Source organism: Corvus kubaryi, unplaced genomic scaffold (assembly GCF_017639235.1).
Source record: "Corvus kubaryi isolate FWS band 111438036 unplaced genomic scaffold, C.kubaryi_AGA036_p1.0 split1-131, whole genome shotgun sequence".
Taxonomy (NCBI): Eukaryota; Metazoa; Chordata; class Aves; order Passeriformes; family Corvidae; genus Corvus; species Corvus kubaryi.
This window is the reverse complement of record NW_024582073.1, coordinates 29198247-29269887: the sequence shown is the minus strand read 5'-3', so window position 1 is coordinate 29269887 and position 71641 is coordinate 29198247. Positions and strand designations below refer to the sequence as shown.

General features: G+C 46.8%; 1 protein-coding gene across 1 annotated transcript; it reads right to left on the bottom strand.

Annotated features, from left to right (window-relative positions):
• Window positions 1-14418: 14418 nt before the first annotated feature.
• ADRA1D (adrenoceptor alpha 1D) lies at window positions 14419-55663 on the bottom strand. The gene is made up of 2 exons (XM_042053518.1): window positions 54458-55663; window positions 14419-18774 (listed from the first exon to the last, which is right to left on the bottom strand). Exons 1-2 carry the CDS (start codon window positions 55422-55424, stop codon window positions 18206-18208), a joined length of 1536 nt encoding a protein of 511 aa, XP_041909452.1. The 5' UTR covers window positions 55425-55663; the 3' UTR covers window positions 14419-18205.
• Window positions 55664-71641: the final 15978 nt, after the last annotated feature.

Here is a 71641-nt window from a genome sequence, read left to right as displayed (position 1 = left end):
TTGCTAACCTGAGCGTATCTGAACCTCCCTCACATGACGGGATGTGTGCTGGCTGTGTCCATCACCTTGTGCTTCCTTGCTGGGTGTGGTGTTTCCAGACACCCCAGTGCTCACGGGGAGGACAGTGGTTGGCCTTTCCAGCTGTCACTGAGCATGGCACAGGGGGTATTTTGGCCTCTCTGCAGAGCTGGGACTGCACTGGGTGTTGGTGCAATTTGCAGTCAGAAAAATGTGCCTGAGCAAGGACCTTGTTTTGGGGTGTCCTCCTCCTTCATCATCAGTTTGCCCCCCTCTGTAGGGTGAGCAGGAGAATCCATCTCACCTTGGAATCTCTGCTCCTGCATGGATTTCTGCTCTCAATGGAATTCCTGCTGAGGGAGCACAGTCTGGGCAGGGTCCTTGGCCTGGCAGTGGATTTGTTGATGTGCCCCTGAGATGGTCCATGGACCCTTGGATCTCTCTGCCAGCAGAGTCAGAGCCTGAACTGGCCATTTTAGGGTAAGGATAGACCCAGACCCCTGTTTTGAGGATGTCTGAGGTGACCACCCCATTTCTCACCTGTTGGTCCCTGTGCTGGTGGCACCCATCCTGCTCCTCCACCACATTCCATCTCAGTCACACCCTGACACCTTCCTTCTCTGCCCAGGCTTAAGGACAACCTGAGAGGTTTGATCCTTTGATTTCTGCTGCCCTTTCCATTAAAACACCGATTTAATTCCCACCTAGTTCTGACAGGATGGCTGGGAAAGGCAGGAAGATTCTCCATGACTCTTCCATGATGCTGAGCCCAAGGAAACCCTTCTGCCACCACTTTTAAACAACAAAAAAACTTTTCCATTCCTGAAGAATAGGAACATCAAGCTGCTTCCTGACACAATTGTCTCTTAACGGGGCCAGGCTTTCAGCACAATCAGGGCAGAGCAATGGCAACTTTTTCCCCTAAAACCTTTTCAGGTGAGGATTAACTTTACACCAACCTTCTCTGCTGCCTGGATCCTGTCTGGAGACGATGTAGTCGGTGTTGTGTGTGTGACATAGCAAGGGATGGCTCTTCTGGTCAAACCCACTTCTGTCCTGCACCTCCTTGGACCACGTTTCTAGGTGGAAAAACCCTTTTTGGAATACTTCAGCAAACCCCACTTCACATAAAGAAGCACTAAGGCTTTTTTTGTCACTATCACAGTCACCTCCCAGAGAACCTGTCCTCTCAGGTAACCTGCACACAGGGCAGGGAGAGACTAGACAGTGACAGGTCAGAGGTGGGTGGAAAAGGGTGGATTTTATCTGGATTTGCTCTCTGTTGTCACTGCAGCTGAGTCATGGTTTTTATTTGCTGGAACTGAAAATCCTTGGAAAAAAATATTTAAATATTAAATTATTTATATTATTAAATATTTAAATATTTAAATACACTCCTAACATGTGTATATAAATACACTCATATTCTTTACGTATTTTTATATATAAATATATAAGTCTATTTTGATCTAAAATATAGACACATTATAAGGATTATATGTAGAATTTGATGTAAAATTTCTGTATAATAAAATTTTAATACAAAATTATTATATATACACACACACACAAACACACACACACACACACATATATATGTGTGTATATATATATATAATATATACATATCACTCCCAGAGCTCTCTTAAGCCACCCATGCAATGGACTTCACAAAGTGCCCACATGACCTTGAATTCCCAGGCAAGTTCTGAAGTCACTCTCCAGCAGGATCCCTTCCCACAGCCCTGCACTCCCCACCCTCCTCCCCGTTCCCTCAGCCTGTGCAGTGTCATGTCCTTGCTATGCAGTAGCGTCACTGCAGCCACGCCTGTTGCTCCAGGACAAATATTTCCACTGGGAAATGCAGGAGTGGGAGAGAAGGAGCTTTGCTGAGGAGACTCAGCACTGCTCACCCCTGCTCTGGGGACAGCTGGGACATTCTACATGTTCTTCTCGACTAAAGGGACCCACCTGAACTCATCCTGGGCTGGGAAAGGTCCCTTTTCCTGGAGGATTTGGGTGGTGATGGATGGGCCAATCTGCTGACCAGTCCTCCCAGGGAACACAGGCAGGAGTAAGGTGGGTAAGGAGAAAGAGAGAGCAAATGACAAGGTAATTTAGAGGGAAAGGATGGGGCTCTGAAGATAATGCCAGGCACATGAGTTCCCGGATGGAAATACCACCAGGAAGGAATGCAGTCTTTCACTGGGCAGATGTTCTTGCACCACATTTCAGTGAGAAATTTTCACAGAATCACAGCATGGTTTGGCTTGGAAGGTTCCTTAAAGCCCATCCAGTCCCCATCCTGCTATGGGCAGGGACACCTTCCACTATCCCAGTGTGCTCCAAGCCCCGTCCAACCTGGCCTTGGACACTTCCAGGGATCCAGGGGCAGCCACAGCTTCTCTGGGCAACCTGTGCCAGGGCCTCCCCACCCTCACAGCCAAGAATTCCTTCCCAACATCCCACCTAACCCTGCCCTCTGGCAGTGTGAAGTCATTCTCCCTTGTCCTGTCACTACATCCCTTGTCCCAAGTTCCTCTGCAGCTCTCCTTCAGGCACTGGAAGGGGCTCTGAATTCTCCTTGGAGCCTTCACTTCTCCAGGATGAAAAGCCCCACCTCTTTCCTGGGGGTCCAGATTGTCTGGGCAGATTTTAAGCTGTTTTCGCAGGACTTGATTGGCTTACTAAGGAGAGGAATCAAGGACTGGGATATGAGGAATGTTGCATTTATATTCAAAAAGCCTTAAAATGAGATTGGGAGAATTACAGGTCATCCTTCCTTAAACATGTTCTGGGGAAATTAGTTTGAAATGGTATTTAAAACCAGGATAATAAAGTTGCAGGGTGATATCTCACAACAGGAGAGCACAGGCCCAACAGACCAGAGGAGAGAGGTCTCACGGAGGGATTATGACTCAGTGACTGTATCAGGAAAAGGGTGGATGAGGGAGATTTGGAGGACATGGTGCATTTGGACATCCAGGAGGTCTTTAACAAGGTCTAAAGAGCCTCTCAGGGGAGAAAAGAGGCCACAGTGGGAAAGTATTGTGGTGGCTCTACAGCTGTTCCAGGCAAAAGCAAATGGAGAATTAAAGGGTCAGTTGTGGCAGAAGCCCCCAGCTCAGGGATCAGTCTCAGGGGTGCTGCTCTGCTGGTCAATGGGCTGTTCATGGCTGGGAAATGGAGGCCAATGAGTCTCCTGATGACCTAGAGCTAATTTAGGTAGAAAAGCAAGGAGGAACCTGAGAGGAACCTAAGCAAGCCCGGGGAATCAGCATCACCACAGCAGAAGAAATGAAGGACTGATAAAATGCAAACTAACATGGAGGAGAAACCAAGAAAATCCTGAGCTGGCCAGAGTTCTCATCTAACCCGTGTCTGGGGGAGAGTGACACCTCTGCATCAGGACACACCGTTCAGTACAAGCCTCTTTTCACGCTGTAATTGCAGTCATGAAAGCAAACAAAACAGAGCAGTTTATAAATACCGAGTGCTGACTAACACTGATGGCACCTTCACAGAAAAATCAATGTGGTGTCCTCAAAAAAGGAGCATCAGGGTCACTCAGCTTTTGGCAACTGGGATCCAGGGCCTTGAGACAACTGAGCCAAAAACTGAAGACACCAAAATACACTTGCACTGTTTGCAACATGAGCAAGGGGTTATTTTGCAAAAGCACATGGAATAATTCAGGCTGATTGATGCCCTGGGATGGAGCAGATCACAGGAGTGCTGGGACTTCTTGTCCTGCAGATTCGAAAGGAAAACAATGTGTGGGATTAGGTTACCTGGCCAGTTCTCCTTCCAGAGGAGGCCAGCAAGCACAGCAGAGAGTTTGCTTTGTCTTCCTGCAATACTACCAAGGGAGAAGCATTTAGCTTGGAAAAGACCTCTAAGATCATCAAGTCCAACCACCAACCCAGCATTTCCAAGGCCACCACTAACCCACAGAATTCTGTAGCCATGGGATGTTTTGGGTTGGAAGAGACCTTAAAGCTCATCTCATTCCCACCTGTGCCATGGGCAGGGACACCTTCCACTGTCCCAGGCTGCTCCAAGCCCTGTTCAACCTGGCCTTGGACACTTCCAGGGATCCAGGGGCAGCCACAGCTGCTCTGGGCAACCTGTGCCAGGGCCTCCCCACCCTCACAGGGAAGGATTTCCTTCTAATATCTAATTTAAATCTTTCCTCTTTTAGTTTAAAGCCATCCCCCTTGCCCTATCACTATCTTCCTGTTTAAAAATTCCCTTTTTTTTTTTTTTAATAAGCTCCCTTTCACTACTTTCAGTAATACAGCACCTCCTGGGCCATGGGATGACAGATTCTGCTCCTACTGTCTAAAAGAGTGATTTTTCTTCTTTTTAATTTCACATTCCTTCCTGCCAGTGGCTGTCAGCTCAAAATGCCAGGGGGACATGGGTGGTGGCAGCCCCACTAGAGCCCCGTGCCCACCTGGTAGAAGCTTGTTTGCTTTTGAGAGCCTCAAAAAGTGCTCTCAAACTGCTCTGACCAAACACAAGTTTTAGATGCTTGATCATAGCACTGGTCCATTTCCAGACAGTCAAAGCCCCTGGTAGCACCAGCCATATGAAAAATTTGGCAGCTTCTCTGCATAGTTTGAATCATTCATGGAAGGGCAAAGATACTCTTTGCTGGATTTTTTTTTTTTTTTTTTTTCTTTCTCCTGACATAGGCACTTTCTGGTGAATCTGCTCTCAATTTTGTCCCTTCACATGTGATTATTCAGCTTTCTTCACTGATTACTTTGGGCAAGGAGCTGGACTCGATGATCCTTCTGGATGCCTTCCAAATGGAGATATTCTGTGATTCTCTGTGGATGCAATCAAAATGTTGAAATCCCTCTCATGTACCTGGCAGGGAACCCAACCCACTGGGGTGTCTCTGATTTAATCTAGTGGGATTTTGTGATGTCCACATCTCATTAGCTCTCCAGCAGGTCCTTCAGTGCCATGAAACACGAGATATCTTCCCAATCCCTGGCTCTGCTGTATCCTCTGGCCTCATTCCACCTCAATGCCAGGGCAAGAGCAGAGGTGCTCGTGGATTTCTTGATGCAAAGAAACCATAAATCATGCAAAGTTTAACGATTTCCAGGTCATTAGTGTGGCAGGGGAGGAGGGATGGTGGCCTGGAGTGGATCTTGCTATGGTGGAGCTGAGAGCTAAATTGGATACTGGGAAGGGGTTTGGGAGTGGGAGATTTTCCCAATCCCTGCATGAATGGAGAGTATTCTGAGCACCACCAAGGATTTGAAAGGAGGCAGAGGAAGAAGGAAAGGTGCTGATGTGGTTCACAACATTCCTGATTAGAGAGAGATCTGAGCCAGCCACAACTGAGAGACACAAAACATCGGGAGAGATCAGGATCAGTGGGCTCTGATATGGGAATGCTCAGAGCCAGCCCTCCCAGAGATCAGAACAACTGTCAGATTTGTATTTATTTCCTTTGGAGCTGAATTTTCTGCAGCTGAGTGCTGCATTTTGGGCCTCTATCGGACTTCAGCTCTCTTAGATCAGACCAACAGCCTTCCAGTAACTGGAACCATTTTCTTCTTAGCTCAGAGTCATTAAGGAGGAGGACAAAGTGCAGGAGAAGGACGCGAAAAATGAAGCTGTGCACCTCAGCAGTGAGGGGCAATCAGTGCCACATCACCAACCACAGGTGACCAGGGTGCGGGAGGTGTGGTCCCTATGTGAGCCAACCTCTGCCTTTACACACCTGAGCAGGTATTGCTGCTTGCTTTGCATGAAAACCACGCTTGCCAAAGAGAAAAGGTGGGAGAGTTTACGGAAAACAAAAAAGGAGAGAAAAATAAGTTTTCTTTCTGAGTAACTGTGTATGTACATAGAGAGGATGGAAGTGCCTTTATCATAAACATCAATTACAATAAATGAGACCATTTTTTGGATCCACTGGGGAGGTGACGAGGACGTATTAGCATAAAAGTGACTCAGCCTCCGTGTCTGGATGCTTCTGAGTGCACCACATTTATTTTCCACTTTCAGTGGTAAATTTCACTTCCAGTCATCAGCATTTTTTTCCTAGCTAATGATATTTACACACTTTTTTTTGTTTTGTTTTTTTGGAGAGAGTGAGAAAAATCCAGCCGAGGGTGGCGTTTTTGGTTAACTTTCTCCGTTTCCTGGGTAAATGCTGTTTGTGCCCTCAAATGGCTCCCAGACCCTGCTGAGGCTGGAACGTGAGCTTGATGTCACCCATGTGGGGTGTCCTGGAGAGGGGGGGGTCACAACCAGCTCCTGCTTGCCCCACGGACTCCTCTCCTCGCTCCTGGCACCCACCTTGGTGAGACTCAAACATAAATACTGGGATATCAGGGTGGGAGGGTCTTTCTCATGGAAACACATCACTTGACCTTGGTGCCCTTTCAGTTTCTGACCTTTCTGATGGTGGGAGAGACGTAACAAAGAGCTCTGACCAGCCAGAACAAATTTGGGTGATGAAAACTTAGGTCATCCCTGATTTATGAACACTGCCGGGGTTCAGGGTGTGCCAGCCTCCAGAGAACATCTGAAATGAAACAACAGGGACTGTGTTCTCCCCTTGATTATAAACAAATCAAAACCAGCAGGGAAGAAGAGCAGTTTTACTTCTTTTTTTATTATCTTTTTAATATCCTGGATGGCAGCCAGTGTTTCTTAATGAAGTGTCTTCAAAACTGTGCCCAGCCAACTCTGGCTATTTGAGGAGTGTATGAACAGCTGCTCTGCGGCCTGATAAGAGCTGCTGCTTCCGATGCTCTTCAGAGCCTCTAATCTGGTTGCTTCTCCTCAGGAGAAAATGTGAAGCTCTGCTCTCTGCACATCATGGAATAAGGGATGGCATTTCTCACTGTAGCCTCAGAGGAGTTTCACCCAAGACAAATGGTACCCTACAAAAAACCCCATTTCTAAAGCTGGAAGCCGTACACAGATGGGATCTGTTTTCCAAAGGATCATAGGGCTGAGGAATTAATGAGGTTGGAGATCCCTAATTCAGTCCTTTGCTCAGCACTGGGCCAATATCAAGTTGCCCAGGGTCTTGTTCTGCGTCGTTTCAGGCATCTCTAAGGTGGAGCTGCACAGCCCTTCTGGATCCCTGAATCCAGCTGCACTGGACTCAGAGGAAATATTTTTTGCTTGTTTATAGTGGGAATTTCCCCTGTTGGTGTTGAGCCCATCACCTCTGAGGGGAGCCTGGCCCTGGCTTCTCTGCGCCTCCACCGGAGCAGTGCAGCCAGATATCCACCTAAAACCTTCTTTTCTCTGGAGTGGAGCTCTCTCAGCATCTCCTTGAGTGCAGCCCCCAAACTCCTGACCACTGCTGTGGCCTCTGGGCTCCATTCTCCGGGTCCCTTTGCATGGCAGCCTGGCCTTCCAGCAAACTGGCATCCTTATCCCAGGGAAATCTCCCAGAGATCTGCTGATGCATCAGGATGGATGCCCAGATGTCTCCTCTGGACAGGGAAGCATAATACTGGTTTAACTTTTCATTGATTAATTATTTATGGCCTATGCAAATGCTAAGGTCCTTTTTCTTTCTCTTTACTTTTTTGTCCCCTTTTCTTTTCAACTTGTGCTGATATTCTGGCTGCTCTGTTTGATCTGAGACTCTCAAAGCAAGAGGTTCACCCAGCTCCTCTTTCAACCTGCCTCAGAGTGAGCTGCAGGGCTGGGAGCCTTTTCCTCCTTTTGTTCTGCACTGGGCTGAGAGATTCCAATTTCATTTGAAGACATTTCAAAATCCTTTCTCACTTCTTTTGGTACCTTATCCCTCCATTAGATATTACCTCGTGAAGAAACCTAGGGTTTGGAATATTTTTAAATTCTGTTAGATATTTCTAACATAATGCAATTATGGATTTTGGTCCTTTTCCTATTTACTTAAATTATTAAAAGGCATAAACTAATTCTGAGTTGTGTCTGTTCACTGCCCATGACTTCTTTTATTTTTTCCTGTGTTGCTAGCAGTATTTTCAGGAATACATTGACACAAACACCATTTTCTTGTTTAAAATAAATAAATAAACAAACCCTTTTACTTTGCACTTGCCTGTCACATTGGACTTTGCTATTAAACCGCCCATTGCCCCATGGAGAAAAGTATTGGATGTAGAGAAGTTGGCATGTGAGATATAATGTACATGGTATGCATATGCTGATGGCCTTTGAAATTCCTCTCCTGTGATATTATCCATTCCTCTTCCACTTTTATTCCCCATTTAGTCAATTATTGACTTCTTTTATTAAAGTTCATTTGTGTTTAGTCTTGTTTCTACATTCAGCAGTTTATCCTGAAAAAGTTCCCGTCCCTCCAAGCTGTCATAGGATAAGGTAAAGGTGTTCTGGTTTGATTACAGGTGGAATAAACAGAGAAGAAGCAAAAAAAAATATGATTAAACAGTAATTTCTGACACTGGACAATAATTTCTAGGTCCCACAATAGTCACTGTATTCCAAAAAACCTGTGAAAAAGTGTGAATAGGTTGGTGACAGTTTGGTGACAATCCTTCATTATTCAGAGCAGGCAAAGGTAAATGCTAACTGTGAATGTTTGTGTAAGAGACGTCTCAATACCAGATCAGCAGGTGGTGACTTTATTGCTGAGGTGGTCGTGCACTCAGGAGAAGGCAGCAGCAGCCAGGGAAGGGCTGCAGAACCCTTGTGAAGGGCTGGGATGGGAACCTCAGCTCTGTGGTCAGAAAGGCTGAAAAATGGTAGGAATTGCTAGGAAAGGAATTGAGAACAAAGAAAAATGTCATTATTCCATTTGCATGATGGTGGTGTAAAGGTAATAACATCCCTGGAGGACCTGCTGCTGAAATAATCTGGTTATCTTTGGCCACATGTTCCTAAAAAAGGATGGACTAGATCTAGAAAAGGTCGAGGGAAGGAGGGAATTGAGAGGTCTTGAAAAACTTCCTGTTCAGGTAGGCTAGGATACACATCCCTGGAAGTGTTCCAGGCCAGGCTGGATGGGGCTTGGAGCAAGCTGGGCTAGTGGAAGGTGTCCCTGCCCATGGCAGGGAGTGGATGATTTTTAGGGTCCCTCCCAACACAAACCATTCGGGGTTTCTGGGACAGGATTCCTTCATTGGAAAAGAGATGGGGAGGCTGGACATGATGGTTTGTAATTTGTAAATTAATTACACACATCCATGGACAGCAGATGGGAAGCAGTTATTGCCACAGGATAGCTTGGATCCTGAAAGTAGATGTGGGATGAAAAAGGAATTAGAAATATCCAGTGATTTGAGGCCCATTGGTGACCCATTTTTTGCATGCCCTGAGTGTCAAAATCCAATTCCTTGGTTTCAAGTGAGGGTGGAGTGAGAGAGAGACCTCTCAGGCTGTCAGTCAGGTTCTTCCCTCTGCTAATAAATCCTTCCAAAATAAATACCTAAATGAAAAGGGTGAAAAAAATAACTTGTCTAGCCAATATCGAGCAGCAAAAATAGCTGAGGGGGCCCTCAGAAGAAAAATGCAAAGAGAATGGATGCTAAAAATAAAGTAAAAATTAAATAAATTGCTGGAAAAGAGAGGAGAGGAGAGGAGAGGAGAGGAGAGGAGAGGAGAGGAGAGGAGAGGCGTTCTTACCTTTCTTTTCAGGTTCCTTTGGGTCAGTGGCAGATGCCTCAGCACAGCATTTTCTCCTTTGCAAAACAGGTGCAATCTCTGGCCTCTACTTTAAGCTCAGCAGGACTTGCCAAGTCAGGCAGAAAAACGTTTACTTTTAAGAGCAGACAACATATTTTGGTAATTGAGCCTGACCTCCTCTATAAGCAGGGCAGGAGAGAAAATTTTTACATCAAACCCGTTACTTTTCCCTCAGGCGGGCCGCGAATTGCAAAGTAATTCTCTCTTTTCTCCCAAGTTTTGCATTTCAGCCCCTCCCCTCACATTTTTGAGAAAATTTGCTCTGTTTGTTAATTACTCCCTGTGCTCATTTTGCTTTTAATTTCCATGACCTCATCTCCCTGCCAGTGGATTTTCTCATCCTTTGCCTGCTGACTGACAGAGTCCTTCTTCCCAGACCCCAGGAGGATGGGATCAGCTGGAGCCTGTAAGACTCTCAGGAGTAGCACTGTGCCAGAGCAAAGACAATCATTTAGAGGCTGATAGGAGAAAGTGGAGACTGGAAATGAAAGCTAAATCACGTCTCCTGGTAAATTAATCAGCAGGAGTGTGTTTATTCCTTTTCACAGGCAGTTTGTTGGCACAATTACTCATCTTTGCTCAGTTTGAAAAGCTGGAGGTGGGATAAATACCTGTTGTGCAAGCAGAAATAGATGGCCAAGTCACAAAAATTGTAAAAAAACCAGTTTCTAATTCCTTGGGAGTATGTCCAACCTGGCCCTGGACACTTCCAGGGATCCAGGGGCAGTCACAGCTGCTCTGGGCACCTTGTGCCAGGGCCTCCCCACCCTCACAGGGACGAATTTCTTCCTAATATTCAATCTAAACCTGCCCTCCTTCAGCTTAAGGCCATTCCCCCTTTTCCTACCACTATCTCCTCATTAAAAAGTTTCTCTCCCTCTTTTTAACAAGCTCCCTAAAAAAGAGGTGAGAGCAAATACATGGGACAGTACAGAATACGGAACTGCACAGCTGACAGGAACCCCAGAAGCCTCAAACTGCAGCAGGATCCATCCTATCTGAAATGCCACCCAAGATAAACATTTGCCAGGACTCCAGTGATGGAGAATCCACATCCTCTCTGGGCAACTGATTTCAGTAATGGGATATTAGAAAGCTCATGGTCGGTTTCTGCATCACTTCTGTGGTGATTGAGCAGCTGCACTGAACATACTGAATTTTGGGTCGTCTGAGGAGGACATGGGACACGGTCTGGGGCTGAAGTAGGCACAAAGAAGAGTGTTAGAAGGATAAATTCTAAATGTATTTGTGTGTGTTTCTGTGAAGATCAGTGCAGATGTATCTATTAATACATACATATGTATTATGTACCTACAGAAAATACAGGTACCTGTATAAAAACCCATTTATACACTGTCAGCCCCCCTCCCCTGTCCCCTAAAGCTTTAAGAAGCAGCATTTAAGCTTGAAACTCTGAAACAGCTGAGAAATGAGAGCCCCACAGCAATCAGAGTGAGACTGGGTTTGCACCGTGATTCATCTGCTGAGGACTGGAGTAATAAACATGCATAAAACAATGGCAATTTACTCTCATATTAACAACTGTGCTGTCAAGGCAGCAAACCTTTTAAACCCATAAAAACCACCTTGCTGTGAGAAAAACAGGGCTACCCAAGGGCATTCCCTTTTCCCGAGGATGTGTGGAGAAATTCCAATTTCGAACTTGCAGATGAGTAAGAGCTTTTGGGATAACTCAGCCTACGTATCGTTTGACTTTTTGTTTTGGTTGGTATGTGCTGGGTTTAGGGCTTTGGGGGGTCTTTTCTTGTGTTCCTGTCAGTTTTCTGAATTTCAGACACCTCTTGCAAAGTTTGGGAATGGGAAGTCTCCCTGACAAGGAGAAAGAACATTCTATTCCTCTCCTAATGATTCCAGCTGAAGCCTCCTGGCCATAGATGGGGCTAAGCTTTGGGACCTTCTCTTTCCAAAAGCACTCTCCTGCTACATCTGAACTCAAATTTCTGATCCATTAGTTGTTCTGTCAGGTTTTAAAGCAACCATGGATCTGCCAGGGGAGAGGAGAGGGGTTTGAACAGGCAGTGCTCTGTCTCTCAGCAGTGCTGCTGCTGCTTAATTATGGTCACATTTCAGTGAGATTTATGAATCATCTATAGCCCTCAGGGAATTATTTTTTTTTTCCATCCAGAAAGCAGCAGCTGTGGAGGAAAGAAGAGTAAATATTCAGCACAGGAGCTGGATCGGGCCTTGATCTTTTGTGAAAATCCCAAATGATTTCTTTTAGTGAGATTTTTAGCCATGGTCAGCTGGACTTCCATGGGCTGAGTCCCTCCTTGCCTCAGACTTTTTGAAGGCAAAGGAGAGAGGTGAAGAAAGTCCAGCAATCTCCAAACTCTGTGAAATGTCCTACTTGAGGCTGTATTATAAAAAATCAAATCGGAGATCTGGGCATAATAAATGCCAGGTAATGTTCTCAGAAAATGCATAAAACCTATTTTTGATGCCTCCACCCTTCCCTCAAACCTCAAGACATCTGTTATCCACCAGCATTACACATAGGAAATCTTTACATTTGGGCAAGTTTGGTTTATTGAACTGAATAGAACTGAACACTTTTGCTATAAACCCTTTTTTAATGGCCTCGTGGGACCTCAGTGTAATTTACAATCTCTGATTTGTCCCTCCTGGCATCTTGGCAGGGCTCTGTGTCCCAGGATGTCACAATGACTGGGTGGTGTGGTCCATCCTGATCTGACTTTTGGTGATGAGCTCAACCAGAGTAAATATCCTGTGTCCTCTTTTCCCAAGAGAAAAGGAGGGATTAGACTTTCAGTTTATGTCTGTTCTTTGCCCAACATTTACTTCTGCTGCCAGCTCCCAGCCCAGATCCTTCTGATCCTCAGCCAGTTTTGCACATCAGGTTTTCTGTCCTGTTTCCTGACCTGCGCAGATGTCTTGGACAGCCTGGAATGGCTCAGATGGCATGAAATGCCCATATTCAATCCAGAATTAATTATTTTTTTTCTCTAATGGAATTTAAACATGGCTCTTACACGGACACCTCACTGGAGTGGAAATGTTTTAATCCATGAGCTGAATCCCACAGAAGGTACCAAAAAACCCCAAACCTACTTGTCAGTGACCTTAGTGTCACTCTGTGTGATGTGAGTCTCCAGGGAGGGACCCTTAGGGGTCTGAAAGTGGAAACAAAAATTGAAACTTTTTCACAGGATTGCTGAAGTTTCTTGGGAAACCTCCAGGCAGCTCCCAGTCCCAGCTACAATCCCTGTCCTGTGAAAAGATTGTAAAAGTCAGTTTATTGAGGGGATGGTTTTCAATTTCTGGGTGGCGAAAGAAATTTCCCAGCAGGAACTGGCACACAGGGATGGCCAAATCCTGTGACCTTGATGACTGAATATGCATTTGGGACTAAACTTGAGTTTTCCATTTTTTTTTTCTCATTTTTGCCTATGGGCAGGGAAATGCAGGATACAACTGTGGCATGGAGGAAGGGGACACAGAGAAGGCTGGACCTTCCCAGAGCCTGAGTCATTCTAGCTGAGTCCCCTCTCTGACCAGGGAAACTTCAGAGGAATAGAGGGAAAGAAAAAGCCAACAGTGAAATATCCCTTGAAATATCCTCCCAACTGACAGCAATTGCAGCTTCAGGGGTTTCTCAGCTCAGAGATTATATAAACATTTCCAACAGCCCTTGATGAGTTTATCTGTCACCAAGGCACCTAATTGCTCTCCTAACCCCTACAGACAGACTCAGTATCTCGTGGTGATGAGTTCCACTGTTCAAAAATGAGCCGTGTGAAGAATTACCTCGCTCTGTTCATTTTGATAATTGGGTATGATATCACTTAGGTCTTGTACAATGAGAGGCAGTGAACACTCATTCACTACTTGTCTTCTCCCCACCACTCCTGGTTTTACAGACCTGAATTCTCAGTCATCAGAGTGCCCTTTGATTTCAATGTTCTTTGGATGGAAGCTATCCTGTAACTTTGGTCCATTCTAAGTCCAGTCTATCCTTCTTGAGCTGATGAATCAGAAAAGCAAACAGCAGTCAAATTCCATGGATGTCACAGATGTATTCAGAGATGCAAAGGTATTTTCAAGGTCATTCTCCATCTCTTCCATTCTCCATTTCTTCCCCCAAATTCCCCAAAGTAATTTTCACCTCTGACTGCTATCAAATATTGATCCAGTGTTTTCATGTTGTATCTCCTTTTGATTTTCTCTTTCACCTTTCCCTTTCCTGTCTCAGATATGCATCATATATATAAGAATCCCAGAATGGTTTGGGTGGGAAGGAATCTTAAAGATCATTTCATTCCCACCCCCTGCCATGGGCAGGGACATCTTCCACTGTCCCAGGCTGCTCCAAGCCCCGTCCAACCTGGCCTTGGACACTTCCAGTGGTCCAGGGGCAGCCACAGCTTCTCTGGGCACCCTGTGCCAGGGCCCCACCACCCTCACAGGGAAGGATTTCTACCCAATATCCAATTTAAACCTTCACTCTAGATGTGGCTGGTGCAACACCTTCATCCCTATGTGTCAAGAAACTGAGAGTGTCCTCTCCTGACTTGCATTTATCATAAATTCTTCCATGTGAGAAAGATTATCCTTGTGAAACTGCAAAAAAAAAAAAAAAAAAAAAAAATTGAGAAATAAGCAAGAGTGGATAATTTTCAGGTTTTTCTTCCTTCCTCCTTCATCCCCTAAAACCCTTGTTTAAAAAATCAGACACAGCAACAATTCACAGCAATGTTTTAGACAGGTTTGTGCATGTATTTGGTACAAACAAACAAAAATATGTGCATTCTGTTTCATAGAGCTTACATCAATCTGGCAGAACCCGAAACACAAAACAGAAATACTCTGGCTAATAAATACATCTGGGGCTGAAAAATAAAAATCTATACATAAAAAATTCCAATGTTCTGCTAAAGAAAATGTACACTTATATACACACTGTAAACAATAGTAATGCAACCCAACTGCAGCCCAGCTCAGGCTGATGGGGACTTTCCTTCCCTCGTGGACTTGGGAGAGCCCAGTGACAGAAAAACTCATTTTCCACCCTCAGCTCTTGGTTCCTTGGAGCAGCAAGGTCTGACAATGCAATTGTGACACGGAGCCAGTGCAATGAGGTGGGATCTGACAAATAACCGAGGTGCAGGTGCTTTGGGAAATGGCCTGCCTGGCAAATTTGCAGGAACAGGGCCACTCCCTCCGCTGGTCACACCCTTGTGGATTCAGGGAAGTCTGTGGGATCGGACTGAATTTACGTCCTGAAAGTCTGAGCCCGTTTTTCCAAACTTGGGGCAGCTTGGAAATTAAGGCATTCAAGGAGAAATGCTCAATTTCAGATACTCAGGTGATATTTCATACAAGATTTTCCTTCCTCCCTGCCAGCAAAGACAGCCCTGTCTCCTCTAAATGAAGCTCTGCATGAGCAGCCTCAGAGTCCAGTCCTGGCACTGCTTCTGATGCAAGATGCCAAATGAAATTTTGGGGTGAAAACCAAGTATTTTGCCTGAATGCAGCACAGCAGAGCTCAAGGCTTTCCTACAGCACCTTCCAGGGCATCTTTTGGGGCCAGATCAAATACAGTGAGTAACTGAGCCAGAATTTGGGCATTTTTGTGTGTGTGTTCTGTCTGTGCTTAAACATACTTTGTTTTCTCCCTTTTAGGTCTGTAAAGACTTGGGATGGAGAGGCAGCAAACCTCCAGACTAATCTTTTTTTTCCCCTTCTGGCAAAGCTTTCAAGGGGCTGGAGGCTGTAAATGTAAATATTTCAGTATTGGAAAAAAAAAAGGAAAAAAGAAAAAAGTGTATTGAAAAGATCAGGGAGAAGTATAAGCAACAATGCCAACTCGTTTATGGGAATGCACTGCTTGCTAACATTTGCTAAATCTTCATTTATAGAGGGATGTTTGCCCATTTGTAGGAGAATGCCTGGTATTTTGGGAATGGCACATATATATAAACACAGTGACGTGTGCATGTCTGTCTGTCTGTCTGGTCATGGATGCATTCATGGACTGTACTCTCCCTTGTCCCTTCTCTGCCGCATTCCCAGTGCCTCCCACCAGGATCCCAAAAACACCCAGGAAACAGTGGCAGCTGCAGTCCTTACACTACAAAATGACTTTTCATGTTGCCCCATCATCACTGTAAGGTCTCACTTCCCTTCAAAGCCAAAGAAACAGGGGAGAAAAATATATATTTCCCCACAGAAGGTCCCACGGGGTGTTGGGAAGTTCCCTGCTTTGGTAGGGCAGAGCTGGCAGCCTCAGGCTGGTTTTGCAGATGCAGGAGAACATGCAGGTAGTTGTGAGTCTGAGTTCAGTGTAAGTGCTGGGATTTGCTGCTGGCAGGAAAATATCTGGACAAAATCTGCTGGTATTTGTGCAATAATTGGTCCAGTTTGGAGTCCTGCATCAAGTAAAGGGTGTTGAGACAGGGCCAACTCCAGTATCCTGTCTCAATATGCACTGCACAAAAGAGTAAAAAATGAGAAAGTCCAACTTCCCTCCTGTTTTGTTTCCCTTTAAAGCAAACCAGAATATCAGAAAGAAAGGTGACATTTTCCCTGCTGTGCCTGGTCGCCTTTCATCTTCCTTTGGCAGCCACCCTTAGTGGGATGAGCTGGATGTGCTGCAGGCACTTTCACGAAAGATTCCTCATGGGTTCGAGGGGCAGTGCTGATGTGGAGCAGGTTCCACCCAGGACACATTCAGTGCCGTGTTTCCACCCCTCAGGTGTTCACATTCCTGTTCTTTAGTTCCCTGGCTTGAGGCACCTCACTTCAGATCCGTCCTTTGCCTCCATCACCTACGTGTCTCCTGCTAATGGCTGAACCTGATGGTCGCTCCTTGGGGCTCATTATCTGAAATTTGATCAAACCACTCTGAATTTTGAACCAGTGCCTGCAGTCCATGGCCAAGTAGAGTTTGGGTGACCATTTTGTGAGCTGACTGGCCAAGGTGGGCTTGTCATGGCTTCAGCTCCTTGAGTTTCCCAGAGGAACCCGCAGTGCCCTCCTGAGAGGTGCTCACACTCTGTGAGCAGGGAAAAACCACACCTTTATTGTCATTACTTTTGACCATGTTAGTGGACAAAACCAAGGCAATTGTTGGCAGCCACCAAAGGTTTGATGTATCAGGCATGTGGGAAGCCCCTTGGGAGAAGGGTCATGAGTGTGACCCTTCCTGGGGAGAAGATCCCTCTACTCAAGGGAGCTCCAACTGCACCTCAGCTCCACTTCAGCTTGGACTCTATGGGCAGTAGAAATGCAAATTTCCGAACTCAGCCACCCCACCTTTCCTGAGCCACAGCACAGGCTGGCTGAGGACCTGCATCACAGAATCATTAAGGTTGGAAAAGACCTCTTGGATCATCGAATCCAACCACTAACCCAGCACCACCACATTCACCACTAAACCATGTCCCCAAGTGCCACATCCTCATGTCTTTTGAACATTTTCAGGGATGGTGACTCCACCACTGCCCTGGGAAGCCTGGTCCAGTCCCTGACTGCCCTTTGAGTGAAGAAATTCTTCCTAGTATCCAGCCTAAATGTTCCCTGGCACAACTTGAGGCCATTTCCTCTTGTCCTGAGTGAAGCCCCTGGGATGCATTTTTATCCTGCGTTTTTTGAGAGAAACAACGAGAGCAAAAAGGGGACAGGAAAGATTGGGGATGATTGACACCTAAAGGAGCTGGTTTCTCTGTGTGTCACAGATGGATGTTCACTAAAGCAAGGTGGATTGCAAGTGTTTCACTGGAAAGTGAACGGGGAAACGGTTCACAGGATGGAATGAGAGGAGAGAGACCTGTACACCCCTTGGCAGCAGTGTACACACCTGGAATACTCCTCTGGCCTAAAACCAGGTGATGTGGAAGGGGCAAAGCTGTGGCCACTGCAGAGATGATGACTGAGAGTTGGGATCCCTCCACCCTGCTTGGGAACACCCGAGTCTGCTCTCCCTCCAAAGCCAAGGCCTCGTCTGGAGCTCCTGTTCAGGACCTACAAGCTCCCAACCCACCACATAAAGGATCAGCTGCCAGCTACTGCTGGGCAGTGTCCTTCCTGGATGCTGCCTCTGGATGGAAACATGACCACATGTACTAAGGCAGGGTTGGCAACTTTTGGGATTCAATCTTTCCGTTAGATTTCACGGTGGTGTTTTTAAGGCAAAGGAGACATCCTGGTTTCCCTTAATTGCACAGCTTCTTCCAAAGCCAAAGACCACCATCCATGGGAGGAGATAGCTCTTGCCTTGATGGGTCTTGACAGACCTCCCCCTCCTGCTGTGGCTCGTTAGAGTGGGATATGCCATTGGCTCTAATTTGAGGAACCCATAATCCCACAGAAGGGGCTGAGCTCCACGTGGGGGATGCTTGGATAACCTTTGGGCAACTGCATTTAATACCTGATTGCTGCTTCCAGCCTGCCTGACAGACCCACAGGTGGTATCCCTCCATGTTTCTGCTGGATACCTCTAAAGAAACCATCGACAGCTGCCCCAGAGGCTTCAAATATCTGTTTCTCTCAGCCCACAGCAGTCTGTTAAGTCATGGGTTTGGTAGTCGATGGTTTCCGTGAAATCATGAGGGATCCCGATCGAGACAGACTCCACCTCTGTCTTGTAGGTGGCTGTCACCCCCCCTTTGCTGGAGCCACCCCGGATTTTGTTAGAAAGGCTGTTCATCTTCTCCTTCAGCTGGGTGGATGCTGGTTTCTGGAAAGGGGTGAGCATTTTCCAGCCCTTGAAGCTGAGCGTTCGCCTCTTACTGGCTCTCTCCTGGAAGGAGGAGTTAAATATGAAGGAGCTGTTCAGGGTGTTAATCCTGGGCCTTAGGTCTGTCTCTGAGTCCTGCACTGAGCTGTTGATGGAGGCCCCTCTCCAGTGGTGGTCGTAGACCCTCCAGATGGGCCGTCTCCGCCGGTGGCACTGGCACTTGAGCAGCCGGATGAACGCGCGCTTGAACTCCTTGCTCGAGCACGGGTAGATGATGGGGTTCACGCAGCTGTTGAAGTATCCCAGCCAGAAGATGATCTTGAAGACGATTTCGGAGGGCTTCAGGGATGGGAAGAAAGAACCTTGGAAGAGATTAAAAGAAACTTGGTTAGAGGAAGGGGAAGGGTGTGGCAGAGTAAGGCGATAAGGGTGGTGGTCAATCCAATCTAGGGGAGGTGAGGTGTGTAGAAAAGTGATTCTGAAGGTGTGGTGGTGGTGAGACCCTGGAACATTTCTCTGGTTTCCCAGAGAAACTGTATCTCCTCACCCCTGGAAGTGTCCAAGGCCAGGCTGGATGGGGCATGGAGCAACCTGGCCTAGTGGAATGTGACTTTCAGGTAATTTGTCACCTCCAGACTTACAGACTTCAGCATAAAAGTATGGATACAGCCCTGCCACCTGCACTGAGAGAAGAACAACACCCCTTCACCTCCTCCTCACACGTATTTTGGGTCATCAGTGTCACACACCCTCCGTTCAGATTTTGTGGTGATGCTAAGGGGAGCTGTTAAAGTGGGCTCACATAATATCCACTGCCCCAAAGCTTGTCCTTGATTCTTTAAAGCGCTTTTGTGCACCTGGCCCCTCCTTAGGTTTTTGCAGAGTTTCCCTGGGGTTTTCTTGGTGAAAAGGCTGGAGGTTTGTTTTCAAGCCAGAAGATGTCAGTGTTGCTCCCACATGGCCTCGACACAGCATTCCCCACTTGGATCTGAAATAACTTTCTGACTCAGCCTTAATTTCTTTTAATTTAACTCTGGATGACAAATCGTGCCACCATGTGACTGAGCATTAATTTGTATTTTAGTAAATAACATTAACTCCAGATATCATTTTTATTTTCCCCTGCACTCCTAAGCCTGATGTCAAAACAGTAAAACAGGTGCCAGGAGCCAGGAATTTGTGACTGACACTGCATAAAAGCTCCCCAGGCTGTTTGCTGGAGGAAAACCATCCTCCAGGAAACTCAGAGAACTGGTTCCAGCAAAGCTTTCATACACCCATCCCTAAAAAGTGGAGAAATTTCAGCCAGACTCAACATTAGGTACGTGGGCAGCTCCATCACGGGGATGTGGGAGAAGGCAGACAGATCCTAGCATTTTATGGTGGTTGGGCAGGGAAAGCAGCCTAAATATCTGCTGAAGGCCCACCCAAGGTGAGCTGGAGCTGAGGCTGGCTGTCAGTGTGTGCCGAAGGGGGCATGGAATAAGGAGAGTGAGCAGGACTGACATCTCTGTGCTGGGAAGACTCAGGGCCTTCCTGGAAATGAAAGCATTTGCAGCTTAATGAGCAGCTGCTGGTGGTGCAGTCAGTGGCTTTGGATGGAGCAATGATCATGGAATCATGGAATGGTTTGGGTGGGAAGGGACCTGAAAGACCATCCAGGACCATCCCCCTGGGCAGGGACATCTTCCACTATCCCAGGTTACTCCAAGCCTTCTCCAACCTGGCCTTGGACACTTCCAGGGAACCAGGAGCAGCCACAGCTTCTCTGGGCACCCTATGCCAGGGCCTCCCCACCCTCACAGGGAAGAATTTCTTCCCAATATCCCATCTAACCCTGCTCTCTGGCAGTTTGAAGCCATTCCCCATTGTCACATCACTCCAGGCCCTCATAAACAGTCTCTCTCCATCTTCCCTGTTGGCTCCCTTAACACAGGGCTCAGTTGCATAGAGGGAATGACCCCACCTTGGCTGTTTTAGATTAAAGGAGTTTCTTCTCTTGGGGACAGTGCTGAGGTTTTACGGGTTGGTTCTGGGCTGCTGGAATCACCAGATTTGATTTCAACCCCATCAGAAACACCTCCCTGAGCGACAGCCAGGAGCTTTGAACACCCCAGTGGTGCTGGGGCCATCCCCCTTTGCCTTCCACGTAGCATCTCCTCCATTCTTCATCCCACCATGGCTTTGACCATGCCCTTTTTCACAGTGCCCCCAACCCACCCCCCTGGACCTACAGGTACCATGGATGCATCCAGGAATGGGACCAAGGCAGGTGAAGGACTTCACTGAACGTATAATCCTGTTCATTCCCTTGTCAGGGAGTGGTTTCCTGCCTCAGTTTCCCCACTGGAGAAAGGGTTAATTACCATGAACTCTTCACAGTGCTGCTGTGAACCCTGTTTGTAGCATGCTCTGGGTTCTCAGAGGAGCTGCAGCTCTATGGAGCATTTTTTAGCTTCAAGAGAGAGGAAACGAAAACAAAAAACTATGGTAACAAAGCAAATAAAAAGAAGGGTCTCTTTTTAAATTCAACTGGTAATTACTGCTTGAGCCAGGCTACTTAAGAGATTGGTGCTTGCCTAAACAGCCTGATGGTTGCTAAAATAATAATTTCTATCTGGTGTTTAGCAGTTCAGTGCACAATGCAGTTTCTGTACTACGTGCTTTGTCTTTTGCATCCAGATAGAAAACACAAATTGAAAAGGAAAAGAAGCTATGAATCCTCTGAATTTCAGCTTTGGCTGGTTTTCACCCAGTGAGAACCTTGTGTACATATGAAGACAAGGGGCCCATTACCATCCTCATTACCATGCAAATAAGCATGGCCCTTGGAAGGGACGTGTCCTGAGTGCATCCACAGTTTCCTCATTTCCTTGCCCTGGGATGAACAGAACTAGGCAGGGAGTCCCCAGAACAGCTGCTCTGCACATGTTGGAGCATCAGAATCTTCTGATGGGCACTGAGAGGCTGCACATAAGAGGATTTGAGGGGTCTTTTTTAGGGAATGTGTAAAAAACTGAAGAAATCAGCTTTTGCTTTCATATACACGAATACACAACAACACTTTGAGGGTTTTGGGCTGGGCTTTGTAACATTTCCTATATAAATAAGTCAAAGTCAGTACTGAGTGATGGACATTTGAAGAGCTCAGGAAACACAGAAGGATGTGTCCAAGGTCCAGAAATAGAGGATGTGAGTGAAAGAACAGGAACAGCAACACAGAGTGATGCACCAGCACTTCAGTCTGTTATCTCGGTGTAAGAGCAATTTTTGGTGATCTGGCCCCAAAAGCATCAAAGCGAGGACAGGCAGCATCAAAGAACAGGAAGAACAATTTCTGTCGGATCTGTGTCACAATCCAGCAGGGAAACGTGGTCTTGTTTAAAGAGGAGTTTTTGCTATGCACTCAAAATCAGCCCTCTGGACACCTCTCCTGGGCATCCAGCTCAACACCTCATGGGATGAGGGAGGAGGAGATGGTGACACCCAATTCGGGGACATCCATCAAAATTTATAATAATAATAGTAATAATAATAATAATAATGAGCTCTTAACAGGCCATTTGGGGACTTTATTCCTTCCATCATTTTATAAAAGATCATCCCACGTCTTGCAAAATCTGAATCTGATAGAGCTGGATCAGGGCAAGGGCTGTACGTCCTATTGTAATTCTAAATAATTATCCTCAGGACCATTCAGAAATTAAGAATGCTGCAGGTGAGCTCAGGAAAAGCCTGTTTGAACCTTGCGAAGTGACTGAAGCTACAGACTAAATACGATCTGAAAATTGAACTTCACTTTTTTGGTGGTGCAAAAACTGAGCCAATAAAGTACGTGCTCATACTTGTATTTTTTTATTCCTAGTTAATGTCACCCTGGTCATATTTGGGGAAAACCAGGCAGGTAAAAATCTCTGGAGCCGTGGGGATGCTTCCCAAAACTGTGATGCTCTGTGATGGGTGGCAGTGGATGCAATCTCCTCTTCACATATCCAAACACATATCCCGTTTTTTTTAGCTTGTTCGAGCTAACACAATCTCATGATTTTTCCTTGCCTGCCTTTCCCCACCCTGCCCTCCCCATGACTCACTGGAAGGTGATATCACTTGGATTGTTCAGAGAGTTGCTGGTCCCAGTGTTCACCGCTCAAAAAAATAAAGCAAAACAAGAAAAAAGAAAAATGCACCAATGCAAATGGAGCCAGTCCAATCTAAATTCTGGCCCTGGCTCCCAGTGTACAGGCAGAATCCATGAGCAGGCTTAGCTGGCAAAAGCATCTTTGTTCTAAAAGGTCCCGGCTTTGCAGCATGTCCTGAATAGTCCGTGGCACAGAAACGCTGCAGACACAAGAGCAGATCGGAAAAACAAAGGGACAAAGTCATGTCCCAGTGCTGTCCCGCCATGAAATTTGAAATGCAAGGACCAGCAGGACTGTTCAACACCGATAAAGGTTGCTGTTGCTTGGTGTGAACTTTGTATCAGGAATGGGCTTGCAAAAAAATAGGTTTTGGAGAGCTGGACCTTATAGGTGTCATCACAGGAGAGGGAAAGTGACACCTTCCACAGGAAGTGGCAGGTGAGCAGCTAAGAAGAGGACGTGGTTCATCTCACAGCAGGTTGCTCAGCTGTGGATGTCCCTGCAAGCAGCAGGCTATGAATGGTAAAAACTGATTGGCCAAACTCATGGAAAATTAAAAAAACCATTACCAGTGTGCAAACTGCTCTGTTTTTGAGTTGGGAAGCTCCAGAAATCCATAGATAGGATTAGGATTGTGGTGGGGACAGGTGTCCCATTGCTTGAGCATCTCCTGAATGTGGCATCAAAAGTTTGGGAGAGGATTGAGGACTCCCTGGGGATGTATCAGAGCAGCAAGTCCAGAGAATTGCAGCTGGTAGAGAAAAAGCCCTGGCACAGGAGGTACCACAGCTGCTCACTGTGGGTCCTCCTGGCCAAAGGAAGTCAGAGAATCATGGAATGGTTTGGGTTGGGAGTGATCATAAAGCTCATTTCATTCCAGACCTCCCACTATCCCAGGTTCCTCCAAGTCCCGTCCAGCCTGGCCTTGAACACTTCCAGGGATCCAGGGGCAGCCACAGCTTCTCTGGGCACCCTGTGCCAGGGCCTCCCCACCCTCATATTAAAAGCCCTTTTCCTTGTATCCAACCTAAATTGACTCTCACTCTCTTCCTTCTTTTTTTCTGACTCTCACGAAGTAAATGAATTAAATCTGGTCCAAAGTAATCATGAACCGCCCCTTTCTGCTCAATACCCAGCTTGCATGTCTCTTTGCCAGCTCCTTCCCAGGCCCTCATGATGGACAATCTCCGTGATGCAGCTGCCAAGCTATGGGAGGATGGGCTGGATTTCAGCAAGGATTTCTCCCAGTGTGTGGGACTCAGATTCTGACTGGTCTTTCCCGACCTTCTCCTCCTCCTCTATTAACCACCTCCACTGGGTATTCGTAGGCATATCAGGGTCCCTAGAGGGTTAACACCTCCTTGGTGTTTTTTGGAGTGATGAGGGAGTTCACTGCCCTCCTAGGATGGATCCAAGAGCTGCTTAGCCTGGGGAGGAGGACAGCATGTTCACAGCCACTCAAGCGTTTTCCCTGGAGGATGATGGCACTGGGATATCGGGTGGAATTCCTCAGGCCTGTCAGCCCTCCAGCTGATCCCATAAACAATGTCACAGATAAGCAGCAGCTTCCCAATGAAAGCCCCAATGAGCTGCCTGCATGTCTCTCTGCTGCCTATGTGTCCAACTTCTGCATCCTGGTGTGGCCCAAAGAGAAGCAGGGAGAAGCCACCACTCTCCTGACCATTGCAGACCTTCTAGGCAGTGTTGTGTTCCAGGTCATGGTTGGAGAGATGCTCCTGGAGAGCCCCTGACCATGCCAAAGCCCGTGGTGGGGTGTGCAAACCTGGTGTGTGGGGTCCCTGTGGGGAGGGAGGGAAGCTTTGGGTGTGATGGAGATCAGGGAAACTTATGTCTGGCAGTGGTGGGGAGATTGCAAAGGGAGGAGAAACCAGTCAAGAGCTCTGAAAAACACCAACACTTTCAAGAAGGCTCCCAAATTTGAGATTTGAGTGTGGTTTGTGTGTCAGCAAGAGGAGGATAATGCACCAGAGCCTTGTACTGCCCATTCACTGTCAAATTCATGGCCCCCAAACCTGTCTCCGAACATTTAGGAGTATGGTCCTAGTGATGTCCCCAAAACTTTTCTCTAAGGTGCTGCACATCAGTAGGATTTTGACCAAAATTGCCCTTTATTCCCCTCAAATATTGGAGATTTTCTCAGAGTTGTCCTAGGAATTTGGACCACTGGTGGGAGTAATTGCTTTGAGGATGTTTCTGAGGCATCACACTTCCTGAAAAGCATGGCTCTTGTGTGAAACACCTGAGTTCAGGCATCTGAGCAGGTCCTGGGGCTCCTCTTACAGTCAATAGCTGAGAGGGCAGATTTTGTGGTGAGAGTGGAGTGATCCATCTCATCCTGAGTGTAAGTGTACCAGGTAGATGGATCACACCAGGTTTCAGATGGCTGGACTCAGACTCCTGGCTCAAGGGCAACCACATCACGGGCATCCAAGGTTATGCCTGATTGATTTCACACTGAATATCATGATCACCTGGTGGTCTGATCCTCTCTGAGAAGCTGCCAAAGCTTTCCATACACCAGTTTCTCCCCTGTGGAGGACAGGGCTTTGATCACTGGAAGAATTTCACCAGTGGAAGGTGAAGTGAGGAGCCACACAGGTTCACCTACACTGTTCCCTGACAGAAACCTCACAAGTCATTTCAAAGATTGTGAATAGTGCTAATTTGCTTAGCGTGGCCCAGCCAGACCCCTCCAGATGAATTTGGTCCAGGGAACAATTCACTCCAGAGCCCATCCTCAAAAGAACATAAAGAGTTGACTTTGCAGCCCCCCAATACTGCCCCAGCAGACTCTGCTCCCTTAACTACCTCCATATGCCCTGGTGCCACATCACAGGGCCTGGAATGCAAAGCTTCTGCTCCACACTGCAGATCCACCCTGGTGGGCTCCCACACAGCACCTCCTGCTCTGCCAGACGTCCCAATCTTCACAAGACAGGAATTATGTGGTAGGACCACGGGAGCACTGCATGGGGCACAAGACAGGCTCTGGGCAAGATCCTATAAAGTACTTAGTCTACTCTGCTCTGCTCTACAGCTCTTGCTCTGGGGGCTTGAGATCATAAACTGGCTTTCTTTTCCCTCTTTTTTTTTTCCCCCACATTTTTTTTTTCTTTTTGACAGTATAGCTGCTCTTAGTTAGTTTGATTGTAGTTAAACTTGTAATTTGCTGGATATCATTGGAAATGTGCTTTTGTGATATGATTATAGACAGGTGAGGGGGCCCAAAGAAGGTTCAATCATACAATCAGGGAACGGTTTGTGTTGAAAGAGACATAAGGATCATTTAAATTCCGCACCCTGCCATGGGCAGGGATACCTCCCACTACCCCACGTTGCTCCAAGCCCCATCCAACCTGGCCTTGGACACTTCCAGGGATCCAGGGGCAGCCACAGCTTCTCTGGGCACCCTTTGCCAGGGCCTCCCCACCCTCAAAGGGAAGAATTTTTAAAAATATCTAATCTAAACCTGCTCTTTTTCAATGTTAATCCATCCCCCTTTTCCTGTCATTCCACGATCTTGTAAATAGTCCCTTTCCATCTTTCTCATACACTCCCTTCAGGTACTAGAAGGCCAGAGTTAGGTCATCTCAAAGCACTGACCCTTCATTTGGGGACTCGTAGCTGAAAACAGCAGCAGCAAATCTCCAAAAGGTCGTTTCATCCATTGCATCCTCCTTACAAGGACCTGGATGTCCCATGCACAAAACCTTCTTGCTCTGAAAGGAATACACCACACTCCGTCTTTCATGAGGGATATCTAAAGAAGAAAGTCATGCTTTAAACAAAGGAATAACTCAGGAATTGTGGCCTGCTGCTGCAAAGGGGTTGATACCAAGGTCTGTGAGGAGAAACTGTACCAGCAGCACACAGTGGGTACCATCAAAAGAATCTCTGAGTGGTGCATCTTGTCTGACTGGATTTCTCCAAGGTTTTCCATATGGTTTTCCACAGTTTCCTGGAGAAACTGGCGCACTCTGGTCTGGACAAGTGGGTGGGGAACTGGCTGACAGGGCACACCCTGGGAGAGGTGGCAAAAAGGTTCTTCCCAAACAGGCAACTTGTCACTAGTGGGATCGATATCGCTCCCAATGCTGTTTAAAATCTCTATCAGCAACCTGGATGATGGGATCAGGTGTATCCTGTTGAATTTTCCTGGTGATACCAAACAGAATGAGGAAGCGGACACCAGAAGCGAGGGCCACCCTGCAGGAACACCTGCATCAACACAGGCATCACCAGCAGAGATGAAGAAGGAATTGTGCTACTCCACTCACTGTGTTCAGTTTTGATCCCCATCAGGTAAAAGAGATGTGAGCAAGCTGGAGAGTGGTCAGGAAGATGATCCAAGCACTGGGAAGCTGCCATGTGAGGAAAGGCTCAGAGAACCGAGCTTGCTAAGTTCTTGAGAAAAGAAGTCTGGGGGGGAGGTTTTATCACTGTGTAGTTACAAACGATTTGTAACTCTTTTCTTACAAGGAGTCACCTGGAAAAGATGAGGGGTCATGGGTACAAGTCACTCCTGGGCATATTCCCATTGCACATAATTTTTAACCATGACAACTATCAGCCATTGGAACAATTTCCCCAGGGAAGTGGTGGATTCCACTTTTAAGATTCCGCTGGACATGGTGTTGGACCATCTTGTCTAGACTGTGCTTTTCACAAGAAAAGTTGGACCAGATGGTCCTTCAGGTCCCTTCTAACCTGGTATTCTGTGATTCCATGAGTTTTTCCTGCTTCTTGATTTTTAACAGAAGCTCTGTGGACTCTGCTCAGGCAGGATGAGGCAGAGAAAAGGGAGAGAGATTCTGAAACCAGATCTGGGCTTGGATACTGCAAACCAAACTCTGTAATAAATCTTTTAAATGGTTAAAGCAGTGCTTTTGTGAGAGAATCACAGAATGGTTTGGTTTGAAAAGGACCTTGAAGACCATCTAATTCCAAGCCACGCCCTCAAACCAAGCTGCCCATTAACTCACTTCAACACTGCCCTGCCCTGCAATAGTCTTTTTAGCTGTTGGTTCATCCTCCAAGAAGAATGGCTGGGCAGCAGATTCAGGACACAGAGAACACTCAGTAAAGCATGGTCAACAGGAAGATGGACTTTGAAATTAATCACAGAATTAAAAGGAAGACAAAGATGTAGGCGTTTGACATCTGACTTTTAGTACAGACTCTCTTAAAGGTAATATTTTTGCAGTGTTCCTTATGCTTGGGAAAGATATATATGTGTCCAACTGCCTGTTCCTTGATTCACAAATAATATCCTGACTCCAGCCCCAAAGGGGACTTTAAAACAAATCTTAGAACCATGAGACTCAGCAAAAGGACATAAATAAAATTAGGGGGGAAAAAAAGGCCAAGATTGACCAGTCTGGCAAATCCAAAGGGAGATATCAGGAAGGTTCTTATTTACTGGATGCAAATGAATAAAAAAAAAAAGAGTCTCCCGAGAGAAGGAAACCGAGCTTGGGCAACCGAGCTGCATGTCAAGAGCTCTTGTCCTGCTGTCTGAGCAGGAAGGAGACTGGAATCCATGGGCTGATGTTGGAGTGAGCACGGCAGAGATTCGTGTCTGGATGGTTCACCAGAAGAAACATGCTCAGGGCAGCCTTTAAAAGAAAATTTTCATTTGGCTTGGGATCTGAATGAACACAATGGCCTTGTGGGGCTGCTAAGCTCCCTGCAGGGCAGTGCAGAGCTCGCTCAGAGAGGAGCATTCCCGGGGCTCTCCATTCTCCAAACTGGAGCATCCTGAGCTCGTGCTGTGTCTGAGCCCGGGAATCTCTTCAATGCCTGATGGCATCAGAGCACACCTCCAGGAAGCACAGCCAGGGTGACCAGCTTGGGGAAGGGAAACATTTACAGACAAGCTGACTTGCTGCCATGTCAACAGGAAAAAGTCATGGGTAGAAGGTCTCATGGGCAAAAAATCCAACTATAGGCATTGATTTTACATGGGCAGTGGTAAGACGAGGGGAAATGTTCTTGAACTGAAAGAAGAGGGATTTAGATGAGTTACCAGGAAGAAATTCTTTGCTCAGAGGGTGAGGAGGCTCTGGAACCACTTGCTCAGAGAAGCTGTGGCTTCTCTCCATCCCCGTCCCTGGAAGTGTCCAAGGCCAGGTTGGACAGGGCTTGGAGCAATCTGGGATAGTGGAATGTGTCCCTGCCCATAGCCAGGACTAGAATGAGATCTTTAAGGTCCCTTCCAACCCAACCCATCCCATGATTCTATGAAAAACTGTTAAACCTCAAATTTTTTGCTGGCTGGCTCCCTTATGGAGCTAGCTTTCCTTGAAACTCTAGTTTTCCATGAACCATTTACCAAGCCTTCGTGGACTGCCAAGATCTGGGGAGCATGGTTGGGGAATTACTGTTCCAGACTACTCCTTGCACTTATTGACAGTGGTGCTTCGTGGTGAGCCCTCCAGCTTCCTTCTGCTGTGCAACTCCTTTTAAAACCTTCCTTAAACTTCCCTTTGCAAGGAACTGTTGTTCCTTGGTGGCTTCTGCAAACACAAGTCTGCCTTCCACTCACCTCCAAGATAAAATGTCCCTTTTCTATCAAGCTGCCTCCTCCACTCTGCTCAGAAACATTGGGAATATGCATTTTTTCCCAAATGAAAAGGTAAGCTTGGGAAATCCAGTAGAAAAGGAATGGAGAGGAATGATTCTCAAGCAGGCCATCCAAGTCTTGGAAAAACCACTGTGTTTGCTGGGTCGGGCCCAAGACTACTCTTTGTTTTTCCAACTCAGAAGTTCTTTTCTCTGCACTTGGTTTTCTAAGAATGTGAACTCACCCGCCCCGTCCTGTTTACGAGCTCGTAAATATGTAGATCAGATTTGGCTGCAGGGCAGGCCTTGGAAGGGCTGAATCCTGCTGGGAATACATGGCATTTTATGTACAGCGAGCCCAGATCCAAGCTGCACAGAGGAAAAAGGCAATTTTTCATTGGGACCAACCCAACTCAGGAAAAAAATTTGTACCCAGAGCAAAACACAAAAGTCCTCACTTCAATTTGAGGGTCAGGGTGAGCAGAACTCACCTGGGGCGGGTGAGTGTTTCCAGGACCTGAACACAGGTGACACCACTGGTCTGAAAATCGGATCCTACAGTGAGAGGGTCGCTGTGGTGGCTGATGGCTGGGAAAGCTGGGCAAAACTCACCAGCACTGGGATGTCAATGTTGGGAAAACACGGAATTGAGGGGAAGTGTGGGAGCTTCCTCAGCGCGGTTCCACTGTGCCAGCCCCGAGGGCTTTTCTGTTTGTATCAGAACTGGGCAGACAGGATGTCACCGGCCTGAAGCCTGGCACTGCAGCCCGTGTCCCCTCCCAGCACTGCCAGCTCTGATGGATGCTGGACAGCATCCTCCGGAGAGCCACACCGCCAGGCCTGGTGCCATGGCGTCACGGAGGAAAGGGTGGGGGGAAAAAAAGGATGGGGGAGGTGGATATTTTCAGCTCTGATGAAAAATTGTGACTGGTTTCGCAGGCTCAGGAGGGGTTATTCAAGACCAGCCAGCCAGCTTCTTATTTCTTTTCAGGCTTGGAGGGGAAAATCCTCCAACGCCTGCCCTGTTTCCGCACTCGGCTCCAAGGCACAGCCCTTTTGGCTTTAGCTTGCATGGAAAAACCCAGTTTCTCATCGCTCACTTTCTCTTTCTTTATGTTTTTTCCTGCGATAAGAAGGGAAACTTAAAACCCCAAACCATATTTCCGTCTTTTCCCCCAACCTGGAAATATTCAGGGGAGATAGCAAAGAGTTGGTCTGTCTCTCCCCAGCCCTGAAAGACATTTTACAGCTGATATGAAGCTCTAAAAACACTGCACATCAAAAAGAGACGTTTTCCTCTCTCTCTTCGAAAACAATGGCTAAGTGGAACTGAGCTCCAAAGATATATCAGGAGTGGTGAGATAACAACATCCTCATGACTCCCAACAGTTCCTGAAGCCTTTAGCTTGAAGGGATGAATTCTCCTTTAAAATGCTACACTGATTGCCTGTGAAGGACCCCTCTTACTCAGTCCTTTCCCTCATCTCCACAGGGAAGGTCATGTTATCTGTCTGATGTGACCACAGAATCGTGGAATGGTTTGGGTTGGAAGGCACCTTAAAGATCATCTCACTCCAACCCCGTGCCATGGGCAGGGATGCCACCACTAGAGCAGGTTGCTCTTATCTGGTTATTCAGCTGTGACACTCTTAAGCCATATATTTTGACACAAGAGGCAAAAATTGGGTGCCTGGTTGTCTTATCCATAGAGCTGAGCCTGGGACAAGCACAGAGACCATGATGAGAAGGACCAAGAAATGTGGGAGCAGACCAACCATCCCATCATGGTGGTTTTGTTAAAGCTTTACAGCCACAGGGAGTTTTAAGGAGGTATTTCAGGTGAGGGAATGCAAAAAACATGCTGTGTTTGCCTGGTTTAAATGCCTGAAGAGGGCAGTGGGATCTCTGCTGAGGAGAGATGAGTGTCTCAAAGTGTCTCATTATGGTAATGAGACTCTCTCTCCACTGACATGCTTCCTGCTCCATCTCAGCCCTATCCCTATTTATTTTTTCATTTCTGAACCTGAAGGGAAGGGATGAAGATTTGCATTCCATTTTCGTGGCACTTTGAGTACCTCCCATGAGATTCTGTCTGCCTCTCTTCCACCTTTTCGTTGGATAAAGAGGTCTCTTTGCTTCCCTTGCTCTTCACTCACTGCTCAGAAATATCAGACATGGCTCATAGGGTACTCCCCCTGCCTTGATATGGCCTTTGGCTCCTGGATATACTAATTTTGCATATTTACTTCTCATTCCAGGCAAGTGACTCTAGGTAGGCTTTCAACCCCTCCTTGAGAAAGTGCTGCTTTTGTGGACAACCCTTATCAAGAAAGGAACCATCCCAGGAAATTATTATCCTCTCTTTTTTTCCATCCTCACCAACTAGCTCCTGACTTGCCACCTCCCTCTTAAGAGACTTTGATGGGTTTTTATTTCAAGTGAAAAAAATAACATCACGTGTAAATGGCTTGCTTGTGCATTTCCACCAGCAGCACTGTCTAAAAGCTGGGGGGATTCTGGGGGACACAGGGGAGTCTGTGGGGATCCCAGTGGATCCCCAGGGTGTCTTGGTCAGAAGATCTTTCATCAGAGTTGTTCAGTCCTGTCTTTGTGTGATGAATTTAAAGCTGGGTAAGGAGACTCTACTCTTGTTTCCTTCAATGCAGATCCCCTAAAAATTGCCTCCAGATATCCAAAGCACTGAAAAGAGCAAATCCCCTGGCAACTGAAGCCATCTGTCTCAGACAACACCAGTGACCTGCTTCTTCAATATTACCAACCTGTTTGTAATTAAATATCTTGTGGTACTGTGTGAAGCTGATCCCTAACATAAAGGTTATGGCACAGATTTTAAAGGCAGTTACACGCTGAACTGTCTCTCATTAAACTCATGGGCATTAAGCATGGAAATACCTTCTGAACATGAAGGTTCCCAGCATCAACCCCAGTACTGCATATATCAGCAATAATGTCAGTTCTGGGTCAGTATTTGTGCTCACCCTCAGCAGTAGCACGTGGGAATATTTTGGTTCAATGATTCGTTGGAGGAATGTTTTTCCTTCCAGGAACAAGTTGATGACTTGCTCTTACAGTCACCTCCCCCACAGAATGGCTGTCAAGGCTGTTGGCAAAAAGACAGGTGTGATCCACCTAGGAGCAAGATGTCATAGAGAATTAACCATAATACCTCATGCTCAGATCATAAAAAAGCCAAGAACGGGAACAGATGAACCAGATCAAGAAAGACTGAAAAACAGAGGTTACTCATATGGAAAATCACGTCCCTTTTCTGTGCCCACAGAGCAGAAAAGAAGCCAAGGAGACAGAAGATGCTCTGAGGAGCTCTACGAGGCAACACAAAGGTCTGGAAAACTCGGCTTAGACCAAGAGATTAAAGAGTCTTCATGTATTTGCATTATGCAGGAGAAATTGAAGTGATTTGCTCACGCTTTGTGGTGAAATGCAGGAGAAGTTGTTTCTGACAGCAAACATATCTTTAACTTAGCCAAGAATGGTGGAAAAAATTTAATGCCTTGAAGTTCTAGCTAGATAAATTTACTCTGGGAAGAAAGCAGTCATTTGTAATAGCAAGGATATAAAACAACTAGGAAAAGTGTAATGGAGGCAGGGATTCTCCATTATTTGCAGTCCTGAGTTAATGCTGAGTGTCTCTCCAGGGAGAAAACTTTTCTTTGTGTTATGGGGGGGTTGAAAAAAATATTGAATGAGCTGCTTAGGGCTGCAGGTGTCCGTGAATCACTGCAGACAGTCGGAGCAGTCCCTTCAAACCTTGCAAACTCCATCTCAAAACGTGGTAGGTCTTGAATATAAAAGAGTTGTAAAAAGTATCCTGACACAGAGAACTTCAGACATGATAAGGGCAAGAACTATTTAAGAAACTGCTTGTCTGCTCCAGAAACTGCTGTAATTAGGAATAGCAGTGACCTTTATTCCCTGCTGTAAGATCTTTCCCTGTGTTCCACACGTGTGCTGTGATGTCTGCATTCTATGCATTTGGATTGCACTTGGAGGCGCTGACAGTGAGTCAAGCATCTGTGTCAGGGGGTTTAATTTGAGTATAATGAAGGTTTTGCTTGTTGGGGATCATGTCAGCATTTAATTAATTACAATGAACTACACTGTTGATATTTGAGAGCGGCCAGTCTCTCCGCGCTCTCATGTCCAGAGCTAATATCCTTTGGTGTGCCAGTAATTACCCAGAGCAAACAAAGCTGGGAAGAAACAAGAACTGCAGAGGCCTTTCTGGGCCCTGCCTCTCAAAGAAAGCTGCTGCAGCTTGCTGACACAGATGTCAAGGTCTGCAAGGACCTTGTGAATGCCATGAGCAGAGCCCCGAGCCAGCTGGGAGCAGTCATTCAGGTCCCAGCAACATTAAAGCTCCATTTTTTTTGTGCTGCTGAGGAAATCAATGTGTGACGTTGAGGGTAGATTGGATATTGGGAAGAAATTCGTCCCTGTGAGGGTGGGGAGGCCCTGGCACAGGTTGCCCAGAGAAGCTGTGGCTGCCCGTGGATTCCTGGAAGTGTCCAGGCCAGGCTGGACAGGGCTTGGAGCAACCTGGGATAGTGGAAGGTGTCCCTGCCCATGGCAGGGGGGTGGAACAAGATGATGTATGAGGTCTCTTCCAACCCAAAGTATTCTGTGATGATCTTATGAGATGCTAAAACTGCTCTGCAGCTCTGGGAACAGCTGTGGGGAGCAGCCTGGGGTGTCCTTGTGCTGTTGGATATCTGACTGCTGATGCAGCCTTGTAACCTTGGAGTGGTTGTAAGGACCCCACCAAGGAGCTGGAAAATCAGATGTATTGATGGAAAACCTCATGAAAAAGAGCTTTTCTAATAACACACCTTTCCTGATTTTCCACCTCTCAGTCCAGCAGAGAATATGTACAACCAAGATTAAGAGAAGTAAAAGCCCTCAAACAACCAAAAAGGCTTATTATAAATAAACATCTCCCTTCTTATTACACCTAATGCTTAATCTGGGGACACTGTTTGAAGATCCCCATCAAAATATTCCCTGTTCCCTGGAGGGGCAAGCAAACAGCATCTGCCAGTGACCCTCTCCTGTGCTTTCCTCCCTGTGGTGACATCTCACTCTCATGGGGACAGGTGCCAAAGGACACACACTCATCCCTGGCCATGCCCCAAAGAGGAAAATCATACCCAGGGCAGTCCTGCCTGCAAGCAGTTGGCAAACTCTGCCAGTGGCATTGGAGTCCTGCAAGTACGAGCCCTGGGAGCTGGGAGGTTTTCCATCCCAGTGCTCCCATCACCAGCATTGCCTCTCGTGCTGGTGGGTAGGGGATGTCTTGGGGTGACTTTATGATGTGTATCCCATATCGCTGCCCTATGCCCAGAAAATAATTTTTGTGCCTTTCTATGCCTTTAAACTGAGCCTGAGAGGGGGAAGGAAAACCTGAGCAAAACTTTTTCAAAGCAGTTTGCAGCTTATTCAAGGTCACACAGAGATAGAGACTTTTTTTTCAGCTGTGGCAGGAGAGCGGGCGGGAAGGGAAGCACCCGGCTTGCTTTTCTTTCCAGTCAGCTTTCAGCAGTTTTTTTTTCTCATCTCCTTTTCCTTCGGAGAGTTGAACTTTTGTCTTCCTGGGACTTGGTTTTTTCTTTTCCTTTTTCTCTGCTGGGCAGTTTCAACATCAGAATACATCGGGAGGAATTTCCACCGAGGCCTTGGCCCTGGAGGTGGGCCCAGCACCCCGTCCCAGCTCCAAGGAGGGGGAGAGAGATCTATGGAAGGACTCTGAAATTTTCCCAGGTTTCTCTCAGCAGAGCGTGAGGTTTTATTATTTAGCATCATTATCCTTTTCCTGTGTGTTTGTTAAATAAATAGTTTTTATCTCTTTCACTTTCCTTTGAGGAAAATTTATTTATTTTTTTTCCCCAAACCTGGTGGGGGAGGGCTGGTTGTGACCTGCTTTCTCTCAGAGGATATATTTCTAAATTTGCCCAAACCGGAACAGGGGATCACTTTGTTTCTCCATTCCCTCCACAGGATCCCTCTCCCTGAGGTGTTCTCCTCTGTGACTTGGTTGGGGTGAATGTCCCCTGGACCTCTCGCTGCAAGGTGCTGAGAGAAATCCTTGAGGGATGGTCCTTGCAAAACCTGGCTGCTCTCCTCAGTCAGACTGGAGAGCTGGAGCTGCTCCACTTTCCAAAATAAAACTGATATTCAGAAAACAATAAAATAAAAATATATCTCCGATGAATTGGCCAGGATGCCAATTATGGGATAGAGAAGAGATGGGCTGAAAGCCTGAATGAGAAGGTGGAAAAGCAGTGCCTGGGACCTGAGACTGACGTCCATGGGAAGGATGTCAGCACAAGGCTAGGAGAGAAAGAGACATCTCGTTTTCAGGAAATATCTTCACAAGCACTGCAGGCCAGCAAACACACATTCAGCAGTGCCAGCTCTGCAGCTGGAGCTGCAGTGCCAGGCTCATCCTGGATGGCTGGAAAGGGGATACATGAGGTTGTGAGAAACCACACACAGACTGCAGAGCTGAGGAGCCAGCTGCAGCTCTGAGGGGCTTTGCAAAGCCTGGCCTGGCCATGTGTCCATGCTGTCCCCAAGCCACCACTGCTGGGGAGTGCCTTAATAAATGCAGTTTATTCCCAGTGTACCTGGGTGTTGGGCTAAGCCTGATGACACACACAGTGACCTTCTGCCATCTGACTCTTGAGGAGAGCACGTAAGTCCCCTGATCCCAGCTCTTCCCCTTGTACATGCCAGTGGATGCTACTCCCAATTATTTATCAGGCCACACAGCATCAGTGAGATGCTGTGGTCTGAATTCCAGAGTGCATGACCCAAGGTAGCTGGGAACAGGGCAGTGATTGCTACATGCAGCCACACAACTCTTCTGCTATTTAAAAAATATTGCTTTTCTAACTGAACCAATCTCCTAAAACCTGGATGTGCCTCTGTGCGTGTCAGGGTGAAGAAAAAAGGTGTCTGGGCTCCTGTTCCTGCATATGGGCAGCAAATCAGAGAGTATTTGAGGCTTGGCACTTCTGCCTTTAACCTTGGATATCTGGAGGTGATGCTTTCCCTTGCACCCCTGAGTGTTTTTGGATCCTCCTGTTACACTTGGAAGGCCCAAATCACTCCACTCCACCGATGGCTTTTCCATGAACGTGGGGCTTATTTAGTTCCAAAATGCACATAGCTGTGTGGTTGCCCAATGACAAATTTCTAGGGATGAGTTTTTCTAGTTGGATCTTTTTCTACTGTCCTCCCCACTTGAAGGCTCAGATTAGCTGGGTTGTGCTTGGCCATGTCTGATAACATGTTTAATACCTCTTGAAAGTAGCTACAAAATATCAATACCCTGCCTAATACCTTTAAGTCCATGTCCAAGCAGGAAAGGAGGAGCTCCTTGCCAGGCATGAAATAGAGCCTGGAGTGATCCTGGATCCAAATAAAATCTGGAAAGCAAAGCTGCAAGCTGTTGAACAGACATGGCCTTATCCATGCGTAGGGAAAAACATGGACTAAGGAAAAGACTGGCATGTCAATCTGGTCTGGTAAAGAAATGGGAATGTCAGCTCAGAGTCCTTCCTTGATAGTGGCACATCCATTTAAAACAGGGATAGGCTCCAGGGACCCCAGTTACATTCGTAGACAGTTGGAAGGGTGAGGATGTGTGTGTTGTGTGTATGGGAGTCTGGGATGAAGAAAGTCACTTACGAGACTGGGGCTATGGGGCTGTTGGGAAAGAGGCAGCAAAGGCTGAAGTATTAATCAGGAATTGGATGTTGGGTGAATTTATGTCAACACTCTATACTTGCACTGCTCTAGGGTGGAAGAGCTTTTCCCTCAGTGATAACCCATTAAGAAGTGACTTGTAGTGGTGCAGATTCTGCCTGGATTACATGAAGCAGCAAAAGCAGCTTTGCACACTGGAACCAGTTTCATAACACCAGGACAGCCAGAAAATCCCATATAACAGAAGTACTCCACCACATGCTCACTTTATACATCTATTTTCTCTGACCTGAGGTGAAGGGAGGGACAAGATCATCTTTTAAGACATTTCCCATCCCAAATCATTTACAATTTCACAAAGCCAGTGGCCCAAATCACCATGATTTTAATCTGACAAAATGGGATTATTAAGACTTCTCTTGCAGAACATGTCAATCCATGCTCAGGAACGGAGCTACCTGGAAATTCAGATGCATGGTTTGTGGGAAATTTCAGTGCTTGATATTTGTTTTCTTTCAAAAAACTCCCAACAACAATAAAAAAATTAATGAACATTTCTAAGGAACTATGAATTAAAAAAAAATATTCATAAAACCTCCAGTGCACATCGTTGTCTAAAAGGGATTCCTAGGAACCCAACAACTAGAGCTGACATCAAAACTCTTGTTAAAGCATGGAGACAACCATGGCACCTGTCAATCACCACTAGATGGATCTGCACTGTGGGACAGCCTCCTCTCTCCTCTTCCCCTTTCCTCCTTTTTCCACAGCCACGGGTACAGAAAGTGCAAAGTCCTTGGCTAAGTACATTCCCTGGGCTTTCCCTGGCCTGAGCCACACAGGAGTTCAGGCAATGGAAATGCTGCAATCCTTGGAATTTAAGAATCTGGGTATCTGGAGTGTCTTAAAGTCCTCCAAATTAACATACTTGTAGCAGGAAAGCCTTGGAGCACAAGAAAATCCTTTCTGGAGCCAGGATGCTCAGGGCTTCCAGGTTACTGGCGTTGGATCCAGGAGTCAGTCCTGGGTTAGCCCAGAGCTGCCAAGGTTTCACTCTGATGGCTGCATGGTAAGAAAGCCATGGAAACTTGGCAAGGAAGGGCTGCCCTGGAGCTATGAGGAGTGATTGAAGTGGAGGCTGTTAAACGTGGGACATTTCCGCTTGGTTTTCCAACTGGCGTTTCCCAATGAAATCCTCCTTCGTTGGCCAGCATCCAGACCAGCTACTTGGGAATCTCGTAAATTCTGCATAAATGTTTCACTTACTTTGGGCCATTGCACCCAGGAGATTGGCAAGTGCTTTGCAGATGTGCAAGAGGCTGAGTCCATGCCCCATTTGCCCCAAATATTACAACAAGAAGATCAAACGTGACCGGTTTGCATTTATTGCTGACTCTGGATTGACACTGGGGAGCACTGGACCTTCTGGAATAACTCATCAATGAAGGAGAAAGGGAGAGGTTGCACAGATGGATCTGTTCTCCATTCTCACTTTAACCTCTGCCTAATGGTCTTTTCTTTTTTCTAACTCCTTCCTCACATATATAACGCATCATTTCCCAGCAACTTAATGCAAGAGATGCAATCAATCACCTGCAGGCAGCTAAACTGCCAATTTTGGATCTGGAATAGCCATTTTCAGGGTTTGAAAATGCAAATAGAGGCAGGTTTGTGCTTTGCAGCAGTGTGGAGGCCACCAGACATTTCAGCCCTGCACTCCCGGCTGCTGAAAAAGCCAACACTTCCCTCCCCAGTCGTGCTGGATGGGGGACCAAGCTGGCTGCTGATTTGGAAGAACAGAAATGCTGCAAGCAATGGCAAATTGAGTTTTTTATTCTTTTGGTCTCTGATGAGAACGGAGGATAAAATGCTTCTACTCAGACAATTTCACCTTCTATTGGAAGAAAGTTCTTCCAGTTAGTGGAGAAGGTCAAATCATGCCTTGACAAATGGACACTTCCAGGGATGGGGCAGCCACAGCTTCTCTGGGCCACCTGTGCCAGGGCTTCACCACCCTCACTGTAAAAGAATTTGTCCTCAAATCCAATCTCAGTCTACTCTCTTTTAGTTTAAAACTGTTGCCCCTTGTCCTGTCATTACAGGCCCTGGTAAAAAGCCTCTCTCCATACTTTTTAAAAGCTCTTTTTAGGCCCTGGAAGGGGCTCTGAGGTCCCCCTGAAGCCTTCCCTTCTCCAGGTGAACACCCCCAGCTCTCCAGCCTGGCTCCAGAGCAGAGGGGCTCCAGCCCTCAGAGCATCTCCATGGCCTTCTCCAGACTCTCTCTAGCAGTTCCACATCCCTCTGATGTTGGACCCCAGGGCTGGGGCAGCTCTGCAGGTGGAGTCCCACCTGAGCAGGGCAGAGAGGCAGAATCCCCCCTCCCCTGCTGCCCACTCAGCCCAGGATGCTGTTGGCTTTCCCAGCTGTGGACACACATTGCTGGGTCGTGTCCAGTTGTTCATCCACCAGTACCCCAAGGGCTGCTGTCCCTTCATCCCCCAGCCTGTACTGACATCCTGCCCTGCCCTTGCACTGGGCTGTATGAACGAGATGAAGAAGTTGGGTGACATAAAATATTCCCCTGGGTGACAAATCAAAGTTCACTGCTGGAATCTGCCCTCAGGGAAGGGAGAGGGGTTGGACCAGCTGGGAGATTTCTCCCTGGAGTTGACCCAGGGGTGAAGGTAGTCTCTGCCCTCCTCACACCCTGGAACATCCATGATCCTTTGTTCATTCCTTTTGACCTCTCTTGGCTTCCCTCAGAGACCTCCTTGTGGAATAAAGAGGCCTGCTATCAATTAGGCCTGTGAGACAGCTGGTTATAATCTCCTCTTTGATGTCCTGGCACTGAGAAATCCCTGGATGCTCCCACTGAGAGGCAGGAAACCACCCAAGTTACAGGCTGGCCCTGCAGACTGTCCTCAGCCTGGGAATCTCCCAGGTCATGAACCTGCCCTTGTTCCTGCTCTCTTGGGGCATGGCTGTCCCAGCTCTGGCCAACTTGAGCAGGTTTGGGTGGTACTTTCCATGCTCAGAGCACCAGAGAGGGATTTGGCAGTAACACTGGGAGGGATTTTTCCATGTGGCTGATCCTGACCCGGTGCCATAAATGTATTGGTTGCCTCTTTCATTCACAGATTGGAGGAGACAGAAACAAATTTTCATATGGAGAGAACTCAACAAATTATTTTTGCCAAAGCAGATGAGAGAGAAGAAAGAATTTAGAAAACAAAGGCGAAGTTTCAATATCAAAACTTTTCTAAGCAAAACTTCTCTTTTGGGGTAGGGAGGAGCACACACGTCAAAGTACTTCAAATTAAAGTTTGCTTGCATTTAAGTTTACAAATCAAACCAAACCTAATCAAAACTCAAGAGGAAATAGGACATTATGGGTAATTTTGAAAAAGAGAGTTTAATTTTCTTTTGGCCCAACTCTTCCCTCATTAGATTCTAAAACTGTTGATGAAGGAGCATTATCAGCCTTCTGGATCTCCCCTGGGTGCTTCCACAACCTCATTATCCAACTTTTCATTGAAAGCATTCACATTTTAATGCTTGATATCCTTCTGTGCATCTGCTGTGGACCACTTGCGGTAGCCCCACAACCCAATGGTGCCCAGAGGTCAGTGATTTGCACAGTTAAACTCACAAAAACAAGGCAGTGAAGTCTTTGGAGTGAGGAATCACCCTTTTACAATAGAAATTCCAGCTCCTACACTCGTGTTCCTGGATGCAACTGCAGTCCAAATAGATTTTATTAGTAGGAATAACAAATAACAAATTGTTCCCAAATGATCACATTCTTGCATTCTCTGTTGTTTTGCTGTTTGTTTGGGTTGGATTTTTTTTTTTTTCTTCTGTTTGTTAATAGCAATAAACAGCCCAGTTTGCTTTTCATTTGTAGGCCTTTTCCGAGTGGTTTTGCGGACATTCCCAAATTTAATGGAAACATCTGTCTAGTGGGATGGGTTTTACTCCACGCCAGTATTTGGGGGAATCAGGATAACCAGGGAGAGGATGAAAACAAGGGAAAACTTGCTAGTGCTGAAACTTTTCTGAGTGACCAGCCTAGCACCAGCAGAATTGATACAAAAAAAAGAGACATTCAGAATGGGGTGGAGACCAACAGCCACTCAAGGAGGAAGGATTTAACCTTGAGAAGGAAGAAAATAATCTCTAGGTACAAAGATCTCTACAGGTACCAGGGTGACAACAGTGGGAACCCTAATGCAGACACCTAAATTCAGTGTCTTGCCCTTAAAAGTGCCCACAGCATTGCCTGGGTGCCTGCCAGATCCCTGAAGAGGGTTTCCTCAGCTATGGCTGGCTCAGTCCCTCTGTCTCTTCAGAAGCAAAGTGCTTTCTCATGGACTCTGACACCTCTTTCAAACACGTGTGGTAGAACTGCCTCCCTGACGATGAAGTTTGGAATAAAATAAAGGTTCCTTGGTGCCCTGTGAACCTGAAACACAGTCAGTACTGGGCTGGAGAAGGAGAAGAGTGAGAGGAAGGTGTTTGGAAGTGTCAAGAAATAAATAGGGAGATGAAAAAATGGACATTCCCAGACCATTTTCCTGAGGTGGTTGACCCAGTCCCCATGGTCGCGGTGTTGGAGAGGGAGGATGACTCACATCTGGCAGGGGAGCAGCATTTCTTCATCCACATTTCAGCACTGCCAGATGGTGACCTCAGGGCTTTGAGGTGTGACCCCTCCAGTGACCTGGGGAGATGTTTCCAGCTGAGTTTGGAAGGAGGGTCCTTTGGAAAGTCCCTTATGGAACAAAAGAGCAGTGAAAAAGATGGGCTTATGAAATGAACCCTGTGGTTCAACCCCAAGCATCAGCTTGGGCATGGCAGCGAGCAACCATCTATTGCTTAGACACTTTTCCTTGGAGATCTCTGTGGCATGACCCAGAATTATCCAAATCCAGTGCCAGCTTCACAGGCAGAGCATCAAAACTGCATAGGCTGGACAGAGGCAATCACAGGGCACATCCACCAACACAGTCCAGGTGGTTCTCTTCTCCATCTCTTCTCCAGGTGGGAAGTGTGATCTGTCAGGACCATTGCTAACAGGGACATCAGAGTAATTACCACACAGAACTGCTTGCCCAGACACCCATTTGCCTGGTGTATCCTCAAGAGCTTAAGTACTAGGCTGGTCTCCCAAAGCACCCAAACCATCCATGATGTAAAGGGGAGCAAATCCAGACAGATCAGTGGGGGAATATGGATGGTAAAAGAAGGAGCAATTCATTAGGTGGGATGGATTTTAGCTTGTGCAATGCAACAAAAAGAGGCTATAGGGGAAGAAGACCTCTAAGAAGTTGTTTGCTGGAAGGGTGAAATCCAAGGAAAGAATCTAATTTGTTAAGGAGGATGACATGGACACAAAACTAATGAATTTGCAGGGAGACACGGATATGTTCCCAGTGCAAACAATAAAATTTCCAATAACCAGATGCAATAAGATCCAGAACGGCCTCTCCAAAGGCAGCAGAAGTTCAGGGACTGGGACACACATCCCAAGTGATTTTGAGCAGGATCACAGCTGATCCGTGAGGGTCTGCAGTGGCAGTCAGTCCTTTCTCCAAATGTGACAGCTGCCCGTGGTATTTGCCACCAGAGCCACAGAGGGGTACAGACAGGAGGAGAAACAGGAAAAGGGAGAAGAAGATGAAGAGCTACAAACGAAGAAGGCACCTGAGGGATTGCCACTGCACTTGGTAGGATGGCAGATGTGATCATATTTCTGCAGTGTTGCTCTCCAATGGCTGATCTGAATTCTGCTGTGAGTCACCCAGCTCTGCTTGGAGCAGTAAATGCTTGGTTTTGGAGCAAATTATTTTTGTTCCATACATTAGGCTGTTAATTAAATCACCTGTGGATTCTCTGAGTGCATGCTGAGGGGTGTGGAGCGAGAGTACACAGGGAAGGAACAGACCTTTTCCAGCTGAATGTGTGGAATTCATCCTGACAGGCTGATGGCCCCATTTGATGTAAACACTCTCCACTCAGCCCCCTTCCCTCCCTGCCTTTGACTCGAGCAGCCACAGACACTGGGAAACATCTGTTTCGAATGTAAATACGTTCCCTTGCCCTGTCCTTGCAGCAGGAAAATGAAACCACCCACTCCTCATTCCCCTGACCTTTGGGGGAAGTTCATGGATACTTCCTGTAGGACAGCAGCAGCCATGCTTCCCACTGGGGTCATTAAGGGATGCTAATGAATCCCAGGAAGAGTCTGAGCATCATGTGTACTATAAAATCATGGAATTGCAGAATGGTTTGTGTTGGAGGGACCTTAAGACCACCCAGCTCCAACCCCCTGCCATGGACAGGAACACCTTTCAGGTTTCTCTGAGCCCCATCCAACCCGGCCTTGTGTGTTTCTGGTTCTCACATCTCATCATTAGCAGGGAGGCAGACTTCAAGCTGTGATGGGACAAGCTTTGTGTGCACCACCACCATGTCCAACACCTTACTGTCACTCCCTGTCCTAAATGGAGAGGCCAAACTGGCAGACAAATCCATGTTTTCCATCTATTGAGAAAGTCGGTGGGGTTCTTCTTTCCTGCAGCACAGGCCAAGTGATGGAGACTACAGAAGAAACAGTCAGGTCAGATCAGTAAAGTCCCTCACATGACTTTTCTTCTCTATCTCTGCCCATCAGCAAAACTGAAGCCCTTCCTTCAGAGATTTTCATATACATTTCCTGCTATGCCTGCACTGAAGCAAAGGTGTGCCCTTCAATGCTTGGCAGAGATGTGAAGGAAGCCAGGCTGGCTCCTCTCAGGCCATCTGAGCAGGCAGCAGTGATCCCTTTATTTTAATTTTCAGGACACAGCTTCAGGATCTGCATCTGAGGGAAAGGTGTTGTTGACGTGCCAAGATGCCAAGCTGCAGGGCACATCTTAGACTCCAGTTTATGGGATAGAGAATGAAATGTTAGTGTGGCAGGTTACTGGATGTATTTCACATGAGGGTGTCTAGTTTTCATTTTAATTTCTTGTGAAAACAACCCAGGGTGCAATCCAGGTCATCTGAAAGCAGACACTGAGGTTGCCTACATGTCCTGTACCACTGGAGATAAATGCCCTGGGATGTCCCTCCTGGACTCTGGATGTCCTTCTAGAAGATCATGGAGCTTCTCTAGGTCCTGTTTTGCAACCAAAACCCCATGTGGTTTCCTCATCTACCTTAGAGATGGCACTGGGGCATATTTTAGAGAAGTAAATTGCAATCCAAACCTGGCGAGCAATCAAGACTCTGTAGGCATGGACAATAATGGGAGATGAGACATCCACCTGCTCATAGGCAACTCTCCACAGAAATCTTCACCTGTGAGTCTGGTCCCAATTTCTTTGTCTACCTGCACACCAGAAATAACTACATTCATTGTCTGTCAAAGCCATTAAAGAAGGGAAGCACTGATTAAGCAGGTATTCAGGGAAGGAGGGTGGTGGCAAGGGAGGTGATCAGATGCAATGGGAATTGTTCCTTTCTCCTGGGTGCCTTTCCCAGGAGAGCAGAAGTTGTCTGCCAGTATCTGCACCACTATTCCCTACTGCTTTGCCTAAATTCTGGCAAAACTGCAGTCTGCCTGCATGCAGATACTACAGGGTGCTCTCCTGCCTCCCACATCCATCTGGATCCACTACTTTGAGCTGCTCCAGTCTAGAAATAACACTACTGTTTGTACAGCCCCTGACACAGCAGAGGCTGAAGCATGTGAGCAATGGGCTTGTGCACCATGAAGGATCTCAGACAGACCAGTCTGCAAAGAGCCCAGGAGTGCTGCAACTGTGTGGTGTCACTGGAAGTGAAGCACAGCATGATTTAATCCCAAATAATCCATCTTTTGCAAGGCAGAAGAAAGGGAGAAATGCAATATTTGGAAAATCCTGTGCTTTGCTCCTTCTTTCTCATTCTCATTACTGAGAAGTGGTGAGGCCCTGCACAGGTTGCCCAGAGAAGCCATGGCTTCCCTATCCCTGGAAGTGTTTAAGGACAGATTGGATGGGGCTTGGAGCAACCTGGGACAATGGAAGGTGTCCCTGCCCATGGCAAGGGGTTGGAACTGGATGGTATTTAGGGTCCAACCCAAACCATTCTGTGAGTCTATGATAATCTCTTAGTGAGGAATACCCAGAAAACCAATCCTGTGAAGTAAAGTCACTCTGCTTTGCTCCCCCAAATCCCCCCAAGCCCGTGGCTGGCTGCCAGCTGGACTTCACACCCCATCCTCACAGCTTTCCAGATAATTCCTATGGAAGGGACCCTGGGAACAGAAAGAGCCCATGGTTCAAAAACTTTTCTGGTGCAGTTTGGCAAGTGTCTCCGAGAGAACTTGGCTTCAAGGGCTGAGATTCAAGAGCTGGAAGCTGCTCTGAACCCAAGTCCTCTGCTCTCTGCACTCAAACAAGGACAAGAGGCAGCTGATGGGGCCACCACTGCTGTGTTTTGTGTGTGCCCCACGCCCTTCCAAAACACATTTCTGAGAACACAGCCAGGGGGGAATACAGGTGTCAGGTCCTCTGCCGGGCACTCAGGTGAGAGGGCAAGAAATAACACCATTGCCAACTTCATCTGGTGACCTAGGGCCTCAAAACTGAGTCCCTGGACTTTAGGGTCAGTGCCCTCCATGATCCCTGTCATTACTCATGAGCTGTTTCTCTGTGATTTGTGGAGCTGGTCTGAGGAAACTTGAGCTGGAAAACAGCCAGGGATGAGATATGACACAAGCCCACTGTGCGGGTGACGTCCTTCCCTCAGCAATGCCTGGCTCCACATCATCCTCGTGCTGCAGGGGAGATTCCTGCCCCATTCCTGCTCCTGCTCTCCTAACCCTCTTTGCCTCATTGCCACAAAGATACCCCCATTCCTCACTGTCTCTATGCTACAAACCATCAGTTTTAGGGTTAGGATATGATTTTTCTTAATTCCAAACAAGTTTCTTTTTTATCCTTTCCCCACCCAAATGCTTTCACCAAGGTCTTGCCCTTGTCTCCTGGACTGAGCACTGGCATAGCCCTTCCAGCAAAGTCTGGGGCTGGATTCTTGTGTACTGGGGGCTGTTCTCTGCTCAGTGTTTGCATAATTGATCCCTTAATTGGACATCTCTTGCAGGGCTTCTGTATGGCTATTTTTTTTTCCCCCATAATGGATATTTTTTGGAAGGTTTGCAGCTTCGTACTTGTAGCCTTGCATTGCAACACCCTTGCAGGGGAATACAGCCAGAAGCTCTTTAATTCAGGAGATAAGGCAGGGAAACCCCTGTGATTTACTCCAGCCTCTGACTCACTGGGGGAAATACAGATCCCATTAACCATGACAAATAAACAAACTCCTGGACACAAGAGGAGCAGGTTTGGTTCTGGGTCCTGAAACCAAGTGGCACCACCAATCCCATGTTTCTACAGCTCCAGACACAATTCTTGAGCAGATTTGTGTTGGAGAGAGCTGTCTGGGGCCAGCCCTGTATTCCCTATATCCTGCTGATCTTCCTTAACTGAATGCCATCAATGTGCTCACTGTGAACAACGGGAAAGGCAGCTTGGACTTGTCTGGTGCAGGGATTTCTCTCAGCAGGAATCCCTTGTAAATGTTTCTTTTTAATTTTTTTTTTTCCCAGCTACTGGAGGGGGTAAAGTTGCATTTCAGTGGCCTTAATGACTGAGCTGTGAATTGCCTCGGGTTGGAAACTGCCCAGGAGGAGGAAATGCCCTCTCTTGATCAAGCTGGCAGTTGGTTTTCTGCCACCAAATCTGGTGGCCCTTGGGCTTGGCTCCAAATGCATCAGCTACAAGCCCTCTTGGAGAAAGCCTATTCATTAGGAGCAGCGAAAAAACCATATCCTGTTCCAGCCACTCCAGTTAATCCATCCCTGGGCTGATCTCACCCATAAATTATGGTGCAGGGAGAAGTGCAGCCTTCTGTTTCCACGTGACAGTTTCACAGAGCACCAAATCAGAGAACACAGAGCAGGCAGAAGTAGAATCATGGAATCACAGACCCATTAATGTTGGAAAAGCCCTCTAAGAGCACAAAGTCCAACCACTCCAAGCACCACATCCACATGGCTCTTAAATTCCTCCAGGAACACCTTTGCCAGTGTTTGACAACCTTTTCCATGAAGAAATTCTTCCTAAACATCATCCTAATCAGTGAATAAAGTGGATTCATTAGAATCATACAATCAATACAGCAAGGGTCGAGTTATCCCATAAAGAATGATGGAAACATCATGGCTGTTGTCCCTCTCATGTTGACTCACATTTGGCAGAACAAAATCAGCTCGTTATAGAGACACAGAATGGAAAACTTTACCCAATAGATAATGTTTGACACCAGAAGGGTCCCATAATGTAAAAGGTGCTATCAGCCCTACCTAGAATACAGGGCAGTAATTGCAGCAGGTAAAACTCCTGTTGATCAATCAGAAGATAATTCAGGTTGCTTTCCCAAGGAAATAACACATGTTTTGTTAAATATAATAAAGCCATCAGACCTAGCTTAACATAGGTGACTTTAATGTTGTGTGGTGTAGTCTGGTATTGGTTCCAAAACTCCTGTTGAGAGATTTTGTAACATTTTGCTCACTGAATCACAGTAGTTTCAAGTTTTTCAAGGTGTATCTTTTCCCTGCTTGTGGTACATCCCTTATAGCAACTGCCTCAAGATGTGTGAGGGCTCTGCCATATAAAAATAGACATTTGGTCTCAAATAGTTTCATTTAGTGGCGTGGTGGATGGACTGGAAGCAGAATAATCCCATACACAAGTCATGGAATATCTGTGTCCTATTCCAAATCCCTGCATTGCTTTGGCCAGGCAGAAGCAGAGCAGATGTTCAAATTTGGGTGCCCAAATCATTAACTGAGGCCCAGAATGAGGCCTCTATTATAACATCAAAAACTGCACTGAGCCCCTCTGTCCACCTCTGGCTTCACACACAGGTAATGGGTAGGAAACACTTATTTGGCCTCCAAATAATTTGTTTTGGCTGATTATTTCCAAACATAGGGTGTTTCTCTGTTTTTCCTCACCCTGGTGTCTTCTGCACTCGGGCACATGGAGGGAATCACCACTGTCTAATGCTTTGGCTGCATAATTTACTCACAGGCTGGTTATCCTTGTGCCTGCTTGTAACTCTCTCCTGTGCCCTCCTCCAGGATGGGAATGTGTTTTCCCTGGAGGGAAACCCAGCTCCCAGGTTGTTTTCCCACAGAGTTTCTCTAGACAGACACAATCACTGCAGGTGAATCCACTGCTCCCTCACTGCTATCCCAGTGGGCTGCACACCCCCACATGTCCCTGTGCCGTTCCCACTGCTCACATCCCTGCTGTCATGCCCTAGGAATGACACTCTGCCAGGCTGCAACACAGCCCTGATGCTATTGCAGGCACTCTGAGTGGGAAAAAGAGAAGTAGAAATCACATTTGAGGGCTGCTGAAGCAAAAGCAAAATTTGTCAGGGAAAGAAATGGATTTCCCCTCACTTTGGTGCTTTAAGAATAGTCTTGAAATGGTTCAGGAATGGTTTGAGGCCACGTGTTCTCTTCTTGAGAAAGGGAGATGGGCTGGAAGATCCATCCATCCATCCATCCATCCATCCATCCATCCATCCATCCATCCCCTATAATTTCATGAATTTATGGTAATTTGGCATGAGCCCATTTGATGGAAACATCCCGTGGTGCCTCTTGCCTGGATGAAGTTCAATAAATCCAATCAGAGCTTGGTACCAGCAGCTTTTGAGGCCCCGTGTCTTTGATGGCATTTTGAATCAGAGTATGGTTCCTGTGAACCAGGACCAAAGGAGGACATGTAGCAGATGGAATAGTTCATCCCAATTGCTCTTGTTCCAGTTTGATCTGATGCTCTGGGCCATAGATAATTATTCCAAAGCAATTTGCATTCCTTTTTCCATGTCAGTTCTGCCACTTCCACCATAACTCAGAAAATTCCAGGAGATACAAAGAACGGCCCTGACAATCAAAGCAATTAAATGTTCTATCTTTTCTCCTCCTACGTTCAAATCACTTTTATTTATCAAGTTATCCTTTGCACAACAAGAATAAAGAAGTTTGGGTTTTTTCTGGGATTGTGTCATGTAGTGGATTTTTAGTATTTTTTGATGTCTACCAAGGGGCTGAGCTCACTCTGAACCTTCCTTCTGTGAGGGAGAGTACTAAAGTTTTCAGTCTTTCACCCATCTGTCCATTTTTATAGGAACTTGGGATATTAGAGTGCTTTTAGCAGTTTTTCGAATGCAATTGGGATTGATGATGGGCTGCATCCAAAGCAGTGTGACCAGGGCAGGAGAGGGGATGGGGCTTAGAGCCACCTGCTCTAGTGGAAGGTGTCCCTGCCCATGGCAGGGGGTGGAATGAGGTGAAATTCAGGTTCCTCCCAACCCAAACCATTCTGGGATTCTATAATGAAAAAGTTCATCAGGTGGTGAGTTCATCACAGGCACAGAGTGATAACATAAGCTCTTTTTCTATTAGGAAACCATGCTAAATGCTCTTTTATCAGAGTAGAATTAGATTCTCCATTTCTACCAGAACAGATTTGGTCTCACATGAAATCTGCTTTCACAGTGTTTTCCCCATCATTTATTTTACAAGTGGCACTTCCTGAAGTTGAGCACAGCTACGGCTCTGCAAAATACTTTGTGAAAGGTCTCCTGCCCTATGTCAAACAGCATCTACAAATACATTTATGTTTTGGCTTGAAGGAGACTTTTCAGAGCCTGGCTGGTATAGCAGCTGCCTTTCCTTCGGGGTGCAGGTGGAAAAGCCAGGTCACTGTTCTTCTGAATCATACCTGGAAATGAGCAGCAGCTTCCACTGCAAACACAACAAGTCCCCAGCCCAAGACAAATGTTGCACTGTCACAGCCTGGAGGGTTTTGTCCATACTCAGGGATCTCTTCAGTCATTCCTGGTCTGGGTAACCTGCTGCTTGTGGATGGACACAGCAAAGGGAGCCTCGGGTTGTGGCCTTCACCCTTGTGTGGCACTAACTATGGTGTTTTCCCATTTCTCACTATGTGTCTTTCTTTCTCCCAGCAGTCCTGATTTCTGACCAAATCCAAAGAATAACAAACATGGGAGCCCAGACCAGACCATGCTTAAAAAACACAGTCCACTGAGGTACATAAATCACCATCCTGAGTACCAGCTAGTCCATCCTTGATCCCAAGGGATGGTTGTTTCCTCCTAGATGCGTCTGAGGTGCTCATGGAGAAGGTCTTGACCTCCACTCTGGGTACAGTCCTATCTGAGGACTCACACTGACTTCACGTGCTCCCCAGCTGCAGAGTGATGGGACTCAGGCCTCCTTTCCTCCTCCTATTCTTATTTGCTTCCTTTTGGATCAGCTTTGAGAAAGCAGTGACTATCTGCCTATAGGGGGTTCTGGTTCTGTGACCACCTGGCATCGGTGTCTGCTGCAAGGACAAACCCAGCACCTAACTTTTAATGTGATTTTCCATCAGCAGAAGAGCCAATGAAGCCTCTATGGGGTCACAGAATTGTTAAAGTTGAAAAAACCCTCCGAGGTCACCAAGTGAAAAATCCAGACTAGGATATATCCCACTCTTCTGCAAATACCTGCAGCGCAGACACCACCAGCTCATCATTATGTTGTGCCTGGATGTTTTTGTAGTCATAGAATCATGGTTTGGGTTGGAAGGGACCTTAAAGCCCATCCAGTTCCAACACCAGCCATGGGCAGGGACATCTTCCACTAGCCCAGCTTGCTCCAAGCCCCATCCAGCCTGGCCTGGAACACTTCCAGGGATCCAGGGGCAGCCACAGCTTCTGTGCCAGGGACTCATCACCCTCTGAGTAAAGTATTTCTTCCTGAGATCTACTCTAACCCTGCCCTCTATCAATTTAAAACACTGCCCCTTGTCTATCATTTTCTGCCCATATAAGAAGTCGTTCTGCCTCCTTTTTATAAGCCTCATTTAGGCACTGGAAGGGGCTCTAACAGCTCCCTGGAGCCTTCTCTTCTCCAAGTGAATGCCCCCAGCTCTCCCAGCCTGGCTCCAGAGCAGAGGGACTCCAGCCCTTGGAGCATCTCTGTGACCTGAGACAACCAAAGGCAGATGAACCCTATGCTACAAATCAGCCTTAAACTTCTGGTCCTACATCTCTGAAAAGTCTCCAGTTAAATTCTCTTGACTGGTGTTTGCTCAGGGAAGAGGAACCTTGCCACAAACCCCAGAACCACCTCCCAGCATCTCCAGACAGCAGCCTGGGAGAGCTCCACTGCTCTCCACACTCAGCAAAGACATGACCTAAACATGAGCTACAAACTAGGATTTCATCTTGGGTTGAACAACCCGCTGCTTAAAGATCCTCATTAGCCACAGAAGCTGATAATTGTTAATTGTAAACTCCTGGTGACAGCATCCCGTGCTCAGGGCCTGTGATCACATATCCAAGAGGGAGTTAAATTACTCAGCTGATGAATAGGCTGTGGCGGTATCGGGCAGTTTGAGCTGATTTAAAGAAAAATCACTGTAGATTATTCGAGCACGGAGAAACGGCTGACAGCATTTAGCACATACATAGCTTGTGTTCTTTAAAATTTTGGGTTATTTCAGCTCTTCAGCCCCGATGTGATGAATATTACTCCTGTGTAACTAATGTGGGATCTATTCTGCAGAGAGCTGCAAGGATATGTGCAGACTCAGAGACACCGAGGACGGCGCGAGTATGGAAGTTTCCAAGTGCTGAGGGACTTTTAAGTGGAGCTGAGAGTCTTTTGTCACTTGAAAAATTTACTTTTACTAAAAATTTTAATCAGACATCAGTGAACAGTGTGACTCAACGATGTCTTCTTGCAAATTCATGTCAAAGAGAGGAAAAAAAAGTCAAAACATTTGGATATTTTCAGAAGAAAACAGATCACTCATTCATGTCACTTCGATGCAATTTGAAGGCTCAATTTGAAATGTCTCCGAATGCTCATTTTTAAAATAAATTCCCATTTATTCATAAGTTGAAACAATTTCTCTTCAATTGAAAGTTATTTTGTTTTTCATGGAAGTTTCACTTTCATTTAAAATGTGTATCAATATCATTTTCAGTTGGTCCCAAATTCTTTCACCTAATTTTTTCTAATGAAATAAATAAAACCCATTCGACTTTACCACTTACAACCTTTTTCAGCAGAGTTGGCCCCAGCATGTTTCAGTTTGTGGATTTACAGTAAAATTTACTGATTTCTGTGAGTTTCAGACCTGTCCCCTGAGCAGTAAAATCCAAGATTAGAAGTTTCTGTTCCCCTCCTTGACAGCACTTAACGATTCTCAGATTTGAATAGGAAATTGCAATTAATAAAAGGGGGGGAAATCAGAGGCAGAATATTTGGTAGTCATAAAATAAATGAACTTTTGCTGTGTTTATATTATACATATAATACGGCAGGAAGTAAAGATCAAAGCCATGTTTATAAAGGACTTGGCCAGTTGTGTGCTCGGAGGAAGCAAATGGGTTCATGGGAGGTACCTAAAGAATGAGGTTTGGATTTTTAGCTGGTGGAAATCAGTGTGCCTCCTTTGACTTCTCTGATTTACATCAGCAGAGAAGCTGGCTCAAGGGTTTCAAGGCAGAACAGATATAGTAAAAAAAATAATTTTTTTTTCCTACTGAAAAGTATTTGCCTGAGGTTCCTTCTCTATTTTGAAGTACTAGGAGTAACTCAGAGGAACATGCATTAGCTGGAAGGTTGTCAGGTGGTTGGAACTGGATGATCTTTAAGGTCCCTTCCATCCCAAACCATTCTATGATTTTGTGATTTTAAGGTGTAAAGGTGCAAATGAGGTTTGGAGCTGGTTCCTGCCCTGGCTGGCCAAGGACGGGAGTTTCAGAATGGGGCAGCCCAGAGAGCTCAGCCTTCAGGTACTGGCATCTCCCCGAGCCCCACAATTCCCAAACTGTTTATTTGCAGGTTACATCACCTCCCCCTCACCCCTAAACCACCTGATTACTGAAAGGGAAACTGAGGCATGGTCAAACAGGACAATTCATCTCAGGTCTTTCAGGGAGAGGAGCTGAGTGCAGCCTTACTGCTCCCTGCCTGAGTTATACCATCAACTGCAATGCTCCCACAGGGCGAAGATTCCTCACAGCAGTGATTTCAGCCCCGTGGAGAGCTGAACCAAACCCCCCAAATACCACCCTCACCTACAGGGAGACGCTGGAGCAAGGAGGCATCAGACAGCAGCACGGTGAGAGCAGACACACACAGCCCTGATTCACCAATCCAGGGACACCTCAGCTCCGGAGGCACCATCGATCCGAGTGAATTATCCCACTGGAGGGTGGCTGACAGCCCTGGGCTCCAGCTGTCCCGGGGGACACAGCCCAGGGAAACAGCCCCAGTGCTGGAGGGAGCTCAAAACCTCAGCAGGTCAAAATCTGCCCTGTAGTCACGATGCTGTTCCCACTGACTTGAGAGGCAGCCCCGAGCAAGAGGATTTGAAAAACCCTGAGAAAAAGTGCAGCCCCAGCTGTAATGAATGTTCCCCTGGCCGCAGGGTTGGTGGGACACAAGTCCCCCGTGGGCTGTGGGACACGTGGGTCCCAGCTGGCAGATGGAGAGACAGACCTCTCTGCTTTGCTGAGCTCTGTGCAGAGGCTGCTGCTGATACTCAGGAGTTATTTTAATCTCTTTCTTCCCCGCTCCAGGTTTAGCTACAGCATTCCAGAGGGTTAATCAGGTCCCCTGAGCTGGGTGCCTGCTGTCAGGATTAGGAGCACCGGCTTCCCTGCACATCCTGGGCCACTGGTGCTGGAAGGGGACGTTGCTTTGGACATCGCACGTCCCTGGTGGGCTCTGTGCCTGCTCAGCCTCCCCTGCACGCAGCAGGGAGCATCCTTTTCACAACCAACTTGCCAAAACTTCAGAGCACAACTCGTGAGACAACCCTAAATGAGCACACGGTCACTACAGCAGGGCCACGACTCCCGGGGGAGGGGGATCAGTCCTGGAAAATCACATGGAATCTTTACCCATCACCCTTATGGACAACACCTGGTCCTGCTCCAGGTCCCTGCATGACAACAGCATCCCAGGAAGTCAAGATTTGTGCTTCAGGCTCTGACACACTCCTTGGAGGGATAAAACCTCACTCATCTCCAATAGAGGTGGGAGCCCTGGACCCACAGAGGCATATCCAGGTGCAGTTCCCAAACTGGGAGAAAGAGCAAAACTCTTTGGAGACCACCGTGCCATAAAAACAGCCTGTTCGAAACAGAGCTGCTTCCTCCTTAGCCTGAACTTGGTTAGTTAAAATGCTGAATGCAGACTGAATTAATTAAAGCAATTATTATGCTGCTATTTTATTCATTTGCTATCTACTTTGATTGATTATATGACTTTGGTTAATAAATATTGAATAAGTGTTAATTAATTAAATTAATTCATCGCTGGTTTATTCACCTATCAGTCACCTATCCCTCATTTCCATGCATGAGTTGTGTCCTGAAAAGTTTGTCCCAAGGAGCAGGTCCCCAGGGGTTCAGCCCCGGGCAGCAGGGCTGGGATGGGGTCACTTACCAAAAGGCAGGATGAAGAAGAAGGGGAACCAGCAGAGGATGAAGACACCCACGACGATGGCGAGAGTCTTGGCTGCTTTTTTCTCCCGGGAGAACTTGAGGAGCCGCACGGAGAGGGAGCTCCTGAAGTTGTGTCCCTTGCTCCGGGCGCTGGAGAGCGGCTCCTCCAGCACACTGCGGCAGTGGATGCGCAGCACCACCTCCATGGACTTGTTCCTCTCCTTCTTGACCCCTGCCTCCAGGCTTCGGGTGGTCCGCCTGGCCACCACGTAAATCCTGAAGTACATCACCAGGATGACCATAAGGGGCAGGTAGAAGGAGAAGAGGGAAGAGAACAGGGCATAGCCCGGCTCCTCCGTGATGCTGCAGATGCTCTCATCTGGCGGCGGCGGCTCCTTCCAGCCCAGCAGTGGCCCGATGGAGATGACCATGGAGGAGAGCCAGACAACCACGAGAATGACCCCTGCCTTCCTCTCTGTCATGATGGTGGGGTACTTGAGGGAGTACTTGACGCCGATGTACCTGTCCACGGATATGATGCACAGGCTCATGATGGAGGCAGAGCAGCACAGCACGTCCACAGCTGCCCAGATGTTGCAGAAGATGCGCCCGAACACCCAGAAGCCCAACACCTCCAGGGTGGCCGAGAAGGGCAGCACTGTGGTGCTGAGCAGCAGGTCGGCGATGGCCAGGTTGACGATGAAGTAGTTGGTGACCGTCTGCAGGTGCCGGTTGCAAGCCACCGAGAGGATGACCAGGATGTTCCCCACGATGGCCGAGAGGATGAAGACGGCCAGGAAGACCCCGACGCCCACCGCCTGTACATCCAAGGCGAAAGTCAGCGTGGTGCCGTTGCCCTCGAGGGCCTCCTCCCCTTGCAGCCCCCAGGACCGGTTGGCAGCGCTCTGGCTGTCTTGTCCCGTCCGGTTCCCACTCAAGCTGCCATTGCTCAGCTCGGGGAAAGTCATTGTAGGAAAAGTCCGGGCTCCATGGAGGGCGAGGAGAAAGCGGTGCCGAGGCGCAGCTCCCCCGGCATGATCCCCGCCTGGCAGCCCCCGCCAAGACGCGCTCCGCACCTCGCTCCCCCGGCCGGGGTGGAGGGATGGAGAGAGGGAGGGATGGATGGAGGGAAAGAGAGATGGAGAGAGGGAGGCAGGGCGGGACGCGCTGCCCGTCGCCCCCCGCCCGCTTCACGCCGTCCGTCCGCGCTGCCCCCCGTCCCCGCTGTCCCCGCTGTCCCCGCCGCTCAGCCCCGCCGCCGGCCCGCCCGGGGGGGCAGCGCGGTCCGAGCCCCCCCGCCGCCCTCGCATGCTCCGGGGGCTGCGCTGGGCACGGCCGGCAGCGCCCGGCGGCTCTGCAGCTTCGCGCTCGGACCGGGAGCGGCGGGAGGGGCCGGACGGGCCGGGGGCGGGCGGGAGCCCCGCGCGTCAGGTGCCGCCGGGGGAGGAGGAGGAGGAGGAGGCGGCAGCAGCGGCAGCGCTGCTTTGCAGGACGAGGCGAGCCCGGGGCAGACTGAAACCGGCAGCAGAGCAGGCAGGGAGAAGAGAGATGATGGAGGGGGTCCAGGCGAGATGATGGAGGGGGTCCAGGCACGCCCTGGGAGAGGCAGCCCCCGGGAGGGTCTCGCAGCAGTGGGGTGCAGCCCCAGGAGCGGTCAGGCAGTAGTGGGGTGCAGCCCCAGGAGGATCACTCAGCAGTGGGGTGCAGCCCCTTGTGGAGGGGGTTTTCAGCACTGGGGTGCAGCCCCCAGGAGGATCACTCAGCAGTGGGGTGCAACTCCTGGGCGGGTTACACAGAGGTGGGGTGCAGCCCCAGGAGAGGTCTCGCAGCAATAGGGTGCAGCCCCCAGGAGGATCACTCAGCAATAGGGTGCAGCCCCCGGGGGGATCAGGCAGCAGTGGGGTGCAGCCCCTTGCGGAGGGGGTCTCGCAGCTCTGGGGTGCAGCCCCGGGGGCGCAGCGCTCCCGCCCGTCACCGCCGGAGGGCAGCAGAGCGCAGGGTTTGCCCGGCGGGGCCGTGTCCCAGCCCCGGCGCGGGGTCCGGGAGCTGCGGGGTCAGGGCGGGGTCCCACCGCAGACCCCCCGTGCCGCGACCCCCGGTACAGGGGGTCCCCAGCAGCAGAATGCCCTGCCCGTCTGACATGTCCTCCTCCAGCCTTGACATCCCACCAGGAGGATGCCCTGCCAGGCTGGCAGGTTTCCTTTTTTGTCCCACGTCCAGGGCTTCCATCAAGCATCCTTCCCATGCCAAACCCTGGTTCTCCCATCCTCACCCCCCAGCCCAGGCATCCTGCTCGGGGTGCAGGCATCCCCTCATGAGCTCCTTCCCGAAGCAGAAGGGACAGTCAGGATCTTGTGTTCAGGGACAGCTCCAGGACCGTGACTGAACACTGCAACGAGGCTTGGACACAGCAGCTTGTGACTATAACATACAGGCACATATTTCTGGCTAATTTAAACAGGGCTGTGTTTTTTTCCCACTGATAAAAGCAGATCCTGTTTACACTGGTTTCCTCCCAGTGACCTGCCTCCATACATTGTGATGGGGACTGACCCCAGTAGTGAACAGGGACTCTCCCTCAACTTCTTTCTACTGTACACAGGAAATATTTCCTTGGAGTGTGTTTATCCATGATTTTTCAACTTTTCTTTCTTAAAAAAAAAAATTATTTTAAAGGGCAGTCCAAGTGGACAGTGGGGTGATTTAACTATGCTGTCAGAGAATGGGAGATCTGTAGATTCACTGGATATGAGAGTGGACAAAAAATATTACAGCTTATTTATTCCTTTATTTCCCTTGATGATCATTGCAGGAAATGACACATTTTTGATTTTACTTATTTCTTTCATGCACTTTTTTCTTCCTTAAGATTTGACCCAACTTCCTTGAGCTGGGTTTTTGGCCCTGCTGAGAACAAGAAAACTGGAAAATACAAGAAAATAGGAACAAATACTGCACAAGGAAAATGTTCATAAGGATGGTTTTGCTTAAAATAACCCATCCAACAGACCCTTAACAGCTTTTTAAATGTGAATTTAAAAACAAAAAGAAAGCCCTAACACCCAACACTTGAGGTAAAATCATTCATTTTCCTTATGTTTTGATGAAAACACCTTAGCCACCAAAATGAAGGATAATTTCTTACTGGAATGCTAAACCCAGCTTGGGAAGATCTCATCCCATGGAATTTTGTAGCCCTCTCCTTGCAGCAACACAGATTGCTGTGGAGATAAATATATCTCATCTAATCTATCCAGTGACACCCAGAGATAAAGAAAACATGTGCCTCTCGCCAAAGTGACGGCTGCGCTGAAGCTTCTCATGTTCAGCGGGATCTTAACCACGTAGGAAGAAAAGGGACGTTCATTAGGATGAAGATTTTGCATCTGCCCTGGTCCTGCCCTCCCTGGGTGAGCTCTCCTCCTCTCCTGATATCTCCAAAGACAACTTGTCCCTGTTGCTCAGAGGATTGAGCTGGTATGGACTGCAGGGTTTGAATGGGATGCAAGGATGGGATGGGAGAGCTGAAGGGCCAATTTTTGTGGGGGAGGGTAAGAACCTTGGGGCTGCCACGTCTGCCCCAACCACACAGAAAACCCTTGAGGTGGCACTGATGGTTTTCCCTCCCCACCAGGGCAGGGAGAGATCTCGTCCTGTGCTGTCACTGCAGCTCAACTAAAGAACATCAGCAGCCCACTGCCATCCCGTCACCTCCTTGCTTTTCATCTGTCTCCTTGTTTCTCTCCAAATCAGGGCCATTATGGTTAATTTAAACTAATGAGGAACAGGTTTATACTGATGCACTTAAACCCAAAATTGCTGGGGTAGCTCTGTGTGGAGGAACTTGAAGCAAACGCACACAGAGATCTGTGAGTGCCTGGAATCGTGCCGGTCAGGAGGTACAGCTCTTCCCTCTTGATGCCTTACATCCCTTTCCTTCCTCCTTTTTACTCTTTTGGGGCAGAGGTTATCCTGGGGTTTAGGTAGTGCCATTTGGTGATGCGAACAGGGCTCTTTAGACAGATAAAAAGACACACACACTCCTGGTGAACAGTGTTTGTCACACTGTAATTACATATTCTGCCCGAGTCGTGGAAAAGAAAGGCCATTTTTTGGTTCAAAACACCAGAGCTTAAAGGATTTTGGTCAACATTTGCACACACTCCAGGGTTTGTAACAAGGAGAGTGGTGCCCTGGGTAGAAGGTGTCCCTGGCCATGGCAGGGGGTTGGAACTCAATGATCTTTAAGGTCGTTTCCAACCCAAACCATTCCATGATTCTGTGATTCTACCCTTGCTCTGCAAAGGAAGATTATCCATGGTGCATCTGCCTGCAGCCTCTCCTGGATCCAGAGCTGGGACAAATGGATCCTGCTCAGAGCCAGTGCAGAAGAGTGGCAAATTCATAATATTTAAGTGTTTGTAAAGGTGGGTTTGCCTTGCCTTGGGCAGGACATCCAAAAATCCCCTGGGAAGCCAGGATCAGTCTTCACTGCTTGTCCCTCTGAGCTCATGTCCAGCTCTGCTGGCTCCTGTGCTGATCCCAGGCCTTCAAGCATATTAAAAGTGGGCTGAAAGTGATTGCAAGGGATGGTTCAAACCTGTTGTGCTGCACCTTTTGTTTCCAAACATGGAGGCTCTGGAGAAACTGGAGATCAGGACAGTAACTGGGAGAGGTAATGGGCAAAACCTGGACTGGGCAATTGCTGCAGAGCATAAGAACTGTGGGGAATTTTGATTTTAATTATGAATGAGGGGTGGAATGGGTGTAAATTACCCACCTTTGTTGGTGTTGTGATGTTATTCTTTTTCAACCTAAATGATTCAATGATGTTATTTTGACTTTGTTGTGGTGAATTCTTTTTGTCGATGTAAGTGAAGTTTTTGTGATGAATACATGTTTTGTTGGTATTTTTGTATTGCAATTTTATTTAAGTCTAGGAAAAATCAGGCTACTCTTTGAGTGTTTATGGCTTAATTAATGAGGTGGGAAGGAGAAGGAAATAGCTTTTGTTAACTGAATTATAAAGGTGAGGGAAAAGAAACTTTGAGCATCCTCTTATGGTATCTACCTAAAACTGCTCAAACATGAATTTCAATTCCATTTCCCTTTGCCTTCCTGCTCCCACAAACCATTCCAGCCACTATCACACCAATGCCATTGCTACATTTATTATTTTTTCCCGGTTTTCTCCTTTTCATCTGAATGTGGCTGCTCTGGGTATGGTTTGGTTTTTAACTGTTTACTCTCCTGCTGCAGTGCTGTGATCCCAAAGCACACATGGGAAGGACAATGGAGATCTGGTCCAAACCCCTTTCTGAAGATGGATTTGTCTGTTCCAAAACCTCCCTTCATGGTGGCTTTCTCCTCCTTCAGTGGACTCTCTGTCCTCTTGGTTGGAAGGTTTCTGGTCTAGTCTAAACTTTTTTTGCTTCTTGCCAGCTGATGCAGAGAGCAATTTATTACCTTCCTCTCACAGGTTTTTAATTTAATTTTGGAGCAACTGAATAGAAAAAAAATGGAAAAAGAATTAAAGAATGTTTTGAGTTGGAAGGGACATCAAAGACCATCTTTTCCCAACCCCCTGCCATGGACAGGGACACCTTCCACTAGACCAGGTTGTTCCAAGCCCCATCCAGCCTGGCCTTGGACACTTCCAGGGATCCAGGGGCAGCCACAGCTTCTCTGGGAACTCGTTGCCAGGGCCTCCCCACCCTCACAGGGAAGAATTTCTTCCCAATATCCCATTTAACTCTGTCCTCTGTCAGTGTGAAGCCATTCCCTTTGTCCTGTCACTCCAGGCCCTTGTACAAAGTCCCTCTCCCCCTCTCTTGGAGCCCCTTGAGGTACTGGAAGGGGCTCTAAGCCTCTCCAGACTGAATAAAACCAAATCTCTCAGGCTGTTTCCATAACTGGGGTAGTCCAGTCCTTGGAGAACCTCCATGGCCTCCTTTGGACCCTCTCCAACAAGTCCATGTCTTTCCTGTGCAGAGGAACCCAGAGCTGGACACAGCAATGCAGGTGGAGTCTCAGTGCCCTCCTTTGGGAAAAGAATTACCAAACTCATTAACTCCTTTCTGAACATGCTCTTAGTTCAGGGAAGGTGTGTTGGCAGGTCCTGGCTCTGATTTACAGTGAACTCTCTGAGAACCAGAAATTATTTTGGCTTCCTGGATGCAAGAGCTGACACGGCAAGTGGAGGAGCGAGGCTGAGGCAAATTGGAGCCCCTCCAAACTCCAGACAAAAAGGGGGATAAAATGAAGCAGCAAAGCACCTTCCAGGGCATAAAGTGAGGTGGTAAAGCATATTCCAGGCCATCAGCCATCAGTGCCTATGGGCACACAAGGAATGTGGGCATTTAGGAGGTGCAGGCCTCCACCCCATGTCTCAGTCCCAGTGGGCAGGAGCCAAGGAGAGAGGCTGGATTTTTTGTGTGGAAGGAGAAGAGCTCTGAGTGCCCTGCTGCTATCTGAGAGGCTGAGGCAGGTGGGATGGGTAGATAGAACAAGCAGAAAGTGTTGTTTATAGGGCTGGTGGGACATGTTTGTTATTTCAGTGGGAATGTTGATATATTCAAAATGAAGCATTCCTCAGGGATGTTCTTTTTCTTGCCTTTTGCTCTGGTAAAAGCCATATAATAAAACACTCCAATACCAAGCAGAACATTTTAGATCCGCATTTCAAAACACTTTTTTTTTTAGGAAAGAATGAGCAAAACATAAGGCCAATTACTTCAGAATTACTGAAAGAATTAGTAATTAGCAGAACAGTTTCTAATGACGATGTAAAAAGAGCAGTCACTGATGTATAGAATGAAATAAATAACATAAAATAAAAGATAAATCTCAGCAGAACCAAATATATAAATAAAAATGCTACAAAAAGGTCAAAATTGCAACAAAGAATTGCTCTGTTATCACAGAAAAATATTTCTGTTGGCAGGTTTTTTTTTTTGCGAAATTTCGCTTCACAGAAATGTCAGTGTTTATTTGCCATTACTGTATGCTTCCTACCAGTTAGAAATCCAGACCATCAGCTGCCTCAGATGGCAGATATAGAATGAGCCCTGAACCAAAGTCCCTCTGATTTGTCATGGTCTGCCTCTCATGGTTGATTCTTTGGCTCGTAAATAAAAGCCTGAGAAGCAGTTTTGGAAGAGGACACCAAATTAGGCCTTCACAGAATCATGGAACACGCTGAGCTGGAAGGGACACACCAGGATCATCCAGTCCAGCTCCTGGCCCTGCACAGACACCCCAACAACCCCACTCTGTCCCTGAGAGCGTTGTCCAAACACTCCTGGAGCTCTGGCAGCCTCAGGGCTGTGCCCATTCCCTGGGGAGCCTGGGCAGTGCTCAGCACCCTCTGGGGGAAGAACCTTTCCCTGATATCCAAGCTAGACCTCCCCTGGGACAGCTCCAGCCATTCCCTTGGGTCCTGTCACTGTCACAGAGAGCAGAGATCAGTGCTTGACCCTCCATTTTCCCTCAGGAGGAGGTTAACCCTGATGAGATCTGACCTCAGTCTCCTCTTCTCCAGCTGAACAAGCCAAGGGACCTCAGCCACTCTTTGTATGGCCCCTCCAGACCCTTCACCATCTTCATGCCTCTCCTTTGGACTTTCTCTAAGAGCTTTATATCCTTCTTGCATGACCCACAAAGAAGTTGTCATGACATCGCTCCATCCTGTCAATCACAAGATAACCAGAAAACTCGAAAAACTCATTGTCCCAACAGCTGATCTTTCAATGGACAGGCAGATGGGGAGAGAAATGGAGATGTTGGGAGGAGAAAAGGATTTGCAAAGAGGAGCCTGAGTGTTTGGCTTGAGGGCTTGCCTTTAGCAATCAGGAGCAGGGAACAGTTGCAGCCCAGGAGGGTGACCCTGGGTGGCAGAGGTGGGGCAAAAAGGTCAGTTGGCCACGTGTTTATCTAGGCCAGGAGGGTGCTTTAGAAGCAAGGTAATGATCTCAACTCTGAAAAAGCCCAATAGACTCATGCCTTTTTGTAATTCTCTTTTCATGATGCATAAATATAAAGATAAATAAATAGGTACTATTTCTATAAGTTCGAGTTGCATAGTAATTGTTCCCAGGAGCTTGTTTGCTTTCTTACAGGAACACAGGGACCTTGCAGGCTTCCACACTTCAGTTTCACTCAAGTAAGTACAAGCAAATATTAAAACATGGCACAAAAATGAATAGCACAGGCTCAGACTAAAATTAGACTCTGCAAACTGGGTGGTGTTCCTCAACTTTGCCTTCAATAAGAATTAACCAGAGTTACTTTAGGAGCTACCTTGTGACTGACTAAAAAGATCTGGGTTCAATGTGTGTGAGGCTTTGGTTTTTTTTTTAAATAAGCCACTTAAAATAATAAAGGATGACAAATAAATGCCAGAGTCACTTATTTCTGTGGCATTAAGGATGTTCACCCCCTGACTGGGCTCCTCACCTCATGTCCACCTTGGGATAGGAGTCAATAAAATGTGTGCTTGAAGCTGATGACCTGTGGGCAAGGACACAGGTGGTGGAGGTGCAGCCATGACACGAGGGTGGCTCTCTGTGAAAACTTCACCTGGAAGACAATTTCTCTTGCACTGATGTCTTCAGTCACCCGTTTTTTGTGGTGGTTTCTCTGTTTTCTTTTCAAAGCAAAGGTAGGACTGAGCTCAGCCATCTCTCTGCATCAGAATCTTCAGGACCTCCTTGACTCTACAGAATGGGCAATTAGGGGCTGAGAGAGTTACATCTCTTCTGTAATGCCTGCCTTTTTTTGTTCAGATCAAATGTAATCCATCACAAAGTGGAATCCTATGGCAGCACTGACAGCAGGAGGAGAACATCTCCTTATCCCCATTCCAGCACCTTGTTGATCAGCTCAGCCTCCCCTGACATTCCCATGAAAGCCAGAAATGCATTTTTGGGTCTTTTTACTTGAACCCTCATGTTCTGCAAATCTCCCTATTAATCCAACAAGAAATGTCCCCTTGAGTGAGGTTAATGTTGCTTAGTCTGGGAATTTTATTTCCAATGAAGAGATTGCACCTGAGTAAATATCCAGATTTGAGATGTATTTGAATAATGTCTCTAGCTGCTGGTCTGAATATTGAATCTGCTTCAACCCACAGAGCTAAAAGGGTAATGAATTTAGCAACAGGAGTGGCAATGGCCATGTGAAGGCATTAGCCAGATGTTTGGTTTTAGCAGGGCACAATATGGGATTGCCTTGTTCTCTTCCCCCGGCTCTTGAGTGACTGCAAAGGCTGCATTTCTGATTTAGAAGTCAGAAGGGAACAACAGATCTGTCCTGGCCAGCAAAAACAAAACCACATTACTGAGAGCTCTCCAGTCTGGAGGTGAATGGGTCAAAGAAGGCCCATTAAGAGACGTTTTGCTAAAGGAATGACCTTATTGCAATGGCTCTTGTATTTGAATGGCAGCATCAGTTTCTTATGAGCTGTTCCCAAGTGATCCTGGGCTGCTCTGTCATTGCAGCCAGTGAACTTGGCCTTCTAGGGCAGGAATTTCTGCTGGCAAGAGAAGAATGGGCAGTGGATAGAGAAAAACATGCCTGGGGCTCCAGAGCTTGGAAGAGCAGCTGCTTTGGGAGCCAGGGGCCATATGCAGATGTATTTTCCAGGTGAGCGCCCATGCAAGGATGCAGCAAGGATGCCCTTGCAAAGCTTAAATGAGATGCCTTGAGTCAGACTTAACACTGGAAGGATGGCTCTTCAGGTGGGAAATGTTACCGAGCTGCGGCCTCCAAATTTCTTCACTGGTGGTTTTGCGTTTTGGTACAAGTCCTGTTTCTGCAAATGAGCTTTGATGGGGTTTGGGAATCTTCCATGTGGTTCCCAAATCCCGTGGAAGTTCAGTAGCCTTACCAATGGCTGCTGAGAAGGGGAGATGTCACCTCCATCTCCTCTGTGCTGCTCCAAGGGACCTTGGGCAGCCCTGTTGGGTGAACTTTTAAACATAAAGCTGAAACTTTTCAAGCAACCACCCAGTGATTGTAGCATGCACCTTTTTTGTGACCTGCCAGGGAGGAGGGTGGCAGATCCAAACCCCAAAAGTGGAATCAGATCTCCCACTGGTGAGGGGGTTGCCTCATTTTACGAGTATGCCTTTCAAATTATACATTCCACATGGAATGAAGGGATTGGAAAGAAGTTTCAGAAATATTTTGCATATTATCCCACAGTTAAAGACAAAGAAACAAAGGTATTAACCAAGATCCTTCAGGGAACGGAGCCAAATTTTCTGTCTCTACATTTAGATTTCCTGGGTCACCATGGCCCCTGGTGAACCAGGCTCAGTTGCCCCTCAAGGATGCAAGTTGAGAAGTCTGAGAGAGTTTAATTTTGATCTGAGGATATTTTGACAACACCAACATGCAAAGAGCCATCATTTAACAGAAACCATCTTTGCCTGGGGGTATCCCATGTACATCCCTTCTTTTTCCTTTTCAAGCATTTTCTTGGAAGTCATAAAGTCATAGAATCGTAGTTTGGCTTAGAAGGGACCTTAAAAATCGTCTCAGGGCATTTGGTAGGGTCCTGATTTCTTCTGGTAATCCATGGGGTCAGTCTGTGTTAGTACTTTCCAAGAGAAATCCAGGTTTGACATATAAATCAGGAGCAAACTCCCAGAAGGACCTATCCAAATGAATCTTTCTGATCTTGGTGATCAGGAATCTTGAGATCTAATGAGTCAATCAGACAAAAGATGTGACTCCCAAAGACTCATGGAAAATGCTTTGGAGAAGACAATGAATAATCTGCTTGCATCAGATACATAAAGAGCTGAATCAGGCCAAAGAATCAGTCATCATTAAAACTATCATCATTATTTTTAGTAGGGACTGGAATAAAAATATATAGAGAGGAAAAGAATTAAAATACATTTCTGGAAAAGTGTGTGTTATCAGCAGCTTGACAGCCAGTGGGAGAAAATGGTGCAGATTAGAGGCAGAAGTCTGGGAAGTGTGGCAGAGAGAAATGACAATAGTCATTAGTGACAATACGTCGAAAAGCAGTAGGAACCCAACATATTTTTTTCCAGCTTCTGGGTTGGAGCAGCAGCTGATTGCAGGCCACGGTGCAGGAGCGAACAGGGAAGTGCAGTAATCTGATACAGATGTTCCAGCAGTGAGTGAATCCTTGGTTTTGACAGCAGTTCTCTGGAATTCAGGAAATTACTGTGGTCAGATGCTAATGCTTTCTCCTGCTTTGCTTTGCTTCCAGGATGAGGGAAAATAAAACATGAAAAATGAACACAGAAGTTATGGACAGCTGAGAGGCTGGTCATGGAGTTTGTTTTTCCCTCCTGATGTTTGAAGCTGTGTTTGCTGGAGAAAGTGTGAGGAGCAAATGTTTGCCTTAGGTTGTATTTGTTTATGGAGAATATCACAGCCAATTCCTAGAACCAGCACAGACCACAGCTCAGGTCCTCACCATCCAGGAATGCTTCCTCATTCCAAATAATTCCATGTATTGGGGTTACCTTAGCAGAGTGCTGAGCGGTCAGGAGAGAGGGTGAACGTGAGCAAAATCATCATGAATATTGATAACTTGTTGAATCCTAGGAAAATAATTTGTTTAGGAGAGTTCTTAGCACCCAGTTGTGTATTTTCAGCACAACAATATATGAAAATCTCTTTGTTAAACAGTGGCCCACCTCTGTTCACTTCTTATTTTAGGGAGCAGTTGGGTGCAGTACTGTACTAGTGAGAAATTCTGGATTTTCCTGCTCAGTGGATACATCTTGACAGTGATGGCTGTGGCACAGCTGCCAAATCATGATTATCTGAGGTTGGATATTCTTTTGGCTGCAGATTAGCTGTAAAAGCAAAATTCAGCCAAAATTGCCAAGAAATGCATTAAAGGACAGAAAAAGGGCTGGTGAGTTTACCAAAGACAGAGACAAATAACAGGAGAAGTTGTGGGTGATCCATCCTTGGAAGTGTTCTGGGCCAGGTTGGGCTTTGGAGCAAACTGGTCTAGTGGAAGGTTCCCCTGCCCATGGCATGAGATGCCCATGTGGAATGAGATGCTCTTTAAGGATCCTTCCAAACCAAACTGTTCTATGAGTCTACGATTTGATGATTCTATGATATCAACTCTGCCTCCAGCTGCAGGAGGAGAATGCACCTGTGCACTCTGGTGAGAATACAGGTGGTGAGTACTCAGCAGAGAATACAGGTGTGTGGCCACCTGCCTGCTCTGCTCTTAGGCTCTTTCCTAGGCTGTTGCTACTGCCAGAGAAAATTCTCTAGGCTTTTTTCTCATCCCAGCAAGGCCATTCTTCTTGTTCATACTGGGGAAAGAGGAGGAGTGAGACCATTGCATGAGATGATTCACTAATCTCTTCCCCACAGAATTTCCTGTGAAAATGGAATCATGAAATTGTTGGAGGAAAACCAGAGATACAACAGCTTGCTACAGGCCAAGTGGCAGGACTCTGCTAACATGTAGAGGACATTTAGGGTCTCCTGAGTTTCCACCAGGCTTCAGAGAATCCTAAGGATTGGAAGAAATCCCCATAATTGAGTCCAACCTTTGACCAAACTCCACCTTGCCAACAAGACAAGAGCACTGGGTGCCTCTGCTCATTTCTTGAACACTTCCAGGGATGCTGAAAGCAGCCACCACCTCCCTGGGCAACCTGTTCCAATGCTTAACCACCCTTTCTGGGAAGAAATTCTTCCTGAATTTATCTTCTTCTCACAGTATTGTTGCAATGAATCTTAAAAACCTATGGAACTGACGAAGAAGGGACCCGATGGCAAAATTTAGTGTAAAAATCCCCTTCATGTTCATAGTCCATGAAACTGTTTTTGAATAGTTCCATGGGTGTTGTCTAAATCTTTATAAGTAATGAGCTGGATTAATGAAGGAAAAAACTAATTTGGGTTTTTTTTATGGCAGCTTGAAGAGCTGAAGCTGAATGTGGTGAGAACAGTGTGATACATCCAGCTGGAGTGATGCCTTCAGGTATGTCAGTTCAGGGACTGAAGGAATTATCTCCTTTCACACAAGCTACCTCAAAATGCCACGAGCTCTTAGCTCTGTAATAGGTAATTCCATGAATACCTTGTATTTCTATAAACCAGCCCAGAGCTCAATAGGGTAAAACAACAAGCACCACGAAAGTTAGCAGTGGAAAAGAAAACACAGACCATTGTTGCACTCCATAAATCAGGAAATTCTGAGTCGAAAGCAATGGTAGAATGAGGGAATGGGCTGGAGGATATGTCATATTTTCATGCCATGTTCTGGCTCTCGGTGACTCCGTACAAGGCAGACAATTTTAAAGTCAGGTCCAGGAACATCACCAGTGGAGAGCCCTTCTCAACAAAATGCGCATCTTTGATGCCTCTCTGCCACGTGGGTGAACCACACTGTCACCTCAGCAGTGCCCTGTTAGGGCTGATGTGTGTCGCTAACTTGTGCTGCCCCTTCCATCCCCTGATCTACTCCAAGCAGTAGTCTAGGACAAGAGCGATGGGCTCAATGGATGCCAGGACTGGCAGGAAGGGAGGTGGCCCTGCCATCATCGTGGTAGCAACTCCTGACCCCGTGGCAGGCTCAGTGGGTGCTCAGCTCTATAAACCAGGCTGAAGGAATCTGGGACAGTCTTTTGGGAAGCAGACTGACAGGTCTGTCCCAAGACTAAGATGAAGGGTCTAATGCTCTTATCTGAAGTCTGCCTTGGTCCTCTTTGCTTTTCTGGCCGTAAGCACTGTCTTTTCCCATAGTGACTGGTTCAGGATCACCAGACTGGTTAATGACCTGGAATAATTTCATAAGAGATGAACCCGGACTGGGATTCAGCCAAGGCACATAAACGGTTCAATTACCTGATTAGGCGATGCTCTTAAGCCAATTTGCAAGTCAAAACAAGGTCTGTGGGATTTAAGTCAGTTCTTATCGTGGTCATCATCTCAGGACATGAAATGTAAGAGGGATGAATCTCCCTGTGGCTGGCAAAGATTAGAAAATGTGTTGTTTCCTTCTCATATGACATGCTTAATTCCTAAGTATCTGCTGGACAGCTTGGGTAGATTCCTGCAGTGCTGACTTTCCCAAGGCAAGGCTATATCCTTCCAAACAATGTGCTCAAAGCAGCGTGTTCCTGTCAGGAAAGACTACACAGCTGAGAGATTTGCTTGATTGAAGCTTCTCTCCAGAAAATGGGTTGGCTCCGCAGTGGCAAATCCCGGTGATGGTCATGGAATTGAGATGTGTAGTCAAAGCAGGACATGCCAGGGTGTGATACATACTCAGATTACTGGGATGTTCATCCAAATGGTCTTACACAAGCTGACCAGTGCTGGCTTATTAATTTTGTACATTTTTATTGTATTCTTGCCTGTAAGTCTTGGCAATCACAGTGAATCACTGTGGACACTCCGTTCAAAGTACTTTTTTTGGCGGGATGTGTTCAAATGAAGGAGAAGAGAAGAGCATGGATCACCTAAAAAACTCAGAAAGCTGCAGGATTTTATCAAAATTCCCAGGCAGTGACTCTTTGCTTAACAAAAGCTGGTGGTGAGGCCACAGATTGCCCAGAGAAGCTGTGGCTGCCCCACCCCTGGAAGTGTCCAAGGCCAGGTTGGATGGGGTTTGGAGCAACCTGGGCTAGTGGAAGGTGTCCCTGCCCATGGCAGAGAGTGGGAACTGGATGGGATTTAAGTCCCTCCAACCCAAACCTTTCCGTGTTTCTATGACATCTTCATCAAGTGCCAAAACCATCTTCCAACTCTCAGTGTGAAATACAGCAATTCCTGGGAAATTAGCTGAATTAATCACAGTAGTACCTATTTGTAGCAACTGGGGGATGCATGAAAGGAATTCTTTGATGTGTCTGGAAAGGAGAGCACAGCAGGGTGTAAAAAGAACCTGGAAAGCTGGACACTAATAAGCCCCAGTTTTTGATGGGCAGCTAAAAAAAAAATAAGCCCAACCAACCAAATCTAAGCAAAGAAAAAAGAGGTAATATGACTTTTAATAGAATAGCTAGAAACAGACTGAGAACATGATGAAAGAGGAGAGTCTGGATGAGACTAAATCAGCATTGAATGAGCCTTAGGTAAAAAGGGTAAGATATTGATGATGGTCTTCAGAAAAATGCATTTACTCAAATGGAAGAAGTTAAGACCCAGAAGGGAACTTTTTAAGCTGAAAAATTGTGGAGAACTGGCAATGCCTTAGGAAATTTCTGTTAAAGGAAGAGGTACAGACTGTTGCAACATGGAAAATGGCTCAAGGAAGTTGTAAGAAACTTACTTTCAGAATTAACATTACTGAAAAGAAACAGTAAGTCAGACTAAAATGGGAAGAAAAAAAATATTTGTAAAAGGAAGGTGTCAAAGGCTGGACTTGACAACAAACACCTGTGTGCATTATGGGAGGTAACTGGAATAACCCACAGAGTTATGGTAATAACCTTTGGGAACATGGGGTGGGGCTGAGGTGGGAAAAGATGGTGCCAATCATTGGAAAGAAGAATAGAGTGAGTCAGCATCATTCCAGTTTTCAGAATAATCTTGAAATAAATCCTCAGTCTGTAAGCATGAAGAAGACAACAGAGGGATGAATAACAGCCAAAACTTTAACATTTTTTTTAAGGACAACCTATGCTGAAGAATTTTAATTTCATTTTTTTGACAAAACAGTAGGCCGGGAGGATTGAAAAAAACCCCCATAGATATTAGATATGACTTAAGGTCTTGACATTATTTACTAAATAGTGTCCTAAGCAATTTTGAGAATTAAAGATTAGATAGTGCTGCTGTTTATTGTACTGGAATTTGGCTGAAAAATAGCGAAATATGAATAACTGTTCTCTGAGAAGTATCAGACCACAATGATATATTAAGAAACAAAAGCGTAAATCTCCATAGGGCAGGTACCAGTCAACAATTTTTATTAATGAATTTGAAATTCTACAGACTGATCACATTTGCAATCCATGTGCACATGCAGAAGGACAAGACTAAAATGCTAAGTTGTCTGGATTGGGAAAATCATCTGGAGAAAAATAAAGCTGAATTCAATAAGGTAAAATGTAAAATTCTAGCCCCAGAAGGAATAATCAGCTGGGTGATACAGGAGAATGGGTGAATGACAGCAGCACATGAGGAACATTTGTCAGGAATTCCCACTGCTGTGAAGGAGTAAAGTGCCCTGCAGAGATGGGAATGCACCAGGCTGTAAATAAAAATCAATCACGTTTATAACAACTATTTTTCTCTCTTAAACCATTTTAATATGACATAACACTCTTAAAATGTGTGCAATCAAATTGGAATTTGTGAATTTTGTGAATCTACTGGAAATTAATTTAATAAATCCACATTCTATGACTTTTCAGGGTTTGGTGTATTCTTATTACCTCTTATTACACTTTTAATTTGGATAGTGACCAAAAAAGGAGCCAAGAGAGACAATGGGAAGGTTGTCTAATGAGATGGTTGATTTTGGCACAGAAATCCTGGTGACTTTGGTCTAGAGAAAATTTCTGATTTGTGATGAGCTCTGCTGTTAATTCAGAAAGGAGATGACAGAGGACGGTTGATGGTAATGGGTAACACATGAGCAATTTTTGGCTGGTCAGCTGCTCCCCCAAATTCTGGGGGGTGCCACCTTTCTATGAAGGGATCCACAGACAGCTCAAGGCGAACAAGGATTTAAAATTTAGGCACTGTGCCACATTCATCTGACCACATTTCTTAAGTCCCAGTCACTCCACTGGGAATGAGGATGTCTGGCCAACACGCTGGTATTGGCTATGAGGGGAAATGTGGTTCAACTGGAATTTCATAGCACCATAACTTCAAGTTTGAGGTTGGAAGGGGCCTCCAGAGACCCAGTCCAACACCCTGCTCAGAGCAGGTTTCACAAGACCAGGTTGCTCAGGGCCATGCTGAGATGACTCTGGAATACCTCCATGGAGAGATTATTGCTTTTACCACCTCTGGTTTTTTCAATGGTGCTTGGAGGGGCTGAAGGGGTGAATACTGAGGTCGTTTCAATCCTGTGATAACCCCCAAAGCCAAAAAATCAAATGACACAAGGCAAAGATGCTGAAAAGAATGAATTGCAAGTGCAGAATTATTAAAGAAAAATTTTAAAAAAGGATGGGAAGGAAGAGGGAAAGAGTTAATTCCCCTTTTGTATGGA

Bases quoted from the DNA above. Each gene is read 5' to 3' on its own strand.
- ADRA1D (XM_042053518.1), bottom strand. From the start codon at position 55,424: ATGACTTTCCCCGAGCTGAGCAATGGCAGCTTGAGTGGGAACCGGACG. The intron at 18,775-54,457 runs GTAAGTGACCCC...ATCTCTTCCAAG, and splicing joins CTTCTTCATCCTGCCTTTTG to GTTCTTTCTTCCCATCCCTG.